The sequence below is a fragment of the Capsicum annuum genome, chromosome 10 (genome assembly GCF_002878395.1).
Source record: "Capsicum annuum cultivar UCD-10X-F1 chromosome 10, UCD10Xv1.1, whole genome shotgun sequence".
Taxonomy (NCBI): Eukaryota; Viridiplantae; Streptophyta; class Magnoliopsida; order Solanales; family Solanaceae; genus Capsicum; species Capsicum annuum.
Genome location: NC_061120.1, coordinates 71,263,041 through 71,335,129, shown reverse-complemented (window position 1 = coordinate 71,335,129; position 72,089 = coordinate 71,263,041). Strand labels below are relative to the sequence as shown.

Sequence of the window (72,089 nt, the reverse complement as noted above, 5' to 3'; positions counted from 1 at the left end):
ATATATCAGCCATTGCAACGAATAGACAACACATTGCCTCAGATAATATATCTGTTGCAACATATAATATATATATATATATATATATATATATATATTAAAAAAAATCATCTTCATGACACCCAAATTTTCTAAATTTTTAATTATATAAATTAATAAAGCAGATTTAAAGGCACAACTGTTCACCTCCAATTATTAATGACATTCTTGATTACTGTAAAAAGTTATGATTTAATTAAATTAAGTAATATTATAATAAATCATGACTTTTCAGCTTTATTATTATTCAAATAATTAATTCTTTCCACAAACCATTTTTTTTACACTGAGTTGGACAACAGATATATAATCCGTTGCAACAAATAGATAACATGTTGCATTAGAAAATATATTTGTTGCAACGTATAATCTATATATCTTTTTTTAAAAAAATTATCTTCATGACATCCAAATTTTCTAATTTTCTAATTATATAAATTAATAAAGCAGATTTAAAGGAATAATTGTTCACCTCCATTTATTAATGACATTCTTGATTACTGTAAAAAGTTATGACTTAATTAAATTAAGCAATATTGTGATAAGTCATGACTTTTCAGCTTTATTATTATTAAAATAATTTATTTTTTACACTGAGTTGGACAACAAATTATATATCTGTTGCATCAGATAAATCATCTGTTACAATAGATATATCATCCGTTACAACAAATAGATAACATGTTGCATCAGATAATATATCTGTTGCAATATATAATATATATATTTAAAAAAAATTATCTTCATGACATTCAAATTTTTTGACTTTTTAATTATATAAATTAATAAAGAATATTTAAAAACAAGAACATTTCAGGTGAGTTTTTAACGGTTTAAATTGTGTTTATCATTTATTTCCTTATTCTTTTCTGTGAAAAAAATGACTTAATTAAATCAAGCTGGTGAGTTTTATTATTGTGACAAGTCATGACTTTTCTGCTTATTAAATTTAAATAACCTTTTTCTCAATTTAAAAATCGAATACACCTAGTTTTCAATAACCGTTTCTTTAATAACCATTTATTTTAATTGAGTTATGGCAACAACAGATTGTATATCTGTTGCATCAGATAATGTAACGCCCCAAGAACCTATCCCGAGACGTCACATGGTGCTCAAGGCCACACATGGCCTCAAGTTAACCCTCTAAGCTTGTCATCACTTTCACAACTCATTATAGCACAAATCATACTAAGATAAAGAGGAATAACCATGTCATGAACATACTGAAACATGAAGTAATACTACCCTATACAAACAAAATACTGAAATCTCTGTACACGCTGGTACACTAGTCTGACAAAGCCTCTACTACATAGGACTGAGGAGCCATTGGGACAGATCCCCAACTGACTCGTACTGAACTGAAAGTAAACAACCATTTATTAACCAAACAAAATTGGAGACACAGGTCCTCGAACCATAAGGACTCACCAACTACAAAAATGTAGATGAAGGTACTCAAAGATCACTGTCGCTGCTGAGACTGAGCACCTGAACCTATATCATGAGGAAATATAGAGTACAAAAGAGTATGGGAGTCAGTACTTGGGAATGTACTGAGTAGGTGGGGGTTGATGCAATTTAAATAATATCATAAATGTATAAGAAAATCATGCATGCTAACAATAATAAATCTCTTAACTTGAATTATTTAAAACATCATTTCCGTAAGTCATTAGTAATAACATATGCTTCATAAATCTCATAAATCATTTAACTCAACTCAAACTCTTTGACTAATGACTTAGAGTGACTCAGTAACTCATGGTACTTAGATCATTCTGGACGCGGGAGTTTCTTATAACTGACATAACTACACCATGTGAGCCGCATGGACTCCAACGTTTTGCCCTCCTAAGGAGAGAACCCCACATTAGCGGGGTGTTGTACTCTTGCCAAGAAGTACAACCTCAATCTCGTTATCACAATCCCATACTCAGCCTCTGCCCCACAATTATCAACATCGATCCTAAGGTGGCACGTAGTTTCGGGAAAATACCACATTTCTCGCTCGGTGCTAAATACTCCTCCCAGACTCAGCTCAGAACGCGTTAGAAATCCACCTTAATCAATATTAACTCATGGGTCTATCATAGAGACAAAAAGATAAATATATCTCATTTGTAAATCATGAACAACTGTGGATTCCTAACTCGACTCAAAATCAAAACAATTTTTCTCAACATCAAGTACATTTGCTTTTCGAATCATTTTCAAATATCAAAAGCTTCAAGGAAACATCATAGGACTCATTTTTGACTTTCAATCACAAATATCGATATATATTCAATAGTTAAATTTCTCATGGAAAGGCATAACTCATGACACTTGTCTTAAATCGTTTAGAAAGCATCAATACGTAATGACAATATACAACTCATGGAATAAATTCTAAATTTAAGAAACATGATTGTGAAATAATCATAAATATCAAACTTATTCAACTCAAATCTCATAAATCATAAATAAAGAAATTTGGGTGTAAACCCTCTTGCAAAATCCTATAAATCAATAATAGAAAGTAAATCTTTAGGCACAAGAACGAAAGGAGTGTTCTTATTCAAGCTCCACATACCTTGGATTATGATTTTAGAGATGTAGAAACTTGATATAAACTTTTTTATAGCATTCTTGAGCTAAATTTCTTGATGCCTTTAATTAGGAAAGCTTGATTCTTGGATCACTTTGAATCTCTATGGAAGATTCTTGAATTTTCTTGGAAGAAGATTGAATTTTTGGATTTTGGAAGAAACCCTAATTTCTAGATGTTTCTTGGAAGAGGAAAAGAGAAAAATGAATGGCTATTCTCTACTAGGATATATATATAAGACCATATAGGATAGAAATGACCAAAATTCCCTTTTGAAAAAACTGAAATTCGCTGATCGAGGCCTGTGACGGTGGATCTGACGGTCCGTCAAGTCTCCTGACGGTCCGCCATATCGTCCATCACTCAAGTGCCAAAATTGGAACATTCTGCCTTGACGTGACGGTCGAAGTGATGGTTCATCAGGAAACTAACGGACCACCAAGTCGTCCGTCACTCGAGGGCCAAAAATGAGACATTCTGTCTCGACCTGACGGACCCCTTGACGATCCGTCAACTTTTTGAAGGATCACCATCTTGTCCGTCACACGGTGACCAGGAAGAAGGATCACTGCCTTGGCTTGATGGGACACTTGACGGTCCACCAAGGACCTGACGGTCCACCAGGTCGATCGTTAGACCTGGGCGATCCAATAAAGTTTAGTAAAACAGCCATAACTCCCTCATCCGATGTCGAATTTTTGTGAAATTGGGTTCGATGGAAAGCTTATTCAATGCTCCACATGAAAAAAAAATAGAAATTAGAGAAATACAACATGGTTTAAACATCAATCACTTTGGAAGTCATACATATCCACTCAAAAGACGGATTTAGGCTTAAGAAATGATCGGGGTATTACAATATCTCCCCTTTGGATACATTCATCCTCGAATGTTGCTAGATAAGCCAAGAACAAGAGAAAATGAGGACGCCCAGATGGAATGACTCACATTAAAGGGCTCACTATACTCTAAACTTTTGAGTACTTCACCAAATGCACGAACCATAGAGGGAATAACCATATAGCTGAATACATTTGATTAGGAGGAAACTGAATTAAGGGAATAGTACCTTCAGCTTGATTCAAACTCGTGGATATAAGATGAGGGTAACTAGCTCGCATATCTACTTCTGTTTCCCAAGTGACACCCTCTACTGATTGATTTTGCCATAGAACTTTAACCAAGGGAACTTCCTTGTTCCTCAGTCTATGGACTTGATCCGGGATTTTATCATACAAAAGGCTATCCTGAACATCACAACCTTCCGATGGATCAAAAACAATAGAGTATCCAATGTGCTTCTTGAGCATAGAAACATGAAAAATAGGATAGACAGTTAACAATTCTGCAGGCAACTCCACCTCATATGCTGCTTTCCCAACACGATTCAAAACTCTATAAGGGCCAACGTATCTGGGACTCAGCTTTCCTTTCTTTCCAAATCTTTTCACCCCTTTTATGGGTGAAATTTTCAAATACACCAAATCATCGACTTCAAACTCAAGAGCTCTTCTTCTCACATCTGCATACGACTTCTGAAGACTCTAGGCTGTCTTTAACCTCTCCAGAATTAACTTAACTTTCTCCATAGCCTCAAATACAGCATCAGGTCCAATCACAGCAGCTTCACCCACTTCGAACTAACCTATGAGCGATCTACATCTTCTCTCATACAAAGCTTCAAAAGATTCCATTCCAATGCTAGCATGGAAACTATTATTGTAAGCAAATTCAATCAACGGCAAATGTTCATCCCAACTTCCTTTGAAATCAAGAACACAAGCCCTCAACATATCCTCCAAAGTCTGGATAGTCTTCTCAGCCTGACTATCTGTCTACGGATGAAAAACAGAGCTAAGATAAACTTAGGTGCCAAGACCCTTCTGAAAGTCTCTCTAAAACTGAGAAGTAAACAGAGTACCTCTATCAGAGATGATAGACAATAGAACTCCATGCAACCTGACTAACTCTTAAATATACAGCTTAGCATAGTTCTCCGCGGTGAAAGATGTATGCACTAGGAGAAAATGTGCTGACTTAGTCAACCTGTCTACAATGATCCAAATAGAATCATGATGACAACAAGATAGAGGTCAACTGGTCATGAAATCCATGTTCACCACTTCCTACTTCCAAGATGGAATGCTAAATTCTTGCATCACGCCACCGGGTCTCTGGTGCTATATCTATACCTGTTGACAAATTGAACACTTTTCTAAGAACTTTGTTATATCCTTTTTCATACCATTCCACCAATAAATTTCCCATAAATCACGGTACATCTTGGTAGCACCGGGATGAATAGAATACCACGTGCAATGTGCCTCAGCCATAATTCTCTGCCTCAGATCATCAACATCAGGCACACACAATCTATTCTGAAATCTCAATACACCATCTCCCCCTTGGGATAAAACCTTCACCTTTTGGTATTTGACGGACACTTTCAATTCAGCCAAATGAGAATCCATATCCTGTTTCTCTTTCACTTCTGAAACTAGGGAAGATTCGAAACTACTTTGAACCCAAATATTACCCTCAGCCGAGTCAAGTAATCTAACAACCAACCTAGCCAAATAATGTACTTCACAGACTAACTCCCTCTTTTCTCCCACTACATGCATCACACTGCCTATAGACGATCTGCTAAGGGCATCTGCCACTACGTTGGCCTTGCCCGAGTGGTACAACACACTCATATCATAATCCTTCAGTAATTCTAACCATCGCCTCTGCCGAATATTCAATTCTCTCTGAGTGAACACATACTATAAACTCTTGTGATCCATAAAGACATAAACATGAACACCATACAAATAGTGTCTCCAGATTTTCAAAGCAAAAACTACTGCAGCTAACTCGAGGTCATGGGTCGATAATTCCTCTCATGAGGTTTCAACTGCCTGGAGGTATAGGCTATAACCTTACCCTTCTGCATCAACACGCAATCCAGACCAACTCTTGAAGCATCACTATATACCATAAAATCATCTACACCATTAGGCAGGGTCATCACAGGGGCTGAAGTGAGTCGAGTCTTCAACTCCTAAAAACTCTTCTCACAAGAATCTAACCACTAGAATTTAACCTTTTTTTGGGTCAACCGGGTCAAAGGAGCAGCAATGGAAGAGAAACCTTCAACAAAACGACGGTAATAGCCAGCTAGACCCAAGAAAATCCTAATATCCGATGGGGAAATAGATCTAGGCCAATTCTTCACAGCTTTTACCTTTTGAGGATCAACTCGAATACCATCAGAAGAAATAATATGACCTAGAAAAGAAACTGACCTTAGCCAGAATTTACATTTGCTAAATTTAGCAAATAGCTGCAGATCACTAAGGGTTTGTAAAACAATTTAAAGATGATCTGCATGGTCATTTTCACTCTGGGAATATACAAGGATATCATCTATAACCACAATAACGAACATATCTAGGTACGATCTAAACACCCAATTCATGAGGTCCATAAAAGCTGCCGGGGCATTCGTTAGTCGAAGGACATGACCAAGAATTCAAAATGACCATAACGAGTGCAGAAAGCCATCTTTGGAATATCACACTCTCTGACTTTAAGTTGGTGATAGTCGGATCTCAAATTTATTTTCGAGAAGTAGCTGGCATTTTACAGCTGATCAAATAGGTCATCAATTCTAGGAAGAGGGTACTTGTTCTTGACTGTGACCTTGTTAAGCTGACGATAGTCAATGCACATACGCAATGAACTATCTTTCTTTTGCACGAATAGAACGGGTGCACCCCAGGGAGACACGCTGGGCCTTATAAAACCCCTATCAAGAAGATCTTTGAGTTGCTTTTTCAACTCCTTAAGTTCTGCGGGGGCCATACAATACAGAGGAATAGAAATAGGCTGTGTATCAGGGAGAAAATCAATTTCGAATTCTATCTCTCTATCAGGAGGTAACCATGGAAGATCTTCTGGGAAAATATCAGGAAACTCATTGACAATACTAAGAGACTGAATAGTTAGAGCCTCAGACTTAGTGTCCTTAACTTGGACTAAATGATAGATACAACCCCTGGATATCAATTTCCTAGCTTTAAGATAGAATATGAAATGACTTTTGGGAGATATAGAATTTCCAAACCACTCAAATACTAGCTTATTGGGAAACTGAAACTTAACTACACGGGTACGGCAGTCTATAGACGCATAACAAGAGCGAAGCCAATAATGTCAAAATCAACCATGTCTAGCTCAATCAAATCTGCAAACATGACTTTGTTAAGAACAGTGATAGGACACTTTTTATATACTCGCTTAGCAACAACAGATTCACCGACTGGTGTAGATACTAGAAAAGCTCAGAAATCTTTTTAGCACTTATTTCAAAATTCACAGCCACCAACAGAGACACATAAGAAAGACTTGACCCAGGGTCCAGCAACGTATAACACATACACACCAAAATAAAATACGCAGAGCATACCAGTAACAACATCTGGTGAATCCTCCTGCTCCTGGCAGGGTGGTATAGCATAAAAGCGATTCTGCACTGACCACCTGCAGTACTAGATGAGGCACCCTGAAGAAGAGTAGGACGAACTACAGGGGCTGGAGCACTAATAGTCTGATTCTGAGGACGAACATCGTGACTCCCCTGTCTAGCATATGGGCAATCTCTGAACTTATGGCCTAACTTACCGCAACTAAAACAACCCCTATGACCGACTAAGCACTCATCGAGATGGTTTCTATCGTACTTCGGACATAGGGAAGGACGAGTTCTGTTACTTACACTATCTTGGGACCTGGACATAGTAGGCGTATTACCCTACTCTAGTCTAATTCTAAATACAGGAGTACTGGCTGATGAAGGCACTGGCATAAGTGAACAACTCTGGAACTAAGGACGGATCCCTCCAGCAAATCTAGTCTGACTATAACTCTATTGCTCTGATCTAATTCTCTTATTCCCTCTCTCACACTCTCTCTCTCTCCTTCACTTTGTCTATTTCAATCTGCTGAGCATGAATCATTAGTCTTGAAAGGTCCATGTCCCTATTAAGCATAGCGGATCTACACTCTTTCACAATATAACCGGATACACCGACCAAGAGCTTACTCATACTAGTTCTAGAATCAGCCATCATACCAGGAGCATACTTAGATAACTATTTAAACTTATGTCAATACTCCTTAACTATCTTGGGGCCCTGTCTCAAGTTCATAAATTCTTCTAATTTTGCTTCCCTCAGCTCTGGGGAAAGAATCTATCTAAGAAGGCATCTTGGAATAATTGCCAAGTCACAGGAGTATCATTCTCCCCTCTACTTTTCCTTCAAATCTACACCCAATCATAAGAAACATCTTTCATTCGATAGGCAGCCAATTCAACACTCCCCTCCTCAGTCATGTGCATAATCTTAGTAATCTTTCTCACTTCATCTAAACACATTTGTGGGTCCTCACCTACTTTTGACCCATAAAACTTAGGTGGATTCATTCGCATAAAGTCACAAACCTGGGTTGCAGCAGAATTATTCCCTTACAGAGGTGGAACAATAGCTTGGGTGTTGGATTTGGTGTTGGCGGTGACCGCCTGGGCTAGCTCTTGGCAAGTTTCCCAGAATTCAGTATGGGACATCGTCTCACCTAAAAGATCAATGGATTGAGGTCATTTATTGTTTCTGCAATCTCTACGAGGAGGCATTTTCGGTCATAAGAGGGCACAAATTAACAGTAGAGAGAAACAATCATAGGCACGATAGACTCTTGAGCGAAAGAAATAACTTTTCCTAAAACGTCCTGTAGCCTCTTGCTCATAGATGTGGCATGCTACACACCGATGATCAAGATTCTACGTAATGCGGCTTGTCAGACTCTCTAGGACTCCTTGAACCTTAGGCTCTAATACCAAGCTTGTAATGCGCCAAGAACCTATCCTGAGACGTCACATGGTGCTCAAGGCCACGCGTAGCCTAAAGCTAACCCTCTAAGCTTGTCATCACTTTCAGAACTCATTATAGCACAAATCATGCTAAGATAAAGAGGAATAACCATGTCATGAACATACTGAAACATGAAGTAATACTGCCCTATATAAACAAAATACTAAAATCTCTGTACATGCTGGTACACTAGTCTGACAAAGCCTCTACTACATAGGAATGAGGAGCCATTGGGATAGATCCCCAACTTACTCATACTGAACTGAAAGTAAACAACCATTTATTAACCAAACAAAATTGGAGACACAGGTCCTCGAACCATAAGGACTCACCAACTACAAAAATGTAGATGAAGGTACTCAAAGATCACTGTCGCTGCTGAGACTGAGCACCTGAACCTATATCATGAGGAAATATAGAGTACAAAAGAGTATGGGAGTCAGTACTTGGGAATGTACTGAGTAGGTGGGGGTTGATGCAATTTAAATAATATCATAAATGTATAAGAAAATCATGCATGCTAACAATAATAAATCTCTTAACTTGAATTATTTAAAACATCATTTCCGTAAGTCATTAGTAATAACATATGCTTCATAAATCTCATAAATCATTTAACTCAACTCAAACTCTTTGACTAATGACTTAGAGTGACTCAGTAACTCATGGTACTTAGATCATTCTGGACGCGGGAGTTTCTTATAACTGACATAACTACACCATGTGAGCCGCATGGACTCCAACGTTTTGCCCTCCTAAGGAGAGAACCCCACATTAGCGGGGTGTTGTACTCTTGCCAAGAAGTACAACCTCAATCTCGTTATCACAATCCCATACTCAGCCTCTGCCCCACAATTATCAACATCGATCCTAAGGTGGCACGTAGTTTCGGGAAAATACCACATTTCTCGCTCGGTGCTAAATACTCCTCCCAGACTCAGCTCAGAACGCGTTAGAAATCCACCTTAATCAATATTAACTCATGGGTCTATCATAGAGACAAAAAGATAAATATATCTCATTTGTAAATCATGAACAACTGTGGATTCCTAACTCGACTCAAAATCAAAACAATTTTTCTCAACATCAAGTACATTTGCTTTTCGAATCATTTTCAAATATCAAAAGCTTCAAGGAAACATCATAGGACTCATTTTTGACTTTCAATCACAAATATCGATATATATTCAATAGTTAAATTTCTCATGGAAAGGCATAACTCATGACACTTGTCTTAAATCGTTTAGAAAGCATCAATACGTAATGACAATATACAACTCATGGAATAAATTCTAAATTTAAGAAACATGATTGTGAAATAATCATAAATATCAAACTTATTCAACTCAAATCTCATAAATCATAAATAAAGAAATTTGGGTGTAAACCCTCTTGCAAAATCCTATAAATCAATAATAGAAAGTAAATCTTTAGGCACAAGAACGAAAGGAGTGTTCTTATTCAAGCTCCACATACCTTGGATTATGATTTTAGAGATGTAGAAACTTGATATAAACTTTTTTATAGCATTCTTGAGCTAAATTTCTTGATGCCTTTAATTAGGAAAGCTTGATTCTTGGATCACTTTGAATCTCTATGGAAGATTCTTGAATTTTCTTGGAAGAAGATTGAATTTTTGGATTTTGGAAGAAACCCTAATTTCTAGATGTTTCTTGGAAGAGGAAAAGAGAAAAATGAATGGCTATTCTCTACTAGGATATATATATATAAGACCATATGGGGCGGAAATGACCAAAATGCCCTTTTGAAAAAGCTAAAATTCATTGATCGGGGCCTGTGACGGTCGATCTGACAGTTTGTCAAGTCTCCTGACGGTCCACCAGATCGTCCGTCACTTGAGTGCCAAAACTGGAACATTCTGCCTCGACTTGACGGTCAAAGTGATGGTCCATCAGGAAATTGACGGACCACCAAGTAGTCCGTCAATCGAGGGCTAGAAATGAGACATTCTATCTCGGCCTGATGAACCCCTTGATGGTCCGTCAACTTTTTGATGGTCCACCATCTTGGCCGTCACATGGTGACCAGGAAGAGGGGTCACTGCCTTGGATTGATGAGACACTTGACGGTCCACCAAGGACCTGATGGTCCGCCAGGTCGACTGTCAGACCTGGGCGATCCGATACAGTTTAGTGAAACGACCATAACTCCCTCATCCGATGTTGGATTTTGATAAAATTAGTATCGATGGAAAGCTTATTCAATTCTCTATATGACAAAAAGTAGAAATTAGAGAAATAAAATATGTTTTAAACATCAATCACTTTGGAAGTCGTACATATCCACTCAAAAAATGGATTTAGGCTTAAGAAACGATCGGGGTATTACAGATAACTCATCTGTTTCAACAGATATACTATTCGTTGCTATAAATCGACCATATATTTAAGAATCTTTTTTGATTTCTTCTACTGATTCATCAGTCGCAATAGATGAGAAATTTGATGCATCAGCATCGTTTTTGGTCTTTTTTTGTTGTTGAGTGTGTTTAGACAAAAGTCACAGTCACGACTATTCATTCACTTTTTTCTTAATAATCATATCATCATATAACTTAATTAAATTAATCCAATGTTGTGACTTTTTAAAATTAAATAATATTTCTTTTACAATTATAATATCATTTAGTTCCTTATTATTTATTAACGAATCGTTTTTAGGAGAATTTCTCATCATATGACTTTTCAACACCATCTATTGCCACAAGTGCCCAATCCCTACCTCCAACCATCGACATATTGAGAATAGGAAATAAATGGAATGATAATTAAATATTGAATAAGAATTAAAAATTAAAAGTCGACCAAACCAAATCAAACATATGCATAGATTTTTTTGAATCCCTTATAGGTAGATCAGATATAAAAAAGGAAAATACATACGCTAAAAGAAAGAAAAAAACATAACATAACTATTATTACTACTACTATTATTACTATTATTATTACTATTATTATTGTCAATCTGATAATTTTCATCCAGCAGCAGTTGGGCCCTCTTTATCCTTGCTCCGAAGTCGGCCAAATCCCTCTGGGGTTCATCAAACTGCCTTTGAAGTTCCTGTAAGGACTCAATATGAATCTTCTTATACGAATCTGGATCAGTCATATTAGAATTATAAGTGTAGTAGAATGAATGAGTGAGAGTGTGTGAGAGGAGGCCGGAGGGACCTATTTATAAAATGATTGAATTGGAAGTGGGGATTTGACTTAGTCAAACAAGACTGTTCATATCCTTTAATTAAATAAAACTGGTGACTTTTCGAATATGTAAATTAAAAAAATGGATCTAAATAAATACAACATTTTATCTTTTTATTATATTTCGGAAAGAGATAGATTGGTAATCTGCTGCAAAATATATTCCACCTGTCAAATAACTTACAATATATGGACAATCTGTTGCAACAGATGGATATATCAGTTTGCTTTTCCATCAGCTGGCGTCTGTTGCAACTTGCTAGTCATCTATTTATTCAATTTTATCGAGAGCAATAGATTTTTCTAACTGGACAAACTCAATTTTTGCTCTTGGATTGTTTCTCCTTTTTTTTTTTTGCATCTGTCAAGCTGGCCTCCAAATTCAATTTTTGCCATCTATCCAAGAGCAAAAATTTAATTTGGAGGCCAGCTTGAAGGATGCAAAGAAAAAAAGAAAAGCTATCCAAGAGCAAAAATTGAGTTTGGCCAAAAGGTGTTTAGAAAAATATATAGCTATATGAACAGTCGTGGATTTTTGTTTAACTAAGTCAAGTCCCCACTTCCAACTCAATTATTTTGTCACTGTGGTCGTTAAGATCAGTATAGAGCTCTTGACCTTTTGTGAGTTTGTCAACGAGGACCACTTTCTTTCTTGGCAGCTTACTTATAATACTTCTATTGGTCCTTCTTAGCTCTACGCAAGGTCTAGGAGAAGTATGGAAGGTTCTCTTTGAGTTTTTCTAAGGCAAGTGCTCTCTCGACTAATAAATCATGTGCTTCAGCTTATATGGATAGAGCAGCACTCAATGCAGAACAGTTTTCTGGTAGAAGCAAGTCTTGAGAAGACATAATCAGTAATCTATCGATATCATCTTTCGTTGTATCAAGCAGTTCTATTGATATCTTGTCTTCTACGAAGAAGATTGATCAGTAGAAAAACCAAGTAATTGAGATCATTTAATCTGTTGACTAACTCGAGCAAAGACATCTTCTAGATTATCAAACTTTATAGGGCAGTCTGGTGGTTCAATAACATCAGATGTCTTATTTTATGTATTAGCTAATGATGGGGAGATTCTGCCTTCCTCACCATCCTGAAAAGAAAAAGCACTCACAATTAGATGGAGTATCTCTACATAACAACACAAGATGAACTAAATCTATAATTTAGTTTTTCCTTTCTATTCCTCCCCTTTTTATCTTCTCACCTTTTTCAGATCCAAAATTTTTCATTTTCTGGATACTTGATAATGCCTTGGAAATTGCTTTCTTTCTTCTCTTAGCCTTAATCTCTAATAGAGTGAATAAAACTGAAATCCTCTTTGATCTAATGACACTACTGTTAGATATCAATTCTTTTATATCAGCAGTTAATGCATTAACAGTATTAATCACACCATCATATTTTGCCTTGCACTCTTCACATTTGCATGAACAAGATAAGCAAGGAGGGGAAAGATTGATCATTCCTCTCCCATATAGAGGACAATATATCCGTCATGAAAAAGTCTACACCGTCGCCGGAAATGCTTGCCACAGCGAAAGTCTGTAGAAGGTATGATAAATAAACATGAGCAACATCCGACATTAAATCCCAACAAGGTATCAGAACCATATTCATGGTCCCTCAGCCTTATCATTTCAGACCTACCAAACTTAACTGTAAAATTACAGATATCTTATTTGAATAATCTATGACTAATCGATAAAAATAACATTCACAAAATCAGTGTACTCTGTGTGTTTCCACGATAACATTATTAGTAATACATACCTCCCACATATGAAGTTGTTCCATCTGCATTCAGCTTATTCCTCAGAACTTATCTTTACTGCAGCCTCTTGTAATGGTCAGGCAAAAGTTGATCAACTTTCAGTTCCTTCTATATCTACAAAGAAGAAGGAAAAAATTTATGTTACAGAAAGAACATTATCCATCTGTTGCAACAGATGTAGAGTCTGTTGCATCATATGTGGAGTCTGTTGCTTCAGATGTGGAGTCTGATGCAATAGATGTGGAGTCTATTGGAATACCTAGCAGCCTTGCTGGTGGTTTAATTTGTACCAAGAGTTGCTCCATATGTTGCAACATCAACAACAGCTTAAACTACAAACAACAATTAAAAAATATCAACAACAAAGAAAACAACAACATTTATTTTAACAACGTCATCAACAACAAAGAAAACAACAACATTTGTTCTAACAACATCATCAACAACAAAGAAGCATACATCCTATGTTCCAATACCATCAACAACCAGGGACGAACCCACATGGAGTCCTCTAGGTGCACGAGCACAGACTGAACTCGTATCGAACTTTATATATGTATATGAAAATTAAGAAAAAACATATATAATCTTATCAGTGAGCACCCATAGTAAGAGTTGTTTGGTTAGCCTAGTTGTTGTTTATGGGTGCTTAAGGCTATTTATTTCTTTTGGTCTTGAGTTCAATTCCCACTTAGCACATATTTTTTAAATTTTGGTAACCAACTCTTCTCTCCTTATTCACTTTAAACTTTCTTTTATTTTTTTCTCTCTTACTTCTTGTGTTGATTGTTCAAACTCCACTATTTTTAAGGTAAGAAGAACCCACCATCTAAAAAAACTGGATCTACCACTGTCAACTATACCACACAACAAGTTCCAATAATGCTAACCCCACCAACAATATCAATAACAACATCAAAAATAAAGAAACAAACAAAATACATAAAAAATGATACTGCCAACAAGACTTTTAAACTTCTCACAATAGATGACTTTTTTTTGCATCTTGTAATAAAAAATCTTGGTTCGTTTATTCAACAATTAAAAGTTCCTTCAAATTTTTTAAATAAATATGATATAGAAAAATGGTAATCAAATAAAAAAAAGATGTAAATAATTTGCAAGAAGAAGACGAGAATGAAAAAGCAATAGTGAATCATATCTTAAAAGGGGATCAAAACAATAATTTCAGTTAAGGAATCTAAGATATGGATATGGATTGGTTTAGATCCAAATGGAAATTTATGAGAAAGAGGAGAGAAAAAAATTATGATAACCCTAAAGAGGATAGAAAGAAAAAAGATGAGAGACAAATAAAATAAATTTAGGGCTGAAAGAGAGATGAGATAATTCTAATTTCTAGATGTACTACCCTTAATATTAAATGACTAAACAAATGTATTTATTAAAATTTATATTTTCAAAGAATAATTAATAATGCTAATTTGGTAGTAAAATAAACCCCTAATTAATATTTTCTTAATGGATGTGCCAAGTCAATAGGGGGCAACTATAATATAATATGAATTGGAAGATGTGTTAGGGCTTTCAGTATTCATTAATTAATATTCATTAATAATTTGAGGGGCATGAGGAAGAAAATGGGTGACATTGAAAAGACAAGACAAGACTAGGACTACTCAATGAGATTTTTGAGTTATCCAAGAAATATTTTTTACCGCCTTTAGTAGTACTACTACTTTATTTACTCGGACAGAAGCTTTCTTTAAAATTAAAAGAAAAAAAGAGATTTTCAAAACAGACATGTCATCTGTTGCAACAGATATAAATATCTATTTGTAAAATCGCAATAGCTCAGTCATCTGTGACAATAGGTAAAAATGTTCATTTGATAACTAAATTAGAAATGTCATCTGTTACAACTGATATCAATATCTGTTTAAAAATTTCCAACAGGTCAGTCATCCATCACAACAAATGCAAATATCTATTTGATACTTAAATCAAATATGCTATCTGTTGTAATGGATATTGTTATCTGTTTGAAATTATCCAACAACTCAGTCATTTGTTGCAAAAGATTTTATTGCAATTGATTTAGGTGGAACTAGGGATGAATGAATGAGCTCCTCATTAACTTAATGTTAAGTTTAATAATAGTACCTACATAGATCTAGGTGGAACAAGGGATAAATGAATGAGCTCGCAGGGTCAACTACGAATCCAATTGAGTTATTGCATTTGCTTAGTGTTAGTATTGCATTCATCCAGACCCGAGTCATCCCTCAATCACTCTGAGTTAAAATGAGTTCTCATTAACTTAGTGATAAGATTAATAATAGTACCTACATCGATCTAGGTGGAACTAGGGATGAACGAATAAGCTCAAAGGTTTAGCTACAACTTTAATTGAGTCTTTTGGTAATTGCATGATGAGATGGTATTACGTTCCTCCCGACAAAAGTTATCGATCGATTATTCTGAGTCGAACCAATTATTTCTACCTCATATGTTTAACTAATACCTTAATTGAATAATTTGGGACTAGGGGTGAGTTATCATGGGGTCAACTACAACTTCAATTAAGCCTTTTGGCAATTGCATAATGAGACTGTACTGCGTTCCTCCCGACCAGAGTTGTCGATCGATCACTCTAAGCTGAATCGATTCTTACTACCTCATATGTTTAACTAATACCTTAATTTAATAAGCTGGGACTAGGGGTGAGTTCTTATAGGGTCAACTACAACTTTAATTGAGTCTTTTAGCAATTGCATGATGAGATGGTACTACGTTCCTCCCGAGTAGAGTCGTTAATCAATCACTCTGAGTCGAACCGATTCTTACTACCTCATATATTGAACTAATACCTTAATTGATTAATCTAGGACTAGGGGTGAGTTCTCATAATGTCAACTACAATAGATAACAACTCCTATTTGATAATTTACAACAGATGGGTAATTTATTATGACATATGACTTAATCTATTTGATAATTTACAATAGATGGGTAATCTGTCGCAATAGATGACTTAATCTGTTTGATAGTTTACAATAGATTCATGATCTGTCGCAATAAATGACATAATCTATTTGATAGTTTACAACAGATGCGTAATATGTTGCAATAGATTACCTAATCTGTTTGATTTGATCCAACAAAAAAGAATCTGTTGCAACAGGTTGAACATTTGTTTATATATAATTTCAACTGAGTTCATATGTTAGACTAATACCTTAATTGAATGTGAGTTTTCATAGGGTCAACTACAACTTCAACTGAGTCTTTTGGCAATTTCATGATGAGATAATACTGCATTCCACCCGACTAGAGTGATTGATCGATCACTCTGAGCTGAACTGATTCTTACTACCTCATATGTTAGACTAATACCTTAATTTATTAATCTAGTACTGGGGTACTAATACCTTAATTGAATGATCTAGGACTAGAGGTGAGTTCCTATAGGGTCAACTACAACTTTAATTAAGTCTTTTGGTAATTGCATAATGAGACAGTACTGCGTTCCTCCCGACCAGAGTTATCAATAGATAACTCTGAGCCAAACCAATTCTTACTACCTTATATGTTCAACTAATACCTTAATTGAATAATTTGGGACTAGGGGTGAGTTCTCATAGGGTCAACTATTGATTAATCTAGGACTAGGGGTAAGTTCTCATAGGGTCAGCCACAACAGATGGCAGCTCCTATTTGATAATTTATAATATATGGGTAATCTGTTACGATATATGACAATCTATTTGATAATTTATAACAGATGGATAATCTGTCACAACAGATGACTTAATTTATTTGATAATTTACAATAGATTCGTAATCTGTTGTTACATAATCTGATTGATAATTTACAATAGATGCAAAATCTTATGCAACATGTTGAACATTTATTTTTATAAAACTTCAATTGAGTTCATATGTTAGACTAATAGTACCTAAATTGATTAATCTAACACCAAGATTGAGTTTTCATAGGGTTAACTAGAGTACTCGGTCAACTACAACTTCAATTATTTTTATACAATTTCAATTGTGTTATCCTTTTGGCAATTACATGATGAGAGGGTTAAAAATTATGAATATATTTTATGATTTTAAAAATAATTAAGATCAATTCGGACCAAATTAACATTTTCAAAACTTGTCATTCTTTTTCAAAATACAAATCAACCCAGACAAAATATTTCATCATTTTAAATCTAGAGTTCTCGCTCTTTCTCTCTCATTCTCACTCAACAATACAGTACAAACAACAACTACTCAATAAATTTGCTCAACTCTCCACAACAGATCATTTTTCTTCTCATTTCTGACCACATAGGTGTTATTTTTGACTTCATTCTTGCTTGTATCAGTCATTTTCTTTGTCTTCGTAGGCAATAGAGTTTGAGAAGAGCTCTATATTTGTTATTTTTTTCTAAAAAAAAGGGTTTTTAAGTTAATGATGAAAAATAAAACTTTTAGTTGTATTATCTTCAAGAATGAATTTACAATTTTGAGTTTTGATGGTAAAATTATAGGAAGAACTTGAGAAATCTCTAGTTTCCATCGCAGTATTCCATTGACTGTCATGGTATTATTGGATAGTGTTTGTGGTGTTGGTGGTAGTGGCGGTGGTCCTAGTCATCGTCGTGGCACTGGTGGTGGCATTGGTTGGTGGTGTTTATGGTGGTTGTCAATTGTGTCGGTATTCATGGTGTTTGTTTGTGGCATTGGTTGGTGGTGTTTATGGTTGTGGTTGTTGGTGTGTCGGTATTCGTGGTGTTTGTAATGTATTTTTTAAAATTTATGCATACATCAATTGTAATGTAATTTTTGTTTTTCTTTGTTTGTAGGTAAAACATGTCTCCCAAAAGAAAAGAAAGTGAAAGTTGATCAACGTTTGACCACCCAAAAAAAGGCTACAGTACAGAGGGATTCGGAGGAGCTTTCTGAACAATCTCAATCAGGAAAAAGTGAAGTTAAGGAAAGATATGAAAAAAACATTAAGAGAGGTGGACAAGGGTTTGTAGATGATGATGAATAAAATAAAAGTGAGAAAAAAGAAGAATTGGAGAGTGAGAAAGAGAAAGAGGATGATCATCAACATGATGATAATGGATCACCAAGGGGTCGTGAATTAATATTGACATCCCAACATGATCCTGTCAAAACTTGTAGTATTGACAGGTTTCAAGTTGTGATGTCGATAAATGACCCAGAAGCAAAACAACTAACTTGTCAAATTGTACTTAAATGTTAGATGGGGAAAATTTTTGAACATTTTATGAAAATTATGAAGAACAAAAACATAGGCAGAATTTTTAAGAAGAGCTACTTTGGACGCTTTCTTGAGCTGCCTGAGGACCCCTCTGCCCGTATCTGTTTCCCTATGACAATGGTATATGGTATTCTCAAGCGCAGGATCAAGTACGTGGGGGATGATAAAGATTCGAAGGAGGCGGGCAAAAAAAAGATGGATAAAATCTGGATCAACTACTGTGGCATGCCTGTTTGTTTTAGCTTGGAAGAGTTTGCCATAGTGATGGGATTGAGATGCCATCGTCCAGAAGGACCACTCCCCCGCAAAAGATCCAAGGCAAGCAAACGTAAGGAAAAAATAGATGGGTTGTTTGACATTGCTCGACGTGGCTACAAAGCATCTGATTTATTGACAGATCTCAAGAATAAAACCATACCAGTGCAGTACAGGGAGCAATTTTGCTTAGTTTGGTTTGCCCATTCTGTTATATTTGCAAGAGACGTCAACAAGGTCATAGAAGATGATTTGTTGGCGCGGGCTGAGGATTTTGATAAATTTAACAATTATCCCTGGGGATATGACAGCTTCTACTTGACTGTCCAATATTTACTGACAAAGTTATCCTCAGGGACGACCACATTATACGACTTTCCTTGGGCTTTCATGGTAAAATTAATTACAAATTTTACTCATCCATTAATTTATATTGAATATAGTTATTATGACTTTTTTTTTCTTCCTGTTTCTGTTTTTTAGGCTTGGGCATTTGAAGTCATTCCTTCTCTCCCAAAGTAGTTAATGGATTATCAGGATGAGTTTTCTCATCTAAGGATGTTTAGGTGGTTGGCTGCAAAGAGCAACACCAATATTAAGGAGGCTGGTCTCTTTAACCCTTCGGATGATGCAGTGTGTCTTCTTTAAGTAAAATAATTTTAGTCAAAGAAAGATAAAAGATATTGAACAGGTGTTATATCTGGTGCAACAGATGTTAAATCTGATGCACCAAATGGGACATCTGTTGCAACAAGGTATGATTGATATCTTGTATCAGATTACCTATATGTTGCTTTGGTTTTTTGAACCCAACTCCTAATAGATTAACCATCTACAACAAATTATACAATAGATGTGTAATCTGATAACATATTGTTCATCTGTTATGACGTACAGATCATCTGTTGCATAACAGATTACCCATCTTATGCAACTGTTGCAACAGATCATTGATATTTTGCATTATATTATCATGTGTTGCTCTGCTTCTCTGAACTAGACTCAAACAGATTTTAACCATATACTGCAAACTATGCAACAAATGGGTCTTTATTAAATGTAGCCAACTGTGAAAATTATTATATTATATGATTTAAATGCATCTGTCTTTTTTTTCTTTTTATAGGTTGTGCATCCATGGATCATGCCTACTGAGGAGGAGTCGGTGATGACTTCTTATATTACTCTAGATCATGTTGATACTATAGAATACCCAATGGTGGAGTTAATAAAGAAGGAATTGGTTGGAGAAACAGCCATACAAAGAGCAGTTAGGCAAGGTCAGCCTAATGTTGAGGCCCTTCATGACCAACCTACTAAGGCAGGTCTGGGTGCTTCTTCTAGTGGAGTTGTTGGTGTTGGTGGCAGGCATGCTGATGCTGATACCACTCATGATGATGAGCATTTTTATGCTCAAAAAAGAATAAATATGTTTGAAAACACATCTTTTTACCCTTACACAGGTCCCTCTCACCCCTCTTTACCCTCGTGTTCTCGTTGTGAATACGAAGATACAAGGGCAGACAGGATAAACTCTTTGAAAAAGTAAAGGCTATCTCTAAAGCAATCAAGAAATTCAAATCCAAGAGGTGTGTCATACCATCCAAGAAGGTGAGGGAGCTACACACTCCTACAATGTTGGTTAGGAGAAAGAAAAGAGCAATTAAAGACGTGGTCAAAAATCAAAAGAAATTGTAATTCCTCCCTTTCCAAAAGTTGTTGAACTTCAGGGGCCAGTCAAGAAGATAGACATATATGTGGAACTTGGCGCCGAAGAGAAGAGGGATCTGCGACAGGCCAAGAATGCCAAGCCAGGCGCACAAGATTACCTCAGGCCTCCCTTTTCCCCTCAATACTTCCAAACTATAATTGATCTGTATATGTCGTATGAGGAAAAGACAAGTTTACTTTTCCTAAACTATCCCTTCTAATCTACCCCATGAAGAAGAAGCTACGCAATAGATTTTACATCTTTTACAACAGCTGGGTATACTGGTACAACTGGTAGTGGTTCTGTTGTAACTTATTATCCATCTGTTGCATAAGTTATGTTGGATTATTGATTCAGAGAACCCTATGAAATAGATGGACCATCCGCTGCATCTTTACAATTACTAATCAATTTAAAAAAATTGACTTCTTATATCACAGCATGTTGACATGATTCTCTGCCTCGTGAGGAAAAGGCAATTAACGTACCTGGAAGCATATAATGCTACCGATAGGATAATAGACCTCAACTTCTGCAAGAAGCTCAAGGATAGGTACGATCAAATCAATGGGGAGGTGTTAGCCCTTGGCGTGGGACTTGATTTCTTAGTTCCTACATTGGTCTTAGATGAAGAAGAAATGATAAAATATGTTAGAGGGGAGAATCTAAATCCACACGGCAAGAGATGGACCGAGGCAACAAGGATTCTTACAGTCATTAGCGTGTACAGCATGTATTATCAGGCTGTTGAGATACTACTCGATGAGGGAAAGATAAATATTTATGACTTTAATGTACCTTTCATCGATGATTTTGATCTTTTTTCTCCTCGTGGAGCCACTGATGGTGTTGTTGCCCATCTTATTTAGGGAGAGTAAACTGATGAATCATTTGTCAAAGGAAGTATTGATGAAGATATCATGGGATTTTAAAGGTCAAAATAAGGGAATGATCCTTCTAAAAGATGATGTCGTTAAAGATAGCGGCTCGCACGCTCTTGCACACATCAAATGTTTGCTGACCGAGATAGAAATGGCCGAGCCAATGACTTTTCTATGTGACAACACTATGGCAAACCTGCAAGAGGTCTGGGCTTATGGGGTACTAGCTGGACACTTGAAGCCTATGTATATAGAAGAGCCTGTGAAATAGCAATTTTTAATTTCAAGTCACCCTTCACTTTATTATATGTACATGTAGTGGCAATAATTTTTTTTGATGAAAGTTGAGTTTTTTATAATGCAATAGATTGTCATTCTGTAGTAAAATATATTTAATCTGTTCTGGCAGATATTTTATCTGTTGTAATAGGTTGGTCATCTGCTGCATTATTCCAATGTTATTTTTATAAATAATCTAACAATCTAATCTAAGTCTAATCTGTTGCAATAGTGGGAAGACCTGTTTGATAATTTCAATAGATGACCTAAATTTTATAACATATGTCTAACTCTTTTTGATATTTTCCAACAGTTACACTTGAATATCCATGTGCTCGACAATACCAAACCAGTAGCAAATACACACACCACCATGAAAATTTCAGCAATTAGGCTTGAATATCCATGTGCCCAACAACACCAAACGAGTAGCAATAAAGTCAACAATGCAGTATCTTCTTGATCGATTTTGTTTCTCTTCAAAAGCCTTGACTTTGTTCAACAAACCCCAAATTATACGATTTTCTTGTGAAGGGTGTCATTCTTCATACCAATCAAAGTAATCGCGTCTACCCAATTTCTATAAAAAGGAACACAATTACAAAATAATTACAAGTCAATAATTAATCAACTAATTAAATAAAAAAAATATTACCTTTGAAATCCTACAAGTAAAAAACTTACGACCCGGATTTTGTTGATTCCAAGAAGTCTTTAATAGAGCTTCATGACCGCACTTACAATATCAAAAATCTTTATCACAAAAAATAGTGGAAGATGCGCTCGACATTTTCAAGCTCAGTTGGAAAAAATGAAAGAAATAATTTGAAGAATTTGGATAGATAAAAGAAGATAATGATGATGATGAAGACTTGAGAATTTAGGGTTAAATTTTAGGAGGAAGATGAACATATAAGACAATGGGGGAGAAATGACCGTTGGGGGCCAAGTGACGGCAAGTCAACAAAATGAGCCAAACAAACACATTTGATGCATATTTTATTTTACGTGTTTAAAATGAACACTGTCTACTTGATGCCTATTTTATTTTAGGTGTTTGAAATGAACACCGTCGATGGGTTCCGCCTTTTTTATTTTAATTCACTTTAACCTTTTTACATGTAGTGGCAATTTTTTATGTTCAACGAAAGTTGAATTTTTATAATGCAACAGATTCTCCATCCGTTGTAATAGTTATTCTACCTATTTTGACATATAGTTTATCTGTTGGAATAGGTTGGTCATCTGTTGCATTATCTCGATGTTTCTATCTAAGACCATTTGTTTCAACAGTGGGAAGACCTGTTTGATAAATTTCAACAGATTACCTACCTGTTGCAACATATGTCTAAATCTGTTCAATTTTTCTAATAGATGTGTCGTCTGTTGTAACAGATACATTATCTATTTTAATATTTAAATCTAGTATTCCTTTTCAATTAATAAGTTCAAATATAAGGAATAAATAAAATTCATAGACAAAATAAAATAAATCGAAGCCTTCATAAATTAGCTTAAATAAGTCAACGAATAAATGAAATGTAAAAAAATTATTATGGGTACAGATCTCAACAAATACATCAACAACAATTTAAGTGTGATGCCAATGATTAACTTGACATGCTTAAGCTATAAAGATCTACTCAGTATGAATAAGTTGTTCTTCATCCGGTACTATGGAATTCGGCTTTGCTCGTCGTGGATCTTTACTGTCGCTTATGTATGGTTTCTGCACTTTTTATTTTTCGTATTTCCATAAAAAGAGTAGCATATTGTCAATGATTTTTAGTAGTATCTTCTTCTATGTCCACCTGGAAAGCCAGAATTGGTCAATGCTAATCACGGAGATACAATAAAATGAAAAAGGATAACTCATCTCTTCTAGCAAATCAAACAGGTCTTCCTTCCACTTTAAATTATCCCAAATAGATTATATTTCTTTTACAATAATGAATCAACTTTTGGGACAAATCTCTACATGAGGAAGACCTTGTATGATAATTTCCAACGAATGAACCATCCGTTGTAATAGATGAATTATCCATTGCAGCAGATAGCTCATTTGTTGGTACAAATAAAAGTGGTACGAAGAGCTGTTTGATTTGCTAAAATAGATAAGACATATGTTGCACTAGATACTTTATCTGGTGCAACAAGTCAGTCAACTGTTGCAACCGTTTTATATATCTGTTTGATAATTTTCAGCAGATGTGTCATCTGTTGAAATAGGTATGTGTCTATTTTTTTTGTCAGTTAGAATACATATATATTCACCTTCTTCAGCTCGTGCTGCTCTTCTTTTGACATTGTACGTTGCTCAGTGCAACACACAGACAGAGGAATTACAATTTTGCTTTTTTGGATGCTTGATAATGCCTTGGAAATCACTCTCCTTCTCTTTTAGCCCTAATCTCTAATGGAGTGGATGGAAATAAAATCCTCTTTGATGGAATAAGACCCCTCTTAGATGTCAATTTCTTTACATAAGCAGTTAATACATCAATAGCATTAATCACTACATCATGTTTCGCCCTGCAGTCTTGACATTTGCATGCAGAACATTCGCTGGGAGAGACAAAATCTGTATAACCAGTATGATCATACTCATAATGGTTTTCTTTAAATACTATAAGAGGAATCACCAACAGCAGCACCACTACCACCACCAACAGCACTATCACCACTAAGACCATCAACAATAACAAGCCCATCTTCCAAAATTATTTTTTTTGTAATGGTTGTTGCTACAAACAATTCCATTTTTATTCTGTCGATGACCTTAGGGTCCAATAAAGTTTGCACAGACCATAAAGTAAGAAAAAATGGAATCTGTAACTCTCGATTGGTCGGAACTAGTGACAGATGCACAATCTAACATAAATCATTACATAAATTAGAATGATGATTAGATCATTCAAAAAAAATCATTGATTAAAAGCAAAAAATAATTATAATTATACTTAATGCATCCTTCGGGGGTTGAAGCGATCAAGAATTTTTTCATTTTTATTAGTTTTAGCCGACAACCATCTCAAGATTTTTGGACAGAAAACTCCTTCATGGTAGTTCACTTGTTGTCTCAAATAAGGAATGGCTTCAAATGCCCAAGCCTATAAAATAAAGCCAATAAATTAAAACCATAATTGAGTAAAGAAAATGAATGATATCATAATAGAAGAAAGAAACATTTACCATGAAAGCCCATGGGAAGCCATATAAGTTGACTGTCTTTAGCGCTAACGGAGTCAACAAATATTTGACAATCATTTTGAAGATTTCATACCCCCAAGGATAGCTGTTAAACACCTCAAGATCCCCAAAGAGCTTTATTAAACCGAGGTTTATGTTGTTGTTACGTCTCTCACCCAAAGAATATTATGTACAAACCAAACCAAGCACAATGACTGTTTGTGCTACTTTGAAAGTCCTTTACCTTTCAACGCTTCTATCAAATTTTTATTTTTGAAGATTGAACTAACAATGGATACTAGGTCATCACGATCACACGATTTGCCTTTGCCATTTTTGGGTGTGCAGGGTGCTTTTTTTTAGTTAGAATAGGTATACCTTGAGAAGGAGGATAACATTTTAGTCCAGTAACTATGTCAAACTCATTCCAACCAAAACAAACAGGCATGCCATAGTAATTTATCCACACCTCATCTATCTTATCTTTGTTTTTATACATAAATCTACGCTTGAGAAATTCATATACTATTTTTATTTAGAAATGAGCATTGTTGTCCTCCGGCAAATCAAGATATTTCCCAAAGCAGCTGTCCCTGAAATAAGCATCCAATTTTTATTCTCAAAGTATTTTTATGAAGGCATCAAAAGATTTTTCCATGGCTGACTTAACTATAAAATCACCCATTAAATCTGCGATACCATTGCACTGCATTCTCAAAGGATAACGATCAATGCTGAAGGCTTTGACAAACTTTTTGATGGAAGGGCTATTAGAATTTGCATCATCTCTTTTGAAATATTCCTCCTCCCCATGTTCATCATATTTTGCTCCCGATTGAGATAACACTTGTAAAGCAAACTCATAGAGTGGTGGATGTAGCCTAGCTACTTCACTTGTTCCTTTACTTAGACTTGATTTAGTTTTTGTTCTTTTGGGAACCATATATCTAAAATTAACAAAAACATAAAAAAATATATTATAGTTGATTAATGCATCGTTAAAAAGGGATAACAGTAAATCAAACAAGCAAAATAGTAAAATAACAGTTGCAACAAATCACTGATCTGTTGCGCCAGGTAGTATATCTATTGCAGTATATAACCAACCTGTTGCAGTAGATGAGTAATCTGTTGCAACAATACAAAATATATCACTTATCTTTTAAGATAGATGAATGGTCTGTGCAATAGATCACACATTTTTGCGATATATGAGTGATCCGTTGGGATAATTAAATAACCTGTTGCAATGAATGATTAATTTGTTGCGACAATACAAAATAAATCACTTATCTATTGATAAAAAAGAATGGTCTATAGAGCAGATCATACATATATTGCAACATCATTTGTTGCAACATGTGAGTTATCTGTTGGAATATTTAAATAACCTGTAGCAACGGCTGAGTAATCTGTTGCGATAATACAAATCATATCACTTATCTGTTGAGAAAGATGAATGGTTTGTGCAACAAATCACACATCTTTTATGACATCATCTATTGTAACATATGCGTGATCTGTTGGAACAGTTAAATAATCCATAGCAATGGCTGAGTAATCTATTACGATAATACAAAATATATGACTTATCTATTGAGAAAGATGATGTAATAGCTCGAGACTCTAACCAATAGTGCAACCATAACTCAAGCTTATGAGAAATAAATTATAGTGCTTTGGTTGTTTTCTGATCAAGGGTGATGTGTATTAAGGCCTCAAAGATGTCCTAGCGATTGGGTGAATCAAAATATCCCTTACCGATTGAATTCCTGAGAAGGATTTTGGCATAACCAACTTCAAATGAGTATATATCTTTCCACCCTTAGAATTTTTGACTTCATGACCTACTAACAGATATATAATTGAATTAGCTTTCCAAGGCACCAATTATACCCAAATCTAGTATCAGAGCAAAGAGTTATGCCCATTCTACTCCAGCGTGTCAGCCTGGAAATTTCATGACGACATTTTGTGATGACTTGTCACAAGCCTGATGGCTTGTCATAAAATGTCATCACCATAAGCAGAAATTCACAAAATCCAACATTTTGTGATGACTTGTCACAAGTTTGATGGCTTATCACCAAATGTCTTCAACCTTAAGCCGAAAATCATAAAATCCACCCTTTTGTGATGACATTTTGTGACAACTTATTACAAGTCTGACGACTTTTCATGAATGTCGTCAGCTATTTATTTTCAGCAATTAAGGGACGTTTTTGCAAGGATATTTTGGTATTTTCCCATATTTTGGGGGCCTATATAAATATGAGAATCCTCATCCAAACCCTAATTTCTTCATTCTCTCTTCCAATTTTATTAAGAATATATATTAGGGTTTCAATCAAGAAAATTTAATCTTCCAAAAATCATCCATAAATCTTCAAGATTTCTTCAAGAATCAAGTCCCTCATAGTGTGGGCTTCAAGAATCATTTATTACAAGTGCGGATAGAGTCTCAAGCACTAGAATTCATCCAATTTCAAAGTTTAAGGTATGTGGGGTTTTGAACAAGAGCAATTATTTTGTTCTTGTGCCCAAAGCTTTGGTTTCTATTATGGATTTATATGATTTTGCAAGTGGGTTTATACCCAAATTACTTCATCATGAGACTATGAGAATATAAATTATCCAAGCTTTATTATACATGATTATTTTACTATTCCTAAGTTATGACTTGATATTTAATATTGTGAATTTCATATTTCTACCATAATTTGATACTTCAAGTGCTTTCAAGATATGTGTCAAGCTTTACGCTTCCTTACGAGAAATTAAATTATTGAGTATATTGATTCATGAGACTGAGTTGTTACAATGAATCTTGATATTTTCTCAAAGTTATTGATGTTACAATGATTTAATGAATTGATACATTTTGATATTAAGAAAGATTGATTTTATTTGAGTCGAGTTAGGAATCTACAAATTGATTATGATTTGATAAATAAGAAAGAGATTTGATTTGATCTTTATGATTGACCCTTGTGATATTTGTGGTGGATTTCCTAACGCGTTCTGAGCTTGTGTCTGGGAGTAGTATTTAGCACCATATGAGAAATATGGTATTTCTCCCAAAACTATGTGCCACCATAGGATTGGTATTGATATTTGTGGGCCAAAGGACGAGTATAAGATTATGATCACTAAATTAAGGTTGTACTCCCTGGGAAGAGTACGATACTCCTGCCAATGTGGGGTTCTCTCCTTAGGAGGGCAAAATGTTGGACTCCATGTAGCTCACATGGTTTATGTCGGTTATAAGAACCTCCCATGTCCATAAGAGTTGAGTTTATTGAATTACCGAGTAACTCCGAGTTTTGAGTTGAAGAGTTGAGTTGTTTATGATGATTTATGAGGTTTTTATCATATGATTTATTACTATGAGATCATGAAAAGTATGTTTCAATCTAACTCAAGCCAAGCGAGCCATCATTGTACATATCCATATTTTCATAAAATTGATGATGATATTTACATTGTTTCATGCAACCCCACATACTCAGTACATTCCAAAGTGTTGGCCCACATATTTTGCTATGGGCTATATTTTACTGTAATGTAGGTTCAGGTACTCAGCCTCAGCCGCGTTAGCGATATTTAAATGCCTCAACTACGTTCCCTCAATGGTGAGTCCTCATGGTTCGAGGATCATGTCTATATTTTTAGTGATATCATTCTGTTGTTATGGCTTTCAGTACTGTCTAAATCAGTTGGGGGTTTGTCCCAATGGCTCTTTAATTTTGATGTATAAAGGCTTTGTCAGACTAAAGAGTGGGTATGTACAGACATTCAATATATTTTAGTTGTATAGTCTAGTATTTTCCAGTATTTCTCTTGAACCTGATATGGTATATCTCTTCGTTGTGCATGACTATTGTCAAATTGAATTCCTTGAGGTAGTGTCTGGCTCTGAGGGTTAGCTTGCAGATACGTGTAGCCCTAAGCACCGTGTGGCATATCAAGATAAAATTTTGGGGCGTTACAAGCTTGGTATCAGAGCCTGAGGTTTAAGGAGTCCTAGGGAGTCTGACATGCTGCGTTACGTAGAGTCTTGATCATCGGTGTGTAGCGCACCACATCTATGAGCAAGAGGCTACGAAATATTTTAGGAAAATTCATTTCTTTCTTTCTAAAGTATATCGTACCTACAACTTCCTCTTTATCTGTGATTAACTCATGCTTTCTTATAACAAAAAATGCCTCCTCATGAGCTCGTAGAAACAATGAGCAACCTTCACCCATTGATCCATTGAATGAACATATCTCTCATGCAAAATGTCTGGCAGCATTTTTGGTGCTAGCCCAGACAGCTACCGCCAATGCACAAGCCAACACCCAGGCTACTGTTTTACCTCCGTAAGAGAATAATTCTGCTGCAGCTCAAGTTTTTGACTTTATGCGGATAAATCCACCTGAGTTATATGGATCGAAGGTAGGTGAAGACCCACAGATGTACTTGGATGAAGTGAGAAAGATCACCCAGATTATGCATATGACTGAGGGAGAGAGTGTTCAATTAGCTGCCTATCGAATGAAAGATGTTACATATAACTGGGTGGAGATATGGGGGAAGAGTAGGGGAAGGATGCCACTCCTATGACTTGGCATTTATTCCAGGATGCGTTCTTGGATTTATTTTTTCCTCTTGAGATGAGGGAAGCAAAGATAAAGAAATTCATAAATTTGAGACAAGGCTCCATGACTATTAAGGAGTATTGTCTTAGATTCAATCAGTTATCCAAATATACTCCTAGTATGTTGGTTGAATCTAGGACCATTATGAGTAAGTTCGTGACAATATGGAGATAAACGTTTCTCAGTTGATGATAAATGCCCAACAGATTAAAGCTGATAAGCTAAAAGAGAGAGAAAGTAAGAGAGAATAAAAGAGCTAGATTACAGCAGCAGGGATCCGATCAGTCCAGATTCCATGGAGGGAACCACCCTCAATTCTAGGGACGTCCATTTATGCCCATGCGTTCCTCGGTTAGTGCTCTGCACCTAGAAGTAGGTAGGAGCAGAGAAACAAGCCTATCCCATCCAGGTCTCAGGAAAGTGTAGGCAACCAACCTCGTCCTTCTTCATATGCCAAGTGTGGTAGAGATTATTTTGGTGAGTGTTTTGTTGATCAGAGGGGTTTCTTTGGTTGTGCCAAGTTGGTTACCGACTTAGAAATTTTCAGAATTCTAGACAAAGGAGTTGAGATGGTCATCCCCAGAGTCAGGCTACCAGTGCCCCCGTTTTCGTAGTCCAACAGTTTTTTCTCAGGGCACCTTTTTTAGTACTGCTGGTGGTTTATGCCAGAATCACTTCTATGCTATACCACCTTACCAAGAGAAGGAGGACTCTCCTGATGTTGACACTGGTATGCTCTATATTTTTCATTTTGTTGTGTATGTATTGATGGACCCCAGTTCGAGTTTTTCTTATATGACACCTTTGATTGCTGTAAATTTTAAGATGGACCCTGAACGGATTCCTGAGCCTATTCTAATTTCTACCTTGGTAGGAGAATCTATTATAACTAAGCGAGTGTCTAAGAAGTGTCCTGTCACTATCCTTCATCAGGTCATATATGCTGATTTAATTGAGCTAGATATAGTTGATTTTAACGTCATTCTAGGTATAGATTAGCTTCACTCATGCTATGCGTCTATAGATTGTCGTACCTGAGTGGTAAAGCTTCAGTTTCCTGATGATCCCATTTGTGAGTGGCCTGGGAGTTTTGTAACTTCGAAGATCCATTTCATATCCTACCTCAAAGCTAGGAAGTTGATTTCCAAGGGTTGCATCTATCACCTAGTTCAAGTTAAAGACCTCAAGTCTGAGACTCCGACTATTTAGTTAGTTACCATTGTTAATGAGTTTCCCAATGTTTTCCAGGAACATCTCCTAGGGGTCCCACCTGATAGAGAAATAGAATTCGAGATTGATCTCCTTTCTGGAACTCAGCCTATTCCCATTCCTCCGTACCGTATGGATCCTACAAAACTTAAAGAGTTGAAAGAGCAACTCAAAGATCTCTTAGACAAAGGCTTTTCAGACCCAGTGTTTCTCCATGGGGTGCACCTATTCTATTCGTGCATAAGAAAGATGGTACATTGCGTATGTGCAATGACTACCGTCAACTCAACAAGGTAACTATCAAGAACAAGTACCCTCTTCATAGAATTGATGATTTATTTAATTAGCTACATAGTGCAAGTTATTTCTCAAAGATAGACCATAGATCTGGCTATCATCAACTTAATATGAGAGAGTGTGATATTCCAAAGACAGCCTTTCAAACCCATTATGGTTACTTTGAGTTTCTTGTCATGTCCTTTGGGTTAACCAGTGCTCCAGCATCCTTCATGGACCTCATGAATCGAGTGTTCAAGTAATATCTTGATATATTTGTCATTGTATTCATAGATGATATTTTGTGTATTCCCAAAGAGAGGATGATCATGCCGACCATATTAGAATTGTCTTGCAAACTCTTAATGATGATCAATTATTCACTAAATTTAGCAAGTGTGAATTTTGGCTAAGGTCAGTTGCTTTTCTGGGTCATATTGTCTCCGTCGAAGGCATTAGAATCGATCCCCAAAAGACAGAAGTTGTAAAGAATTGGCCTAAACCTACCTTCTCATCTGACATTAGGAGTTTCTTAGGTCTAGCTGGTTATTATCATTGTTTTGTTGAGGTATTCTCTTCTATTATGTCTCCCATGACTCGGTTGACCCAAAAAAAAGTTAAGTTCCAGTGGACAGATGCTTGTGATAAGTATTTTCAGGAGTTGAAGACTCGACTAACTTTATCCCCAAGGTTTGCTTTACCTAATGGTACTGATGGTTTTGTGGTGTATTATGATGCTTCTAGAGTTGGTTTGGGTTGTGTGTTGATGTAAAGGGGTAAAGTTATAGCTTATGCCTCTAGACAGTTGAAATCTCATGAAAAGAATTACCCAACCCATGATCTTGAATTAGTAGTTGTAGTTTTTTCTTTGAAAATCTGGAGACATTATCTGTATGGGGTCCATGTTGATGTCTTTACGAACCATAAAAGCTTGCAATATGTGTTCACCCAGAAGGAGTTGAACCTTAGGCAGAGATGGTGGTTGGAGCTGTTAAAAGATTATGATATGAGTGTGTTGTATCATCTGGGTAAGGCCAATATTGTGGTATATGCTATTATCAAGTTGTCTATGAACAGTGTAGCTCATGTAGAGAATGATAAGAAAGAATTATCCTATGATGTGCATCACTTGGTTAGGTTGGGGGTTAGATTGCTTGATTCCGCTGAATAGAGTATGTTAGTTAAGAGTAGTTCTGAGTCCTCTTAGGTCTCGGAGGTAAAGGAGAAGCAAGACAGGGATCCTAGTTTGGTCAGACTGAAGGAATCAGTTAAAGACCAAAAAGTAGAGGTTTTCTCTTAAGGGGGAGATGGTGTGTTGAGATTGTAGGGTAGATTGTGTGTTCCCGATGTTGATAATCTATGGCTGAAATGCATGGCGTGCGATATTCTATTCATCCCGGTGCTACCAAGATGTACCACGATTTGCGGGAAATCTATTGGTGGAATGGTATGAAGAAAGACATAGCAAGATTTATGGCAAAGTGTTCTACTTATCAACAGGTTAAGGTAGGCACCAAAATCCCAGTGGTGTAATGCAAGAGTTTAGCATTCCTACTTAGAAGTGGGAAGAAGTGAATATGGATTTCGTAATTGGTTTGACTCCTTCTCGTCATCATCATGATTCGATTTGGGTTGTGGTAGATCAGTTGACTAAATCAGCTCATTTCTTACCAGTGCCTTCGTCTTATACAGCTGAGGATTATGCTAGATTGTATATTCGAGAATTCGTTAGACTTTATGGAGTTCCTTTGGCTATTATCTTTGATAGGGGTACTCAGTTTACTTTCCAATTTTGGAGGGCTTTTCAGAAGGGTCTCGGTACCCAAGTTCATCTAATTTCTACTTTTCATCCGCAAAAAGATAATCAGGCTGAGCGGACCATTCATACTTTAGAAGATATGTTGAGGGAATACGGGCTTTATTTTAAAGGTAGTTGGGATAAGCACTTGCCATTGATTGAATTTGCTTATAACAATAGTTTCCATGCTAGTATTCAGATGGCCTAGTTCGAAGCTTTGTATGGGAGAAGATGTAGATCGCCTATAGGTTGGTTTGAAGTAGGAGAAGCAGCTGTGATTGGGCCTGATGCTATGTTCGAGGATATGGAAAAAATTAAGTTTATTTAAGAAAGATTGAAGACCACTCAAAGTCATTAGAAGTCATACGAGAATGTGAGAAGAAAAGATCTTAAGTTTAATGTTAATGATTTGGTGTACTTAAAGGTTTTTCCCATGAAAGAGGTGATGATATTTGGGAAGAAGTGAAAGCTTAGTCCTCATTATGTTGGTCCGTACAGGATTTTGAGCCGTGTTGGGAAAGTAGGATATATGGTGGAGTTACCCGCAGATTTGTCTAGCGTTCATCCGGTATTTTATATTCTATGATTAAGAAGTTATTGGTGATTCTGTGATGGTTGATTCTTCCGAAAGCTTTGATATTCAGGATAGCCTTTCATGTGAGGAGTATCCAATTGAGATTTTGGATTTTTAAATCCATAGGCTAAGGAACAAAGAAGTTCCTTTGGTTAAAGTGCTTTGGTGAAATCAATCTATTGAGAGTGCTACTTGGGAAGTCGAAGCTGATATGCAAGCCAAGTACCCTCACCTCTTTTCTGTGAGTTCAGAGCGAGCAGAAGGTACCATTCTTTCTTAATTCTGCCCCTTTCCTATTAAAGATTCAGGTGTGTGTCTACTTCCATCACGAATTAGTGCATTTTGTATGGTATCCGAAGGTATCGAGTGAAGTAAGCCCTTTGAGTGAGTCTTTCCAGCTATACGCCCTCATTTTCTCTTGTTCTTGGCCTATTTGGCAATATTCGAGGACGAATGTTTCCAAGAAAGAGATATTATAATACCTCGAGACTCTAACCAATAGTGCAATCATGACTCAAGCTCATGAAAAATAAATTATAGTGCTTTGGTTTTATTCTTATCAAGTGTAATGTGTATTAAGGACTCAAAGATGTCTTAGCGATTAGGTGAATCAAAACATCCCTTATCGATTGAATTCTTGAGAAGGATTTTGGCATAGCAAACTTTAAACGATCATATCTATTTCTACCCTAAGAATTTTTGAGCTCATGACACACCAACAGATAAAAAATTGAATTAGCTTTCCAACGGTACCAATTTCACCCAAATCCGGTATCGGAGCAAAGAGTTACACCCATTTTACTTCAGTGTGTCAGCCTGGAAATTTCGTGATGACATTTTGTGACAACTTGTCACAAGCCTGACAGCTTGTCAAAAAATGTCATCACCATAAGCAGAAAGTCACAAAATCCAACATTTTGTGATGATATTTTGTGACGACTTGCCACAACTTTGATGGCTTGTCACAAAATATCGTTAACCTTAAGCCGAAAATCATAAAATCCACCCTTTTGTGACGACATTTTGTGATAACTTGTCACAAGTCTGACGAATTGTCACGAATGTCGTCAGCTATTTTTTTTCAGCAATTAAGGGACGTTTTTGCGAGGATATTTTGGTCTTTTTTCATCTTTTGGAGTCCTATATAAATATGAGAATCCCCATCCAAACCCTAATTTCTTCATTCTCTCTTCCAATTTTCTTAAGAATATATATTAGTGTTTCAATCAAGAAAATTTAATCTTCCAAAAATCATCCATAAATCTTCAAGATTTCTTCAAGAATCAAGTTCCTCATAGTGTGGGCTTCAAGAATCATTTATTACAAGTGCGGATAGAGTCTCAAGCACTAGAATTCATCCAATTTCAAAGATTAAGGTATGTGGGGTTTTAAACAAGAGCAATTCTTTCGTTCTTGTGCCCAAAGCTTTGATTTCTATTATGGATTTATATGATTTTGCAAGTGGGTTTATACCCATATTATTTCATCATGAGACTATGAGGATAAAATTGTTCAAGCTTTGTTATACATGATTATTTTACTATTCTCAAGTTATGACATGATATTTAATATTGTGAATTTCATATTTCTACCATGAGTTGATATTTCGAGTGTTTTCAAGATATTGTCAAGCTTTAAGCTTCCTTATGAGAAATTGAATAATTGAGTATATTGATTCATGAGATTGAGTTGTTACAATGAGTCTTGATATTTCCTCAAAGTTATTGATGTTGTCATGATTTAATGAATCGATACATTTTGATATTGAGAAAGATTGATTTGATTTAAGTTGAGTTAGGAATCCACAAATTGATTATGATTTGATAAATGAGAAAGAGACTTGATTTGATCTTTATGATAGTCCCTTGTGATGTTTGTGGTGGATTTCCTAATGCGTTTTGAGCTTGTGTCTGGGAGTAGTATTTAGCACCGTGTGGGAAAGGTGGTATTTCCTACAAAACTACGTGCCACCGTAGGATTGGTATGGATATTTGTGGGCCAGAGGCCGAGTATGAGATTGTGATCACTAAATTGAGGTTGTACTCCCTGGCAAGAGTATGACACACCTGCCAATGTGGGTTTCTCTCCTTAGGAGGGCAAAACATTGAACTCCATGTAGCTCACATGGTTTATGTCGGTTATAAGAACCTCCCATGTCCATAAGAGTTGAGTTTCTTGAATTACCGAGTCACTTCGAGTTTTGAGTTGAAGAGTTGAGTTGTTTATGATGATTTATGAGGTTTTATCATATGATTTATTTATTATGAGATCATGTAAAGTATATTTCAATCTAACTCAAGCCAAGTGAGCCATCATTGAAAATATGCATTTTTTCATGAAATTGATGATGATATTTACATTGTTGCATGCACCCCCACATACTCATTACATTCCAAATTACTGACCCACATATTTTCCTATGGACTACAATTTCTCGTAATGTAGGTTCAGGTACTCAGCCGCAGCTGCATTAGCGATATTCGCGGGGCTCAACTACATTCCCTCAGTGGTGAGTCCTCATGGTTTGAGGACCGTATCTATATTTTTAGTGATATTATTCTGTTTCTATGGATTTCAGTACTATCTGAGTCAGTTGGGGGTTTGTCCCATTGGCTCTTTGCTTTTGGATGTATAGAGGCTTTGTTAGACTAGAGGGTGGGTATGCACAGACATTCAATATATTTTGGTTGTATAGTCTAGTATTCTCCAGTATTTCGCTTGAATCCGATGTGGTATATCTCTTCGTTGTGCATGACTATTGTCGAATTAAATTGCTTGAGGTAGTATCTGGCTTCGAGGGTTAGCTTGGGGCTACGTGTGGCCCTAAGCACCGTGTGGAATCTCTAGAAGAAATTTTAGGGCGTTACATACTTGGTATCAGATCCTAAGGTTTAAGGAGTCCTAGGGAGTCTAATAAGTCGCGTTACATAGAGTCTTGATCATCGGTGTGTAGTGCACCACATCGATGAGCAAGAGGCTACGGAACATTTTAGGAAAATTCATTTCTTTCTTTCTAAAGTATATCATGCCTACAACTGCCTCTTTATCTGTGATTAACTCGTGCTCTCTTATAATAGAAAATGCCTCCTCGTCGAGCTCGTAGAAATAATGAGAAACCTCCACCCATTGATCCCTTGAATGAGCATCTATCTCATGGGGAATTCTGGGCAGTTTTTTAGGCGCTATACCAGGCAGCTACCGCCAATGCTCAAGCTAACACCCAGGCTACTGTTCTGCCTCCGCAAGAGAATAATTCTGCTGCAGCTCGAGTTTGCCTGAGTTCTATGGGTCGAAGGTAGGTGAAGACCCACAGATGTACTTGGATGAAGTGAGAAAGATCACCCAGATTATGCATATGACTGAGGAGGATAGTGTTGAATTGGCTGCCTATCGAATTAAAGATGTGGCATATGACTGGGTGGAGATATGGGGGAAGAGTAAGGGGGAGGATGCTGCTCCTATGAATTGGCATTTATTCTGGGATATATTCTTGGACAGATTCTTTCCTCTTGATATGAGAGAAGCAAAGAAAGAGGAATTTATGAATTTGAGACAAGGCTCCATGACTGTTAAGGAGTATTGTCTTAGATTCAATCAGTTATCCAAATATGCTCCAAGTATGATGGCTAACACCAAGACTATTATGATTAAGTTCGTGACTGGTGTGTCGAGTTATGTTGTGAAAGAGTATAGATCTTCTATGCTTAATAGAGGGATGGACCTTTCTCGGTTGATAAAACATGCTCAACAGATTGAAGCTGATATGGTGAAAGAGAGGGAGAGAGTAAGAGGGAATAAAAGAGCTAGATTAGAGAAGCAGGGATCCGGTCAGTCCAGATTCCATAGAGAGAACCGCCCTTAATTCCACGGACATCCATTTATGCCTGTGCCTTCCTCAGTTAGTGCTCCCGCACCTAAAAGTAGGCAGGAGTAGGGGAACAAGCCTATCCCATCCAGGTCTCAGGAAAGTGTAGGTAACCGACCTCGTCCTCCTTTATGTGCCAAGTATGGTAGAGATCATTTTGGTGAGTGATTTGTTGATTAGAGGGGTTGCTTTGGTTTTGGCAAGTTGGGCCACTAACTTAGAGATTATCCGTATTCTATATAGGGGAGTCGAGACGCTCATCCCTAGAGTCAGGCAACTAGTGCCCCCACTCCCGTAGTCCACCCAGTTCCTCCTCAAGGCGCCTTTTCTTGTACTGCTGGCGGTTTGCGCCAGAATCACTTCTATGCTATACCACCTCACCAAGAGTAGGAGGACTCTCCAGATGTTGTCACTGGTATGCTCCGTGTCTTTCATTTTGATGTATATGTATTGATGGACCCCGATTCGAGTTTCTCTTATGTGACACCTCTGGTTGCTTTAAATTTTGAGATGGACCCTGAATAAATTCCTGAGCCTATTCTGGTTTCTACCCCTGTAGGAGAATCTGTTATTACTAAGCAAGTGTATAAGAAGTATCCTATCACTGTTTTTCATCGGGTCATATGTGTTGATTTAATTGAGCTAGATATAGTTGAATTTGATGTCATTCTGGGTATAGATTGGCTTTACTTGTGCTATGCGTCTATAGATTGTCGTACTCGAGTGGTCAAGTTTTAGTTTCCTGATGAGACCATTTTTTAGTGGTCCAGGAGTTATGTAACTCTGAAGAGACATTTCATATCCTACCTCAAAGCTAGGAAGTTGATTTCCAAGGGTTGCATCTATCACCTAGTTCGAGTTAAAGACCTCAAGTTCGAGACTCCGACTATTCATTCAGTTACCATTGTTAATAAGTTTCCTGATATTTTCTCGGAAGATCTCCTAGGGGCTCCACGAAATAAAGAAATAGAATTTGGGATTGATCTCCTTCCCAGCACTCAACCTATTTCCATTTCTCCATACTATATGGCTCCCGCAGAACTTAAAGAGTTGAAGGATCAACTCAAATATCTCTTAGACAAAGGCTTTATCAGACCCAGTATTTATCCGTAGGGTGCACCTATTCTATTCGTGCATAAGAAAGATGGTACATTACGTATGTGCATTGACTACCGTCAACTCAACAAGCTAACTATCAAGAACAAGTACCCACTTCCTAGAATCAATGATTTATTTGATCAGCTACCAGGTGCAAGTTATTTCTCAAAGAGAGACCTTACATCCCGCTATCATCAGCTTAAAGTTAGAGAGTGTGATATTCCAAAGACAGCCTTCCAAACCCGTTATGGTCACTTTGAGTTTCTTGTCATGTTCTTTGGGTTAACCAATGCTCCAGCAGCCTTCATGGACCTCATGAATCGAGTGTTCAAGCAATATCTTGATATGTTTTTCATTGTATTCATAGACAATATTCTTGTGTATTCCCAAAAAGAGGATGATCATGCCGACCATCTTCGAATTGTCTTGCAAAATCTTAGAGATCATCAATTATTCGCTAAATTTAGCAAGTGGAATTTTGGCTAAGGTCAGTTTCTTTTCTGGGTCACATTATCTCCACCGAAGGCATTAGAGTCAATCCCTAAAAGACAGAAGTTGTAAAGAATTGGCCTAGACCTACCTCCCCATCTGACATTAGGAGTTTCTTTGGTCTAGCTAGTTACTAGCGTAGTTTTGTTGAGGGATTCTCTTCCATTGCATCTCCCATGACCCGGATGACCCAAAAGAAAGTTAAGTTCCAGTGGAAAGATGCCTGTGATAAGTATTTTCAAGAGTTGAAGAATTGACTCACTTTAGCCCCAGCGTTAGCTTTTCCCAATGGTACTGATGGTTTTGTGGTGTATTGTGATGCTTCTAGAGTTGGTTTGGGTTGTGTGTTGATGTAGAGGGGTAAAGTTATAGTTTATGCCTCTAGACAGTTGAAGCCTCATAAGAAGAATTACCCAACCCATGTTCTTGAATTAGCAGCTGTAGTTTTTGCTTTGAAAAGCTGGAGACATTAACTATATGGTGTCCATGCTGATGTCTTTACGGACCATAAAATCTTCCAGTATGTGTTCACCCAGAAGGAGTTGAACCTTAGAGAGAGACGGTGGTTGAAGCTGTTAAAATATTATGATATTAGTGTGTTTTATCACCCGGGCAAGGCCAATGTTATGGCAGATGCTATTAACAGGTTGTCTATGGCTAGTGTAGCTCATGTAGAGAATGATAAGAAAGAATTGGCCAGTGATGTACATCATTTTGTTAGGTTTGGTGTTATATTAAGTGATTCCGCTGATGAGAGTATGTTAGTTCAGAGTAGTTCTGAGTCTTGTTTGGCCTCAGAGGTAAAGAAGAAGCGAGACAGGGATCCTAGTTTGGCCAGGCTGAAGGATTCAGTTAAAGACCAAAAATTAGAGGTTTTCTCCCAAGGGGGAGATGGTGTGTTGAGATTGCAGGGTAGATTGTGTGTTCTCGATGTTGATAATCTAAGGAAGAGAATTATGGTTGAAGCTCATGGCACGCGATATTCTATTCATACCGGTGCTACCAACATGAACCGTGATTTACGGGAAATCTATTGGTGAAACGGTATAAAGAAAGACATAGCAGGATTTGTGGCAAAGATTTCTACTTATCAATAGGTTAAGGTAGAGCACCAAAAGCCCCGTGGTGTAATGCAAGAGTTTAGCATTCCTACCTAGAAGTGGAAAGAAGTGAATATGGATTTCGTAATTGGTTTGCCTCTTTCTCGTCGTCATCGTGATTTGATTGGGTTGTAGTAGACCGGTTGACTAAATAAGCTCATTTCTTGCTAGTGCATTTATCTTATACAACTTAGGATTATGCTACACCGTATATTTGAAAATTTTTTAGACTTCATGGAGTTTTTTTAGCTATTATCTCTGATAGGGGTACTCAGTTTACTTTCCAATTTTAGAGGGCTTTTCAGAAGGGTATCGGTACCCAAGTTCGTCTAAGTTCTGCTTTCCATCTGAAAATAGATGGTCAGGCTGAGCAAACCATTCAGACTTTAGAAGATATGTTGAGGGCATGTGCACTTGTTTTTAAAGGTAGTTAGGATAAACACTTGTTATTGATCGAATTTGAGTATAACAATAGTTTCCATGCTAGTATTCAGATGGCCCTATTCGAAGCTTTGTATAGGATAAGATATAGATCGCCTATAGGTTGGTTTGAAGTAGGAGAAGCGGATGTGATTGGGCCTGATGCTATGTTTGAGGCTATGGAAAAAGTTAAGTTAATTTGAGAAAGATTGAAGACCACTCAAAGTTGTCAGAAGTCGTATGCGGATGTGAGAAGAAAAGATCTTGAGTTTAATGTTAATGATTTGGTGTACTTGAAGGTTGCACCCATGAAAGGGGTAAAGATATTTGGGAAGAAGGGAAAGCTTAGTCCCTGTTATATTGGTCCGTACAGAATTCTGAGCCGTGTTGGGAAAGTAGCGTATGAGGTGAAGTTACCCACGGAGTTGTCTAGCGTTCATCCGTACTTCATGTTTTTATGATTAAGAAGTGTATTGGTGATTCTTTCATGGTTGATCCTTCCGAAAGCTTGGATATTCAGGATAGCCTTTCATTTTAGGAGTTTCCGGTTGAGATTTTGGATTTTCAAATCCGTAGGCTAAGGAACAAAGAAGTTCCTTTGGTTAAAGTGCTTTGGAGAAATCAATCTATTGAGAGTGATACTTAGGAAGCCGAAGCTGAAATGTGAGCCAAGTACCCTCACCTCTTTTCTGTGAGTTCAGAGCGAGCAGAAGGTACCATTCTTTCTTAATTCTGCCCCTTTCTTATTATAGATTCAGTTGTGTGTCTACTTCCATCACGAATTCGTGCATTTTGTATGGTATCACAAGGTATAGAGTGAAGTAAGCCCTTTGAGTGATTCGTTCCAGCTATATGTCCTCATTTTCTCTTGTTCTTAGCATATTTGGCAACATTCCAGGACAAATATTTCCAAGGGGGAGATATTATAATACCCCGAGACTCTAACCAATAGTGCAACCATTAATCAAGCTCATGAGAAATAAATTATAGTGCTTTAGCTGTTTTCTGATCAAGGGTGATGTGTATTATGGCCTCAAAGATGTCCTAGTGATTAGGTGAATCAAAACATCCCTTACCGATTGAATTCTTGAGAAGGATTTTGTCATATCCAACTTTAAAAGAGCATATCTCTTTCTACCCTAACAATTTTTGAGCTCATGACCCACCAACAGATAGATAATTGAATTAGCTTTCCAACAATACTAATTTCACCCAAATCCGATAGCGGGATAAAGAGTTATGCCCATTTTACTCCAGCATGTCAGCCTAGAAATTTCATGACGATATTTTGTGACGACTTGTCACAAGCCTAACAGTCAATATGAGTGATCTGTTGGACCAGTTATCAACGGCCAATATTTTTTAGATTTCTTCCGACATAGGGTCGTCTATCGCGGCAGATGAATGATCAGTTAAAAAAATCAAGTCTTTGACAGTTCCTGTTGGAATGGTTGATAGGATTTTATCTGGTTCATCTTCTGCATCGGTTCTTTAATCAGATGGTTCTTTTGTTGCACCAGATGGTTAATTAGTTGCATCAGATTTTTTATCCGATGCTCAATCTGTTTCAACATATGGTAAATTTATTGCATCAGATAGTTAATCTGATGGTTCCTCTGGTGCATCAGATGGTTAATCTGCTGCATCATATGATAAATCTGTTGCATCAAATGGTTAATATATTGCACCAGATGGGTAATCTGGTGGAGGAAACACAAAATAGTAGCACGATTTTGGTCAACAAAAAAACAGCAATTTCACCATTTTTACCAAGAACAAGAACAGAAAAAATCAACCCAAATTGTTGTTTTGTTTTTATAAACACAAACAATAAAAATCAAGCTTTAAAAAAATGCAACAAACAACAAAATATCATAATTCACTTCTAAAAGAGAATAGAAGAAATATCAGAAATTAGGATTTTATGCAGACCGCATTTTAAATTAATGCAAAAAATATTGAAATTGTTAACCAATACTATAAGAGAAGTTGGCTCAAGTTCCTCATTTTCTTCAAAACTAAAAAAGCCATAAATTTTTACCTGTGAAAGAAGAAAAGAAATAATGAAGAATTGAAAGCTGTTGTGGCAGGAGAGCAAGGTTGTCACATCGATTTAAGGTTGAAGTCAAAAAGAAACTCAAAGCCCAACTATTTGTAGTCGGATATTAAAGTCGTCGAGGATTAAAATGAGAAATTTACAGAATAGTTGGTTGGGAGAGAGTTGAGAGAAGATGCCAAAGAGAAATGAGAGATAGGTTGATTTGAATTGAAGAGGGGAACTCGAAGCCTAACTATTTGTCGCCGGAGGTAGAAGTCGCCGGGGGTTGAAGGGAGAAAAGAGGGGAACTCAAAGCCCAACTATTTGTCACTGAAGGTAGAAGTCATCGAAGGTTGAAGAGAGAAATTTTATAGAACTGTCGGTTGGGAGAGAGTTGAGAGAAGTGTCAAGAGAGAAGAGAGAGTGGTTGATTTGGATTGAAGAGGGGTGTGGGTTGGGTTGATTTGTATTTTTAAAAAGATTAGATAGTTTTGAAAATATTAATCAATTCTATAATTAATTTAATCAAGTTTCGTAATGATGTTTGACCCTATCTGTTGGTCAATGTCATCAATCCTTCGTTCAAAACTTAAAAACATATTTCCTTTAATTTTCCCAAGTCTCTAACAAGGGCAGCTCGGTGCACTAAAGCTACCGCTATGCACGATGTTCGGGGAAGGACCCCATCATAAGAATGTATCGTACGTAGCCTTACCTTGCATTTCTGCTAGAGGTTGTTTCTAAGGCTTGAACCCGTGACCTACTGGTCATATGGAGGCAACTTTACTAGTTACTCCAAGCTCCCCTTCCTCAAGTCTCTAGCTACTTAGTTTTAAATTCATCCTCAACAACTTCAATCTCCAAATTTCATTTAATCTCACCCCATAATAACTGTGAATTCTGATTCCTTAAAAAACCAAACAAACAAGCTTAGGGTTTTCCTGATAAGAGTATGAAGAGCTAGAATTTGGACCTATTTGACCCGAGAACGGCGGTAATGGACCCGGATTACTCCCCAACCTGTACCAGGGAACTTGATTTTGCCTTCGCCTTCAACAATAGCAACTTCTAGGACTGTGTTTGTTGGACCAAGATCTTCACTGATTCAATTGACGGTGTGTCTGATTCTAGCTGCTGTAATAGTATCGCTAATTGGGCTCGTAATCAGAAGCGCCGCCGTGAGATTTCAAGAAGGAAAATGGTTAGTGTTTTTAAATTGGATTTTTAAGCGTATGTCTTAGACAATTTTGTCTTGAAATTGGAAAATTGGGAGATTTTTTAGTTTGTTGGACGAGTCTAAATCATAAGAAGAGTTAGGGTTTATGTTAAATTGGTTTCGTAGATTGTGATTTCATCTCGAAATGGGGACAAAATGAAGAAGAAAAGGAGAAATTTTTGGTATAGTTGAATACACTAGGTGTGTGTAAGCTGGTCCTGACATCACTATTTTTTTTTTTAAATTGAGATTTTTGATGTTTCAGCCCTTTCCCCGACCCGAGCATTGCGGGAGCTTTAGTGCACCAGACCGCTCTTTTCTTAAGAGTTGTTTGATGTTTTTACATGGAAAGTCACTGAGGGGGTGTGTGACTATGATATCAGTTTGAGTCCTTGTTTAAACACTTAACCTGAGCCCATTTTACTGTTAGCACGCGTTGGTGGGTTGTTTATTCCTTGAAATAGTACTCATAAGCTGTGGATTATTATAAATTTTCAACTTTAAACTTTTAAGGGAGATTTTGATTTAATGAAAGGAACATCATATTACATTGATATCTACGTGTTTTAGTGTCTTGTATTACCTTTTTATATTGTGTAGACTCTCCGTTTCGCATTAATTGGTGGTTCTTATTGCTATTATATTTGTATCCCCTTGTTTTCAAACTGTTTGGCAGGCCTTATTTTGGCCAGGATCTATTGGAAATAGACTCTGTATCTCTGCGAGATGAGGGTAAGGTCTACGTATACTCTACCCTCCCAGATCCCAGATCCCACACTGAGTATATTGTTAATGCTAAAATAAACTACTGTAAATTCCCTTTTTGTGGTTTGAAACCGTGGTAGAGTTAAACATATCACTTGCTACATATTCTTACAATGTGACTTTAGCTGCTAATATTTTTCTTCCATAATCGTTTCATTAGGGGAGGTTGTGTGTCTGGCGGCAAGGGATAAACAATATACAATTTTTTCCCTTTCTATAAATATTATGCATAGTGATTAGACTTTTGCCCCTTGTTATGCTGGTATGGGCTTTCCAGATGATAACCAGAGCAAATAATTAGCTATAATCAAATTGATAGTGAAGATGCTGATAACGAAAATCAAGACGAATCAGTTGTTTCAATGATTGAAGATCCAAACTCAGGAATTATTATAAATAAATTACTTTATTTTTCTTAGGCCCTATTTCCTTGAGAATTTTATGATTCTTAAAATTTTCTTATACTTTCTTGAATTCAGTATGTCTTCAACATGCTATTTGGATAAATTTTCAAAAGCAGAAAGGGTGTATAATGTGAAACATGATTGCAATTTCATGATATATAAAAGGGTGAGTGAAGGCTAACCTCTCAACAAATATCACCTAAAATAGCTTTTTTGCCTCATTTGTCATGGATCAGTGTGACTTTTAATGTAGAAAGCTAAAATGGACTTTTGTGCCGATCATGTATTACCATTTATATTATGCTAAGGATTCCAATTAGAGGGAATTTATGCAATAGATTTTAAATCATTTGTTCCGGACTGCATAAGGAAATCAGATTGCTCATACGCCAAAATTCAGTTATTTGAGTTGTATGTTATAACTATTTTGGGCATATATGTGTTGGATATAACTTCTAGCGGTTATCCTCTCATAGTGGAATAAATATGTGGTGAAAGTACTTTCGGAGATTAAATTAGTGAATATTCTATAATCTAGACGAGAAATGTCATTTCTAGTTACTATTGATGTTGGAGCAGACCATATGGAGTGCGATGAATCCATTATATAAGAATAAGGGGGACATACAGAGTTGCAACAACTATAGGAGTATCAAGTTTTTTTCATGCTACGAAGGTTTGGGAAATGGTGGTAGTGTTGAGGCTGGGGAGGATCATGACAATTTCTGAGAATCGGTTCGATTTCATGTCAGGTCGCTCGACAACCTAGGCCATTCACCTCGCGAAAAGACTAGTGGGGTAGTATAGGGAGAGGAAGGACTTGCGTATGGTGTTCATCGATCTTGAGAAGGTGTACAACAAAGTACCTAGAGAGGTTCTGTGAAGGTGCTTGGAGGCTAGAGATGTCGTCGTGGCTTACACTAGGTTGATTTAGGACATGTATGATGAAGCAAAGACACGTGTGCAAACGGTAAGAGAAGATTTGGAGAACTTTCCTATTTTGATAGGGTTGCACCAAGGGTTAACTCTTAGTCAGTTTTTATTCATCTTAGTAATGGATGTTTTGATGCGGCACATTCAAGGGGAGGTACCTTGGTATATGTTATTTGCTAATAATGTAGCGCTAATCGATGAAACTCGGGGAAGAGTTAATGATATGTTGAAGGTTTAGAGACAAAGCCTTGAGTTTACAAAGTTTAGGTTGAGCAGGGCTAAGATAGAGTACTTGGAATGTAAGTTCAGTGATTTGACGCATGAGGCAGACGTGGTGGGGAAGCTGGATTCTCAAGACCTTTAAAAAAGAGATAGTTTCAAGTATCTTGGGTCTATGATTCTAGGAAATGGGAAAATTGACGAGGATTCCATACACCATATTGGTGTAAGGTGACTAAAATGGAGGTTTGCTTCAGGAGTCTTTGTTATGATCCCTAGTTTTGGATCAAGTCACTGGACGACTAACTTGGAAGTCATACCTAATGTTATAATGTAAGCCCTTGTTTTTGTTTCATGACTTGCCTATGATTGTTGAATTTTTTAGTTCATTCAGGGAACTACAGACCTAGGAACTTGTTTGAGAAAGTCTCGACTCTCTTGATAAAATTCAACTTGTTTTATTAATAATGTCAACTCTCCTAAATAGAAGTTTACAGTAGCAAAGAGTCCGAACAAACTAAAAATAAAAAAGCCCTATAAAATTTGATTAACGAGAGTCCTAATCCACTTAGGAAAGTTCTATTCTACTAACAAAATAATTCAGAAAATATTAATCATTATCAGTCCTATTAATTCTCTTGCGTCTGGAATATTGTTTCCCGACAAAAGCATCAATAACATTATCTCATTCTCGGAGAAAAAGCTTGTCCTCAAGTTTGAAGTCATGAAAGGCAGATATGAAATGATGCACTATCTCCCAAGTGGAGTCCTCAACAGATAGGCCGCACCACTGCTCCAAAATTTCCTAATTACCATGATTTAGTAGTCGTTTGGCCATAAAAAATACTTTTTTTCGGAGTTGGAGTTGGAGTTGTGTTTGACCATGTCTTTTTGAAATTTTTTTTTAGACTTTTGAAAAATCTTTTTTAAATATGATTTTATGCCCTCAACTTTTAAAAATTATCAAAAGCACTCAACTACCAATTTACCTACTAACATACAACCAAATGTTGAGAAAATAATTTAAATGTCTTAAATTGATAAAATAATTAACAGCAAACTAATTATTATGATTTTTATTCTTATAAAATTTGAATAAAAATATCACAAGCACGAGCTAAATAAGTTAATCTAACCATAATTGATTGAATAGAGAAAATATATTTTGATACATATGATTGATGGATATAAATATATTTTATATATTCTTAAATTTGTTGATGAAAATTCTTAATTACTTTCACTTGAATTCATTATTTTATTAATTTTTTTTTTAAATTTACGGATGAATTATTTCTGAATAAATTAGTGCTAATTTTTCGCTTTTTCTTTATTGATGATATTGATTTTCCTTGAATATTATTGTATCGTAAATATGGATTGTTACGTTATGTTTGATATGCAACTTTATTGACCACTTTTTAATAATTTATTAAAATCATAATAGCCATTATATGACATATATAGAAAATTAGAATGGCAAGAAAAAAATATTAATTCTTATTTTTAAATAACATAATGTACTAGGCCTTATATTTCTATAATAGAGTTCATTCAAAACAAAAGTTGATATATTTCCGCCATAGATTGTCATTTATTATTTTTTATTTCACGTTAGTAAATTTTGGTTAAAAAAAGAACAAGAGATTAAAATATTTGTAACAATTAAAAATGGTATTGTACCATAGAAAACAACTAATAATTTTTTTCTTGGTGGTTGGTTGTAGTTATAAGAGGGGTTTGTGTAAAAATTTAAAGATTGGAGTTATATATAATAATAATGAAAGTTGAAAATGGAAGTGGAAAATTGTGAAAACAACAAAAAGTTGTTTTCACTTTTTGAAATTCAACTCCGGAATAATTTTCCGAATTTTCATGGCCAAACACCACAATTTTTGGAAAAGTGAAAAAAGTGAAAAAAAAATCAGAAAAAAGGAAATTTTTTTTATGGCCAAACGGGCCCTTAGATGCGATCTGAGCATAGAGCAAGGGGTGGAAACAATATGTCCTTCAACTGGTGGAAGAGTGGGTTGAGTTGTAGGTACCTTACCCTTGAATGGATTAAGAAATGACACATGAAACACATGATGAAGTTTGTAACCTGAAGGTAAACCAAGCTGATAAGCAACAAACCCAATGCGCTTCAAGACTGCAAAAATACCATATTATTTTGGTGCAAGCTTATGATGGATGCGACTAGCCGAAGTTTTTTGCTATATGGATGTAGACGTAACCATACCTAAGATTCTGGAGAAAATTCCATATCACAATGTCCCTTATCATAAATTGTTTCATCTTGTGTTGTGCTTGTTGGAGCTAAATCCTATAAGGCAACATCTCGATCAATTAATGCTCAGGATACAACATCAACTCAAGATGAACCAGCCATGTAGTATTGCAATCGAGGAGGTTCACGATCGTAAACTATTTGAAATGGGAATGCGCAAAGTACGAAATGGTAAGAAGTATTGTTGCAAAATTCAGCCCAGGGAATCTAATCTGTCCATTTTGTAGGATAATCACCTACCAAGCATTTCAAATACATCTCTATCGTACGATTAACAACCTCAGTTTGATCATCCGATTGTGGATGATAAGCATATGAAAAGTTTAATTTAGTCCCATATAAACGAAATAATTCTTTCCATAACGTACTAGTGGAGAGGGCATCTCTATATTGACAATTGATTCTGGTATCCTATGTAAATGAGCAATATTCTCAAAGAAAATCCTTACTATTGAAGATGCACTATATAGATGAGCAAGGGGGACAAAATGTGCATATTTAGAGAATCTGTCCACATCCACCAATAATCCTATTTTACCACCTGATTTTGGCAGGTCATTTATAAAATCCATTGAGATATTCGACCAGATTTGATTAGGTAGTTGTAAAGGTTGTAACAGTCCCGCCAAACTCAAATTAATAGCCTTATTATGCTGGCAATCTGAACAGGTGGCAACATAATCCTTGATAGTTGTCTTCATAGCTGGCCAATAGAAATCCTTACGAATATGTATGGTTTTTGAACGCCTTCATGGGTGCTATCATGAATTCCAGACAAGATAAAATTTACCAATGGTGATTTTGGCAAGAGATAGGCCCTATCTCTGGAGAATAACAACCAATCTTGGAACACCCAATCTCCATTCATCTCTCCCTGTTCAATTTTAGCTTGAATTTTTGGGAGAATTGGTGATTGCTTAACCTCTGTTCGGACTTTCTCGAATATCAAAACTTCCGTCTTAGAAATAGCAAATAAAATATCTCCAACCTCTTCTCGTCGTGATAATGCATCTGCTGCAGTATTCAATTTCCCAGTCTTGTATTCCACCCAAAAATCAAACCCCAATAGCTTGCTAATCCAATGTTGTTGAGAAGTAGTAAGACGTTGATCTAGCAGGTAGGGATGGGCAGGTATGGTATATACCGAATTACCATACCAAACCAAAATTTTTGATACCGTGGTTTTGGTATTATGTTATTTGTTATGGTATATGGTATACAGTTTGAATTTTTTTTGTATATAGTATGGTATTCGGTATTTACAAATGACATACCGAAATACCGAATACCATACTAAAGTATATATAGTTACATGAATATCTTTTATATATATATACACACACACACAAATATAATACTTAGTATTAGTATAAAAATGTTTAGACATTGAAACTTTCACTACTCTATCTTGATTGAAATATCTTTTTTGTGTAATTGACTAACAAAAAGAATTGTTTGGACTTCTTTTTCAATATTTCTACATATGTAATGTGTATTTATGATACAATTAAAATGTGCTTTTGAAAATTTGAAGTAATAATACTCTAGTATACGAGTATATATTGTTGAAGTTGTACAAACTATGATTACCAACTATCATACCGCAAAATACCAAAACCAAACGTCAAAATACTGAATCATCCCAAATTAATATGGTATGGTAAATTTGGTATGGTAATAGTATAATGATTTTAAAAATCGAATACCAAAACTATCATACCAAAGTTTTAAATATCGTACCATACCATACCATGCCCATCCCTACTAGCAGGTATTTAAGGTTATAATAATTCGTTCAAATTAAAAAGGCTCGACCCAAGAGATAAGGCCTCCAATATTGAACTTCCTTTGTCAAACCTATCAATTCACATTCATAAGCGGGAAGTTTCAAGTGTTCGTCAGCTAGCTCATGACAAAAAAAAATAATAGGGTGTTCTTATTGTTGAAGGATTGCTCCTATTTCGACACTTGATGCATCACCCTCAACAACAAATTCTTCTTCAAATTTGGTAACTGTAACACCGAGGTAGCAACTAATGCTTTTTTAAGAGTTTCAAAAGAAGCAAGTACATTATCATTCCACTTCAAAGCATGTTGCTTAAGCATACTTGTTAAGGGGGCAACAATCAAATAGTAATTCTTGATGATTCAAACTGTAATCTTAATTCTTGTCGCTTTGATACCAAATTGTTATGGCCCCTAGTTCTGGATTAAGTTGCTGGATGGCTTACTTGGAATTCAAACCTAATGTTTTGGTCTAAGCCCTTGTTTTGTGACTTGCCTATGATTGCTGAATTTTGCAGTTCATTCAGGGAACTGCAGACCTGGAAACTTATTTGAGAAAGTCTAAACTCTCTTGATAAAATCCAACCTATTTATTAATAATTTCAACTCTCTTAAATAGAGGTTTACAGTACCAAAGTGTCCTAACAAAGTAGAAATAGAAAAAAAAACCTGTAAAATTGAATTAACAAGAGTCCTAATCCATTCAGGGAAGTTCTATTCTACTAATAAAATAATTCAGAAAATATTAATCATCATCATTCCTATTAATTCTTGTGTCTAGAATATTATTTCTTGACAAAAGCATCCATAATAGTCTTCTGTGATAAGAAGGTGTCTCCTAAGCTTAAAGGTAAGTTTTACAGAGTGGCAGTCCAATGGACTATGCTATATGGAGCAGAGTGATGACTGCTTAAGAACTCCCACATCAAAAAGTTGAAGCTGGCGGAGATTAGGTTGTTGCAATGGATGTGTAGACTTAATAGGAGAAATAGGGTTAGAAATGAGATTTTTTTAGAGAAGATGAGAGGCTTTGGTGAAGGCAAGATGTGGGAAGTGAGGTTGAGATGGTTCAAGTATGTGATAAGGAGGTGTTTGGATGCCTCTATAAGGATGTCTGAGAGGCTGGCTATGGATGGTTTTATGTGGGGTAGAGGTAGGATGGAGAAATATTAGGACGGAGGTGGTGACCCTTGGTAGGAAAGTGTGGGGACATGGATTAGGGTAAAGGGTTAGTGCGTAGGAGTGTGTCCTTACTAATAGGGAAGAGTGCTTTGTATGTAGTTGTGTCTATAGTCATAGTGTTATGCGTGTGTCTGGTAGTTTCTTGTTTGTAGTGGTTTGGTGGTGTTGGTGATTTTGGATAGACAGTTTATAGTATTAATCTATGGGTGTCTTGTTTCTTGTATCATTATGTTGTGTGTTTTTATATTTTTTGTTTGTTATATTGGTGTTTATCCTGAGCCGTCTATCGAGAACAGTCTCTTTATACTTCATATGAGGTAGTGGTATAGACTACGTACGCTTTACCCTCTCCAGACCCCACTTATGGGAATACATTCGGTATGTTGTTGATTACTTCTCATCTATCTAAGCCTTGGTTCTATAGAACGTAGTATGTACCCGATGGATTAGTCAGGTACATGCTACAAACAAGCTGGTCCCGATTCAGTCACTATAAATAAAACAACTTTTGTTCCTAGATTCAGTTTTTTTTTCTGGCAGGATATATAGGAGCTTAGGATAGACAGAGTGTTATAAACTCATTCGTGGGTAAGGTTTATGCAAGGCGGGGCCCTCAAACTGAGAAGGAAAGAAACGATAAAGAGGATATGTAGATTTATGCAACCTTCATATTTTTGTTGGCATTAAAAATAAAGAGTAGTTTAGTTTTACTCTACGTTGCTCGAACTCTTCAAAAATGTCTATGGATATGTGTCAGATCCTCCAAAAATAGTGTATTTTTGAAGGATTCGACACGGGTGCGGCCACATTTTTGGAGAATCTGAGCAACTTAGGTTTTACTAGAATTCTTATTTTTAAATAGATTTTCTATGTTAGTAGTTTCTTAGTTTCCTTAAATATCTTGTAATAGGATTCTATATAAAGAGAAGTAATATACGAAAGGCAGGAATTTACATCAAAATAACAAGAGATTTGGGTCTCTCTCTAACGAATCCAAAGGTTGTAAGCTCTCTTTTAACGAGCCCATTATTTATTAAAAATTGGTCGCTTGCAAAATAAGAATAAGGAAAAGGATCTCTTAAGCACATATTTCTCAATGAATCGCCCGGTGACAAGATCCATACGTGTGGTCGTAAAAACTTGGTACTAGAGTCAAAACACCATGGGTGATACAAGTAAACGTGAAGGGTTACAGGCTCTCCTTCAAGAGGCACAAGCTGTGAATGAAGCACAAATTACAGAAGCAGTGGCACAATCTGAATCAAGGATGGTTTCCCAATTAGAACAATCTGAATCAAGGATGGTTTCTCAGTTGGAATAATTATCATTACAATTGTTGGAGATGGTTGTGGGTTTTAGAAAGAATCAAGGAAGAGATTCTGAGAAGGGAGTGAGTAGAAATACAGGTAAACAACCCTAAAAACTTGAAAATAGATCCAATCAATTGACGGGAACTAATTTGGTGCCAAAATACACAAAGCTGGATTTCCCTACCTTTGATGGATTCAAGGACCGATTAATTTGGCTACATCGATGTGAGAAATTCTTCTCTAATCAGAGAACAAATGAAGCTGATATGGTGGGATTGGTCACCTTTCATCTTCTAGGTGAGGCAAAATTATGGTATCATCAGATTGAACAAGATAATCAGTCAGTTGACAAGTCGAAATTAAAAGAATAATGTACTCTCAGGTTTGGGCCTCCATTGGGAAGTAATCTATTAGGTGATTTGGTTAACTTTTGAAGCAAATGGGCTCAGTTAAAGAATACCCATGCCAATTTCAAGAACGCTTAGCCAAGGTAAGCAAGTATGTTTGCATAGACCAACAAGTTAGTCTCTTCACAGTCGGCCCGATTGATTCTATTCGTCTTGATGTTGAGATGCAAATTCTATAAGATTTGGTTTATTCCATGAATTTACCCCGTGTATTTGAGAAAAAACAGAAGGTAATTCAGGAAACATCCTCTCGAAAAGAGAATTGGCAAGGGATTAAAGGCTATTTGAATACTGCTACAACTTCAATAGTTTCATGGACAACAAACTAACTCAAAATTGAAGCTTGATTTATTGCATGATTCAGATGAGTAACACTCCAAATTGGAACAACTCTTGGCTGAATTTTTTGACTTATTCCAAGAACCTACAGGGCTGCCTCCTATGAGAAAGTGTGACCATCTCATTTGTTTGTTACCTAGTTCCAACCCAATGGTGGTCGGGCCATACCTCTATTCTTATTTACAAAAGGATGAGATAGAAAAATAGTGTGGAGATGTTACAGCAAGGGATCATCTAACTGAGTAAATCACCATTCTCATCCCCAGTTTTATTAGTTCGTAAACATGATGGAACTTGGCATTTTTCTATTGATTATTATGAGCTCAATGCCAAGACAGTGAATGATAAGTTTCCAATTCCCGTGGTGGATGAATTATTAGATGAATTACATGGTTCTACATACTTCACAAAGTTGGATTTAAAGTCTGGCTATCATCAGGTCTGGATATCGAGAAGATAACTTTTCGTATGTATCATGGCCACTTTGAATTCTTGGTTATACCATTCAGATTGTCAAATGCACTGTCAACGTTTCACGCACTTATGAATGAGGTATTTAAACCCTATCTGCGTCAGTTTGTGTTGGTTTTCTTTGACAACATTTTAATATTTAGCAAGACGTGGGACAATTATCTCTCACATGTGCATATAATTTTTGAGTTAATACGTACTCATAACCTATACTGCCTCAAGAAGTTCAAATGCACTTTTGGTGAGAAACAAATAGCATATCTTGGCCATGTGTTGTCTGAAACAAGCATGGTGGTAGATACAAGCTAACTTCAGGCCATCACTGTCAACCACAGTCCATTATTACCTTGCACAAATTCTTGGGCTTAGTAGGTTATTACCATAAGTTCATTAGAAATTACAATCAATTATCAACCCCTTTAAACAACATGCTTGAAAAAAAACTTATTCTCGTGGGATGATGTAACCTTGGCTTCTTTCTGCACTCTCAGAAAAGCACTTGCAACTGTTGTTTTACAACTGTCAAATTTTGATAAGCAGTTTATAATTGAGTGTGATGCCTTCGGGAGTGGTATAAGAGCAGTGTTACAACAGGATGACCATCATATTGCCTTTTTAGTAGATAATTGGTCATCTGACACTTTAAATTGGCTGCCTATGAGCATAAATTAATTGGTTTAGCCAAGGCAGTTCAACATTGGCGTCCTTATCTATGAGCTAGAGCCTTCTTAATTCGTACAGGCCTTTATAGCCTTAAATACTTGTTGGAGCAATGACTTACCACTTCACCCCACCAATATTGGATTAGCAAGCTTATGGGGTTTGAATTTTGTGTGAAGTATATGGCTGGACACTTGAATAAGGCTGCTGATGCCTTGTTCTGTCGCCCAACTATAGAGGAATTGGTGTATGCTATTAGTCACCCACGTGTTTTTATTACTTGATGCAATTAGACAAGTGGTATCTAATGATGTTTTCTTTCAATAATTAGGCCAACAAGTGTTCCACCATAAGCTTGGTGCTTCTTGGTCAATTAAGGATGGTCTACTTCTTTATAAAGTTCGTATCTACTTGTTTCCCTCTTCCCAATTGATCTCCATAATTTTGTTAGGATACCATGATAATTCCCCGAAAGGGGTACAGAAAACACTGCATTGTATACGACAGGATTTCTACTGGAAGGGGATGAAGTTTGTTATTAGGGATTATGTGGTTGTTTGTCCAGTTTGCCAAAGCAACAAGGATGAACACCTAAGCCCAACAGGGTTACTGCAACTACTTACGCTTCCTAAGAAGGTCTGGGCTGATATTGGAATGGACTTTATGAATGGCTTACCAAAGGCATGGGGCAACACAGTATTGTTTGTGGTAGTAGATCAATTTTCCAAATATACACACTTCATACCCATGTCTCATCCTTACAATGCAACTCATGTTGCTCATGTTTTCTTTGAGCATTCAGTTTTGTGTTACATTCACAGCAAGTTGCAACAAGCACAGGTTTGAATCAAAGAATATTATGACAAAGGTCACCAGGAGGTTACATTTGAACCAGATTCACTAGTTTGGCTGCGTTTACATCCTTATCGTAAAAAAATCTGTTGGGGGTCAATTGTGCCATAAGCTTGCACCTCAGTTCTTTGGGCCTTTTCATGTGTTACGTTGAATAGAGAAAGTTGCGTATCTGACACAACTGCTCAGCGATAGTAAGTTGTATAATGTGTTTCATGTATCCCGCCTAAAGGCTTTTAAGGGTGAGGATCTAATAGTTCCTCCGACTCCGACTCTGCCACCAGTACAAGATGGTCGTGTGGTTTCTATGCCTTGTTCTGTTCTACGTGTTCGACTTAATCGAGGAACTTAGGAACTTTTAGTGAACTCATATGCTACGTGGGAGGATGCTTCACATTTTCGTGATGCCTATCCAGACTTTGAGCTCGAGGACAAGTTCTTCTTAGAGAAAGGGGGTAATGTTATAAACTTGTTCGTGGGTAATGTTTATGCAAGGCGAGCCCTCTAGTTGAGAAGGAAAGATATGGCAAAGAGGATCTGTAGATGTATGCAACCTTCAAATTTTTGTGGGCATTAAAAATAGACAATAGTTTAGCTTTACTAGAATTCTTATTTTATATAGATTTTCTATATTAATAGTTTCTTCGTTTTCTTAAATATCTGTAATAGGATTCTATACAAGGAGGAGAAGTAATAGACTAAAGGCAGGAATTTACATTAAAAATAACAAGAGATCGGGGCCTCTCTCTAACGAGTCCTAATGTTGTAGGCTCCCTTTTAATGATCCTATTGTTTATTAAAAAATGGTCGCTCATGAAATAAAAATAAGGAGAAGGATCTGTTAAACGTGACACAGAGCAGTTACAACTCACTAAGGACAGAACCCTGGATAGGAAGGTTTGGAGGAAAAACACGAGGATCTGTTAAACCCTCCGCCTTCAGTGCAGTCATGAAGACATGGGCCAGAAAAGATTAGTAAACCATGTAATGTTTTCTGTGCAGGAGATGAAGCTGCTAATAGTGATGATTCAACTTGGAATTGTGATTCTCCTAGGGTTATGAAATTTAAAACATTACACATTAGCTCACCAATTTTAGCAGCAAAGAGTCCATCCTTCTACAAGGTAAACATTCATTTTCACGTGTAAGCTGCTTATGTATTGTCTAGAATTGGTATTTGAAGTCTGAACCTGCTTTATCATGTAATTTATGCAGCTCTTCTCAAATGGGATGAGAGAGTCTGAACAAAGACAAGTAACCCTACTAATCAATACTTCAGGTATGTCATGTATGCGCTGTTGTTTGACCTTGATTACATAATGGTCAGTGAACTTTAGTAGAAAATAACGTGAAAAAAGTCTATCAAGTTTGAATTCAGTTTCCCATTCATCATGAATATGAGGAACTTGCAGATCATAGGGAATTGAAATGCTTGTTCTATCGTAAGTGTTTTATAATATTGATCAACTAGACAGTTGGTCTTGAAAATTGTGTATCGAATATTGTTGTTTCATCTGAAGTGGCTTGAAAGTCAGTATGACGTCTCACATAGAAGTGTTTTTTATTTTTGCTCCCATGGAGCAGAGGAATCTGTATTGATGGAGCTCTTAAATTTTATGTATAGCAATACATTGACTACAAATACAGCCCCTACATTGCTGGATGTGCTCATGGCTGCTTACAAGTTTGAGGTTGCTTCTTGCATGAGGTATTGTAGCAGGCTACTGTGTAATTTGCCTATGACTCCGGAGTCGGCGTTGCTGTATTTGGAGCTTCCTTCTAGTGTCCTGATGGCTGATGCAGTTCATCCATTAACAGATGCAGCAAAACAATTCCTAGCTGCAAGATACAAAGATATTACCAAGTTAGTTCCATTTGTGCCTACCCTTTTTCAGTTTTTCTTGTGTTATTTAGTTTGTTATCCAAACAACTGTAGCCTGTAGCACAACATGATAATTAAGTCCATAAAGCCATTGTTTAGTATGCCTATTTTTTCTGTCTTTTGAGGAATATTTCTGCTACCGGATTTTATTTTGGCCAATTTCAGCAGATGGTTCGAAGTCCTGTTTCAATAATAAGTTTCTGATAGGCCAAGATGGAACCTTTTCTATAACATTTGAGTAACTATTGGGAGCTTTGTGAATTTTTTAAACCTAAAAGTTTGTAACATTAGATTCTGAATTAGCAATTATATAGAAGAAATTCGACGAGTCGTTGTTTTGTGGATCGTGCATACAAGTATCGGCCTGTTAAAGTGGTTGAGTTTGAACTTCCACGGCAACAATGTATAGTCTACTTAGATCTTAAGCGGGATGAATGTGCTAATCTGTTTCCATCTGGGAGAGTATATTCTCAATCTTTTCATTTGGGTGGACAAAGGTTTTTCCTTTTCGCACATTGCAACATGGATCAGCAAAGCTCTTTCCATTGTTTTGGTCTCTTTCTTGGAATGCAGGAAAAGGGTTCAGTTTCATTTGTAGTTGATTATGAATTTGCTGCAAGGACAAAACCAGCAGAGGAGTACGTCAGCAAATACAAGAGAAACTACAATTTTACTGAGGGTAAGGCAGTTGACTATCGCAATCTATTCGCCATACCCTAGACTTCTTTCATGGCCGAGGATAGTCTCTATTTTATTAACGGCTTACTCCATCTCAGGGCTGAACTTACTATCAGACACTGATTTTTCTCATCTCCACAATATCAATTACTACATTGTTTTGCTTATTAGCAGAGCCACTGAAGTCTCAATCTTTCTTGGCTTTGATCAAAGCAAAGAAGTGTAAGGTTAGGTGTCATTACTAACTTCCATAGGTATTGAAACATTTTGTAATGTTATCCTTTGACCATAGTAGTTCTATCCTTGTGCTCTCCAAATCATGAGAAGGATGTAAATGGAATTCATGGAGTGAAAGATGTTTGATTGTTCTGATCTGTTTTATTAATGCAATACAAGCACAGAGGTTCTCCTGAACAATGTGTATAGGTTATTTAATTTTTAACTTTCTGATGACCTGATAGACAAGTATTTTATATATATATATGGCTGTGTATCAAAATCTTTCTACTGGTATTCCTTAGCAATGTACATGAGGTGAGCCAGTGATTAAACTGAATGGTGCGATATGGTAGACATTGTGGCTGCTATGCAAATTAGTGACTCATTCAGCTGCTGTTATGTGTGATTTGCAATTCTTTGTACTGGCCAATTCACTTAGTGTTGGGCATCGTTTGGTCTAATTTTGAAATGGATTGCCTTAATTTTAATTTATATCTGCTTTCTGTCAATTGGACTTCCACTTGTGCGTTATGTTTCAACCTTTTTACTTCAGGAAATTACGTTATATAGCCTGAATAGTGGGTGACTTTGGATTTTTGACTCCAATAAGAAAAATGTTTAAAGATCAGTCTTGCTTCCTTTTTAAATTTTGTACAAGTATAAATTTATCCCTGTAAACCTCAAATATTTTTAAATTTTTCATACTCATTTGTCGCTCAAATTCTATTTTTATTTTTGTTTTTATTATTTTCACTTTTTTATTTTTTATTTAATTTTATTTTCATGTTTTAATACATTTGTCTCGGCCTTTATTTTTCTCATTTTTCTTTTTTCTCAAACATTATCTATTTCTTCATTTCTTTTTTATTTCTTTTTTAATTCATTTGTCTCAACATTTATTTTTCTTTTATTTTTGGTTTTTATCATTTTTTTTTTTTCAAACTTTATTTCTATTTTTTTCCTCTTATTTTTGTTTTTCTCAATTTTTTAAATTCTTCGCTTTTTTCTTAATCTTTATTTTGTTCTTGTCCTTTTTTTTCTCTCAATCTCTTTTTCTTTATTTCTCTATTTTGTTTGATTTCTTTTTTCTTTTTTCTCAACTTCTATTATATTTTGGTGATAAATAAAAAATTGAATAATCCTCAAAGGGATCTTCTTTTTTGACAACAAAGCAAATTTAAGGGGCATGAATTGTTGTTAGAAAGTTCTTTGGGATAAGTTTTGTCTCTAAGGCAAAATTATAGAACAACTCATAAATCAAGACACTATGTGGTAGTGTCAAGTCTTGCTTGTGAGCATAACTTGTTTGAAAATCCTTGAGTTAAGTCTAGTTTCTAAGGCAAGAGTTATAAAACGTCTCATAAATAAAAAAATAATGTGGTAGTGTTAACACTTGTTCATTGGGCATAACTTATTTTTTTGAGAGGTTCTTGAGCTAAGTTTTGTCTTAGAGGCAAGACTAATAGAGCATCATATAGATGAAGACACAATATGATAGTGTTAACTCTTGTCCATGGGGCGTAACTTTTCAGCTAAGTCTTGCCTCTAAGGAAAGACTTATAGAATATCTCATAAATCAAGACACGATGTGGTAGTATCAACTCTTGCCCATAGGGCGTAACTTGCTGTTTGAAAGTTCTTGGACTAATTCGAGCCTCTGAGGTAAGAGTTATAGAACATCTCACAAATCAAGATATAATGTGATAGTGTCAACTCTCACCTATGGGGCATAACTTGTTGTTTAAAAGTCCTTGATTTATAAAACATCTCATAAATTAAGACACAATGTGGTAGTGTCAAATTTTGTCCGTGGAGTGTAATTTGTTTAAAAGCCTTGGGTTAAGTCTTGCCTCTAAAGCAAGAGTTATAGAACATCTCATAAATTAAAATATAATGTAATAGTGTCAACTCTTACCCATCGGGTGTAACTTGGGATTTGAAAGTCCTTGGATTAAGTCTTGTCTCTAAGGCAAGAGTTATAGAATATCTTATAAATTAAAACACAATGTGGTGATGTCAACTCTTGCTCATGGGGTACAACTTGTTACTTGAAAGTCCTTGGTCTAACTCTTGCCTCTAAGAAAGAGTTATAAAAATCGCATAAATCAATACACAGTATGGTGATGTCAACTCTTGCCCATGGGACACAACTTGTTACTTAAACGTCCTTGGTATAAGTCTTGCCTAGGGGTGGGCATGGTATGTTATATACCGCATACCAGGCCGAAATCAAAAATTTTTATACTGTGGTATGAATGTTATGGTATTTTGTAGGAGTTTTAAGTTATTTTGGTATTTATGCAATAAATATTGTATATCGCACCGAATTTTTTTAATAACATATAAAATCCATATATATATATATATATATATATATATATATATATATATTATATTTAAAATTATTAAATATATTTCTATATCATTTATTAGCCAATACATCATCCATTAGCCAATTGAATACAAAAGTAATTTTTATTCAAAAATAAATTTTTTGGGAAGCTTATTATTTAGGAGTACTATGCTTAAGTTTAGGTAATGTTGTTCAGAGTTTGCATCTTGGACTATTCAAACGTGATTGAAATGTTCATTTTGTGTAATTGATTAACAAAGATAGTTGTTAGTCTGATATGATTGAGACGTTCTTAAAATTTAAAGTTATAGTTTTTTATATGAATATATGTAAGCCGAAATCAAATAAAGTATGGTTACCGAATTACAATACCGTAAAATATCAAAACCGAATTTAAAAATACCAAACTAATTTGATATGGTAATAGTATTGTTCTTTTAGGTACCGAAAATCAAAGTTATCATACCGAAGTTTAAAATATTGTACCGTACCGTACCATCCCACCCATAGTCTTGCCTCTAAGAGAAGAGTTACAAAACTTTTCATAAATCAATACACAATATGGTGGTGTCAACTCTTGCCCATGGGGCATAACTGGTTGTTTGATGGTCCTTAGGTTTAGTCTTACCTTTAAGACAAGAGTTATAAAATATTTCATAAGTAAAAAACATAATGTGTTAGTGTTGACTCTTGCCCAATATACGTAACTTGTTTGAAAATTCTCGGGATAAGTCGTACCTCTAAGACAAGAGTTGTAGAACATCTCATAAATAAAGGCATAAAGTGGTAGCATCAACTCTTGCCTGTGGGGCATAATTTTTTGTTTGAAAGTCCTTGAGCTAAGTCTTGCCTCTAAGACAAGAGTTGTAGAACATCTCATAAATGAAGATATAACATGGTGGAGTCAACTCTTGCCCGTGGGACATAATTAGTTGTTTGAAAATCCTTGAGCTAAGTCTTGCCTCTAAGGTAAGAGTTATAGAACATCTCATAAATGAAAACACCATGTGGTAGTGTCAATTCTTGCCCATGAAACATAACTTGTTGTTTGTAAGTTATAAGTCTTGCATCTACAATGTGGTAGTGTCAACTCTTGCTCATAAGATGTAACTTGATTGGAAGAAATAAAAAAAAAAAGAACAAAAATAATAAAAACTGTGAAAAAAGAAGAAAATGAAAAAAAAAATATTTAAAAAATAAAACAAAAATATAGAAGTTGAGAGAGAATGAAAATAAATAAAGGTTGATAAAAATAAAAAAATAAAATGACAATAAAGGTCGAGAAAAAATTAAAAAGAAAAAAGAAAGAAAAAATAAAAATCAAAGAAAATAATTTTTTTTTTATAAAAGTAGATGTTGAGAGGAGTGAAGAAAAAAAAATTAAGGGTTGAGAAAAACTAAAAAGAACAAAAAAGAAAAAGAGGAAAGAAAAATAAAAAATCTACGTAAAATAAAAAAGAAAAAAAAAAGAAGTTGAGAGGAAAAAAGAAAAAAAGTAATGGTTGAGAAAAATCAAAAAGAAAAAGAGAGAAAAAAAATAAAATTAAAAAGAGAAAAAAAAAAGTTGAAAGATGAATAAGTATGGAGTTGTTATCTATTACGAGGATATTTATGTAATTTACTCCATTGATGAAGGGCAATTTTGTCTGAAAATATATCACTTAATAGTTGAAGGCTATTTTTATGAAGCCTTTTTATTTGGGGTCAAAACTTGAAAGCGACTTTATTTTGGGGTTATTCCTGTAGTTTCGCATTTTCTCTTCTATCATTGGGATTTTTGTTTTGTATAAACAACAGAAATCCAGGTTGAATAAAAGTAATTATATTGTATCCCAGATTTCTTTTTTCTCTCCCTGATTTGAAAAAGTATATATACATGTCAACCGCATCTTATACATTACTGGAATGTATAAGGTAAATTGTTTTTCCTATATTTAAGAACATTAAATCAGTCATCATTATTCTCTAACTTAATTAACAATAATCATTAATCTAGTGATTTGGTTATGAAGTACATAACCTACATTATGTTTTGTTTTTGCATGATTGCAAAGGACAATCAACACCATTACTCTCATGACCATACGTTGTGTTCTCTTTGAACACAAGGTACTTATACATGTCGCACCTACTTTATACATTACTTCATATGTATAAGGTAAAATTATTTGCCAGACACCTTAATTATCTAGTATAATTATCCATAATTAATAATTTATTGATTAGTGGTACCTTAAAATTAGTAACAGCAATTCAAATTGAAAAATTTTTGAAGCAACACAACGATTTGGTTGATCAAAATTGATATTTTCCATACAATAATTCTTCTTGCATTAGTTCAAAATCTGTTTTCTTTCAGCCTTTAACAACAATATGAACATGGCAGTTTTGTTACGACATTTTGGTATTTGACAATCAAAAGTAGTATATAAACGCTATAAAAGTGATGGTATTGTTGCTTTGAAAAGTATATAGTTTTTGAGTTTGATCTCGGTGATTGCATCAGAACTAGATATTGATGAATGCAGAAAAAAATATAGGTCAGGTATGTCGTGGAAGAAAAATTTTCACCAATTATTATAAGGAATGATAATGGAGTGAGGGTGTATATAGAGTTGAAATTTTTTTTTGCAGGATTTATCAGTTAACCTTTATGCATATCCACTTCTGAAGTCAAAAGAAGAGGTAGAGTTTGATCGAGAAACTGAAGCAGTCCTTTGTGTTGAAAGAACTAAACTGAACTGAAACCTTAGTTCTTGCTCTTACAGTTATTTATCTTTACTTGTTACTATTTTTTTATTTTACATTCCAGTATGATTTCTAAATTTTATAGAAATTTGCTACCTGAATAACAAGTTTGTTTTAGATACTTGTAGTAATTCAGTATGGTATTTTGTGTAATGTTATTACTGCAAAATTATATAAGCTAAACAATACCTGCACAATAAGCAAAATAATATCTCATATGTAATTTGCATATTTTATGTTAAAAAATATAAACTTGTTCAAGTATAAAGGAATACAAACTCATGGATATCTATGTATAATACATAATACGTTTCACATATCTCTTATACCCAGATATTTCAAAAAGGTTTATAAAAACATTATTTCTTACAAATCTTTTTTTTTATTTTTTGAGAAAAGACATGTTTTTCCCCCTAAAGTTGCAACGAAAACTCACTGTAGCCATTAAACTTCACCTTTAATTATTTACCCCCTAAACAACTTTTATATGAATTTTTTACCACCCTAAAAAAATTATACCACTCTCACTATGGAGAATGCATCACACTCGCGCCACATTGGAGCCATGCCGTAGCCACGTCGGACCCACGTCAATGCCACGTAAATAAATTATTTTTTTTAAATAATACATATATATATATATATATATTATTTTTTAATATATATATATATATATATATATATATATATATATATATAATTTGTTAAATATTCAACGTCTTTTTCTTCTCTTTCTCTCTTCTCCACTTTTCTGCCATTGCTTCACCGAGGCGATGGCCGGCAAAGTCCACGCTTCCAGCCACCACCGCCTATGCTCTTCCCCTCTTCTTTTGTTATAATACCCCATACTTTTTCCTAGCTTGAAATCATCTCAAGAATGTTAAAAACTTACTTTGAAAGATGAATTCACTTTTGTACATGTGTTATTTTCAAGATTTTCACTCTTTGTCATGTGAAAAATTCAAAAAGCTTTCCATGGATATAAAATTTGCCTAAATTCGATAACCAGGTAAGAAGTTATGACTATTTCAAGTTCCCGTCGTAAAATAGCGCCATATTGGTCAGTAGCACGCCGCGCCACAAGCTAAAATGGCAATTGTCTTTTCCAGTGTCTAAGCGCGATTTCCTCCGCGTCATGCCAAAGTTCCAGATCGCAAAAGAAGGGGCAACGCGATGGCTCCGCATCGCGCCATCCCTCAGTTTTCCAATTGTCAAATTCCAGTGACACGAAATGTTAGATAATATGATAACCCTATACTTTGTGAAATTCACAATTTATTAAATTATGTATTGTTGATGTGGGTCTTGTACTTGATAAAGTCATGCTTCGTCAGTTTCCTTCTATCGAGTTCTGGGGGTACTTGAACCCAAAACATTAGCTGTGTGCCTAGAGTCATGTCATGTTTTCACGATACTCTCAGTCAAGCTATGATCCTTAGACTTCAGACAGTCTTACGACTCAGAAAATCTCCATGATCTCATGAACTCAGTCAATTGTCAGATATCAGTAGTATTTCGTCAGTCAACGAAATTCAGTAACTCAGTCCATGTTCAGTTCAGTAAATCATGTTCAATGTTTATTCAGATGGGAGTAAAAATTAGCACCGAGCAAACCCAAGGATAGGAACTCACCTGTTATATGAGGGTGTGATTCTTAGAAGTAATCCTTGTGTTCCAGAACTATGTAGCCAGCATAGGTTGAGACATCACAGCCTGCTATGTGAGGGTAGATGAGGTGGCTTAGCCTGCTATATGAGGGTTCCCATCGTTCTCACTAGAGTTACCTGTTATATTAGGGTCACTCATATGTTGTCCTTACCAGTGGTGCGGTATTGACACCCTTCCAATAAAGGCATAGATTGGACCCCAATTCAGCTATAATGCATCATTTGGGGCATGTCAGTTAAATGACTACCTTCCACAGTCTCAGTATCAGTCTCAATAAAAAACTCAAATAGTTCTTCAGAATTTAGAACTGTCAGATACAATCAACTCAGATACAGTACGGAACTCAGCTAGTTCCATCAGATTCAGGACTGTCAGATACAGTCACTCATATTATCAGTTATCAGAATTCAGTCATTAGTCATGTTAGTCATCAGCATACTCATGTTATCACAATTTCAGATATAGTTACTATGTATGCATGCATGTATTCTCACATTCATATTAGTCAGTTAGCCAGTATTGTTCATGCATATGAACCCCATGCATTCACCCTACCTCACATGCATACCAGTACATTTAAAGTACTGACGCATTTGCGCTATGGTGTCTTATACCATAGGTTCAGAGACACGAGCTCCAAAGCATCAGTAGATTCTAGATATCAGCAGTCAGAGTTAGCAGTGAGTCCTCATCCTTCGAGGACATAATTATTTCCCTATTATCTCATTAATTAGTTTATTAGTTGGAGTTAGTTGGGGATATGTCCCATCAACTCCTTACTCAGACAGTTCAGTCAGTTAGAGGCTTTCTAAACTATCATGTTTCATACTTTAGTATTTTTAGTTTTGTTTTAGGTATTCTATTACCCCACACAGATGTTATATTATTCAGATTATGTTCAGTTTTGAACCTTACGGCCTTTTAGTTCATGTTTCCGCATTATTTAGTATTTTATGCAGTATATAGGTATAGATATCAGTCATGGGTTAGCTTTTAATCCTTCGGGGTCTGAGCACCATGTAGCGTTCTAAGTATCAGATTTGGGGCGTTACACTTATACCATCCCTCTCACTTTTTCTCTCTCAAATATGAAGCCGACCAAGACCAACACACCTACGAAACAGCTCACCGCCACTGTCATCGCCAGTCAGTGAAAATTTTGGCTAAGCAAAATTTCAACCCGCCACCTTCTTCACCAACTCACCCCTTGTTGATGGACTAAAGTTGGAGATTTGATTTGAAGATTGTAGCAATTTTTGGGGGGGTAAATTTGCTCTTAAATTTGTAATTTGTAAATACTTATTGTTAATGGGGTTTTCCATAAAGCAAGGCTGGGTGATTTTTTGGATAATCCTTGTATATTTGGTCAATTTGTTCATTTGATTAAAAATAGTGATTATGTTAACGGAGCTTCGAATGCTTTGTGCCTAACTTTTCGATCGTCGTTCCATCTAATTGGTACCGATAACGAAATCAAAATATTTGTTTCATTTGTACATTGTGGTATAAATGCTCCCTGTGAACAAATTCATGTAAAAATTATAAACTTTTGACAGTAATTTCAGTAAATTCAATTTTGATGTGCGAAATAAAATTAGTTTGTTGATTCTTGATCTTCATAAAAGTTTATTTGTTGTATAATTTGTGTGTTTTATTCTTCCTATGATTGTGTATTTGATTGAATATTTTTGGTGAATAGGAGTAGAAAGAAAGATAGAGAAAGTAAAAGACATAGGGCGGTGGGGTGTGAGAAAGAAGAAGAAAGGGGGGTGGTGGGGTGTAAGGAAGAAGGGGGAAAAGAATAATGGTTAAAAATATTAAAGTGGGCCCCACTAAAAAAATTTTATACTTTTTTTCAGTAAAACGCACTTCTATTTTTGTTTGCCACGTCAGCCATTAAGGGGGCAAAATAATATACTTTAAAGTTCATAAGGGGGGTAAATAATGGCCAGATTAGTTTAGGTTCTAAAGTAAGTTTTGCTAACAAGTTGAGGGAGGATTTGATGTCTTTTTTTTTTACATGTATAAGTTCTAAAATCAAATTGCATAAGGTGAGGTGATACGTATGTATGCAGAAAACATTACAGGTTACACTGACTGATACAAATCAAGATACAAAAATGGAAAAACATACAAAACAAGAAGAAAACAAGGGAATAACGTGATAAAACATACAAACAAAAGGAAACACGAAAACAAGAGATAAAGGGGATAAAGAATAGGTAGATAGACACAAATGATAAGAAAAAGGACAACTGAAAGATGTATCAAATCTAACGACCTTCCTTGATATTACCAAGAGCACCTTACTCTTACGTAGAAATCAAGAGAATTGGATTTCCGAGCAACCCACGTTTCTAAACAAGATATCAATACAAGCTAATCCAAGCTTGCAATTCACTCATAAAGAGCATTCATTCATAAATCATCAAAAGTTACAAATGAAATGACTAAGGCATCTATTTATAGTGTTTGTCTTTGCCTAAAATAGCCTATTACAAAAATAGCCCAAAAGTGGCTATTTTTGAAATAACCCACATGGGCTCTTCAAAGCATGCTCCAAGCACCAAGCTCCAAGCAGTTATCCACACGTAGAATTATGGGTTTAGAAGCCTAAAAGGGGTCCACCTAATGCATCCTTGAGCTCTTGGCTTGATCATGGCTTGTACCTCTTTGTATTGGCCTCGAAAGATGTAGTCAAAAGCTTTAAGGCCAATCCGGATCGTATCACTGACCTTATACATAATAGTCTTATGTACAGTGTATTTACTTTAATGTATAATGTTGACATTAATGGCGTTTCAAATGTGTTATGTTGAAGAATATACATAACTTGATATGTATAATGTCAAAAATCAAATTGCATCAGGTGACTTTTATTTTTAAAAAAAATAATATAAGTTCTTGAATATGTTAATCTAGACATTAGTATGGTAACCTTATATATATGCATGTTATGTATAATATTATAGTTAGCTGCATTATTAATTGAACTTACACAAAGTGGATATGCGGAAGGTCTATGAACCCTGCAGGTAACAACAGCCTTATACATACATCCATACGTATAAGGTTAACATTCTAATATGTTAGCAGTTGTGTGTTGGATAGAATATGTTAATGTAATTAAACTGTAACTATAATTTATAAGGCAAATACAAAGCCAGAATTATAGAACAAGATGTAAAACAAAGTTATATTAAAAAGACAGACTTATATTAAAGATAGTTAAAACATTCATACGACATTCAAAAACAAAAATACAAAGCCAAAAAGATATTCAAAACCTAACAACTTCTACATGTCTTTAACACAATTCTAGAACATAAGAAAATAACAATGTTCATATAGAAGGTAAAATTATGCACTATTGTAAACTAACTACTGTTGCTTCGTCAATTGGAACATATCATGTCTTGGATAGCGAAGGATCATCATTTTAACGTATGTATCCTTCAGTGGCTTTGATCACTTTGTAATTTCATCCCCTGTAATAATAATATATAATTACAACCTTATTAAAATCTAACACAACAAAATAATGTTGAATTGAAAAGAAAAACTACAAACATAAACAATAAAAATTGACTTTAATGTACATATTCCGCAATGTATAAGCTAAAAAATACCTGCATACATCCAAAAAATCTAAAAAATAATGTGTGTGTGTATATATATATTTATGTATAATATATCCATGTTCATGTATAAAAAAACATGTCTATTTATGTGTAATGCTTTCTTATACACAACTAGGTATGTGTAAGTTCAATAAAGAAAACTGCAGGCTATTATAACCTTATACATAACAGTCATATATATAAGATTATCATGTTAATGTATAATGTTATGTTGTACTAAGCATTGGGTAGTAATGTATGTGAGTTTAAAAAACATAAGACTATGACTTGATATGTATTCCAATGTATAGTAAATAAAAACAGAACAACTCATGCTAACATAAGAATAATGCTTTCTTATACATTGCCTAGTACTGTATGAGGGTTAAATTGAACAAAACTGAAAAACAAAACATACTAGTTTTTGAGAACCTCATCAGAAGTATTTTAAAGTACTAGTTTAGCCGCACGTGCCTCGCACGTGTAACGTTTGATTATTTAAAATTAAATAACTTTATGTATTGCAAAATTATTTTAGAAAGTATAAAAATTTAAATAGCGTTTCAAATATTCTTCACACTTTAGTATAATAATGTAAGCATAAACATATTTTTTAGTGTAAGCACCTATATATTTTAAAGAGATAATACATAAATATGATTCTAAACTTGACACCAAATTATAACTTTGACCTTAAACTTTGACAGTGCACAAATATGACCTTTAACTATTCGAAACTGCACAAATATAACCTCCGATCCTACATGGTAAAATGCGTGTTCAACACGTAAAATTGGGCGCGTCCAGCTTAAAATCTAAGGGCACAATACATAAATATGACCCTAAACTTGACACCAAATTATAACTTTGACAGTGCACAAATATGACCTTTAACTATGCAAAACTGCACAAATAAGAACTTTAAATAATTTTTCACTATTATTTTTTCATTATTTTCAGCTCAAAGTTTAAAATGGCATCTAATTTCTTTTGTCATTGCGGAAAAAGAGTAATATTGAAGATTTATTAATTAGGTGGGTCAGCCTCATATGAAAAATTACGCGGGTATGTATATATATTATAAAGCAGAGGGTGAATTTAAGTTATATAATATATCTAAATATAATTTATTTAAATATTAAATTAAAGATGAAACTATACTAATAATAAAAAAATTATAGTTTTAATAAAACATTATTAAGGATAGTAGTATTAGTATATTAAATTAACGTTATCAAATTAACGTTATTAAAACGTTATTAAATTAAAGCAGCGGCGGACCTACGTGGTTGTCGTGGGGTTCACCCGAACCCACTCGGTAAAAAAATTACGTTGTATATATAAGGTAGAAAATCTATATTTATGTAAGTTTATTAATGCTGAACCACATGAAATAAGGCACTTAGATAGCCCAATGGTGTTATTTACTCTTCTTGGGCGCTTCCTTCAGCCTACTGCGCGGGGTCGATCCCTAAATAAATAAAAAAATTATAATAATGATAATTATAATAATAATAATAATAATAATAATAAAAACGACACGGTTTTAACACAAAAAATAAAACTTTGACGGTGCACAAATATGACCTTTAACTACTCAAAACTGCACAAATATGACCTCCCTCCAAGTCAGCCCTTTTAACGACGTGGCACCGTGTGATTGAATTACCTTTCAACATAGGCGCGAGTGAAATTAACGCATGGGGGGTGAAAAATCAAAGGTCATATTTGTTCAGATTTTGAATAGTTAAAGGTCTTATTTGTGCACTATCAAAGTTTAAGGTCAAAGTTATAATTTAGTGTCAAGTTTAGGGTCATATTTATGTATTATCTCTATTTTAAATCATCATTTTTTCATGTAGGACCTCTTTCCCTTACTATCAGAGGCTTAGAGAAACATATTAGATTGAACCATAACTGTAGTACGGTTATTTTTCTTTTCTTTCTATATTTAATTTTTTTTCTTATTTTAAAGTCAAATCTTTACAAAATCATTAGTTACATTTTTATTACGTACAAATTGATCTATACAATTTCACACAACTAAAAAGATAAATAATTCATAGGTAAAAAAAAATAATTTCTGATTCATATTACATAACATAATTCTATAGATTAGACAATAAATTAATAGTGTATAATGAATTTGGTAAGAGCTACACAATTTTATCTTTTGTTCACCTCCTCTTCTTTTTATTACACTCTCATTTTTTTTAAGTCTCGAAAAGAAGAATGATGATATTCACATGAACCACATTATTTAGTAAGTCCAAACTCTTGATATAACCTTAGAATACGATATTTTTTAAACTTAGAACTCCATTTATCAATCATTGAAAATAAAAATTAGTCACTAAAAATAGAAAGAAACTTAAAGTCCTTTATACACAACAAATACAAATAAAGAGTTTTAATTGAATAACCTTTCAGAGAGAAAAAAAAAAAGCAATAACTATAATAATAGCGTAAAAACTATCAGATACCTTTGAAAGGAGTAAAACTTGCAGCAATAAAAAGAGAATCACCAAGCATGTAATATAAACCTTAATTTTTTCGGTGAGATAAACCTTTAAGTTTTTTGGCTACTTCATTCGACGACAACACACTTGTTTCGTCCAATTTTTCTATCAAAAATTGCAACTGAAAGAGAAACACAAGAAATTGTTAAAAGAGGACAATACATGTCAATTGTTGATTATACATAATTCATATATAATCTTTTAATTAATTAACTAACAAGAATAAAGAAAGACAGAAGGAAGACGATAATGAATGTAAGAAGATAACTTGAATTAAAATTAAAATCAATAAAATTAAAATAAAAGAAAAAGTAGAAGTAGAAGAAAGGTTGTATTTTTGTAGTAAAGTATGATCAAAACATTACTTAAATAGAATTGTAGAAATTCTTTTTATATATAAGGTAAAATTCTAATTGATTTAGGATTTTTAAATATTATGATTTGTTACTTAGATAAAATAAGGATTTTAACTAATTTGTTAGTGTTTATATATAATTAGAATTTTACTTGAAGAACATAGAAAAAACTCATTGAATTTGGAACTAAAAAAAAGGTAAAGGAAGTAAAAATTAAAAAATAAGGTACACTTTTGCCTTTTTGGGTGTGTATATTTTTGCCTTTCAGGATATTATTAATTTTGTAATATATATTAGTGTTTATGTATAATTTAAATTTTATTTGAGGAATATAGGAAAAGACAACTTTAAATTTTCTTAAAATGAAATTTAGTTGCTTTTGAATTCTCAAATTAATGAAAAAAATATTAGTTGTCATCTATTCTGATAACTTCTAATAAGGAAAAGTTTTTACCATAAATATATTTAATTCATTTTCAACTTTTAAATATTAGAAATAAATAGTGAAAAGGCAATTTTGTCTAAATAAAAAACTTTTAATGAAAGGTAAAAAGTTTAAACGACATTTTTAAGGCACTTCACACTTTTAATATTACTAGTTTAGG

At 35.2% G+C, this 72,089-nt stretch overlaps 1 pseudogene; it reads left to right on the top strand.

Moving 5' to 3' along the window:
• Nucleotides 1–18,098: 18,098 nt before the first annotated feature.
• On the top strand, nt 18,099–58,436 carry LOC107844248 (annotated as a pseudogene).
• The last annotated feature ends 13,653 nt before the right edge of the window (nt 58,437–72,089 follow it).